At 35.6% G+C, this 72089-nt stretch overlaps 6 protein-coding genes across 6 annotated transcripts; all 6 read right to left on the reverse strand.

The window, feature by feature from the left end:
- Positions 1-994: 994 nt before the first annotated feature.
- On the reverse strand, positions 995-11946 carry LOC142345532 (uncharacterized). Its single transcript, XM_075397608.1, has 4 exons — positions 11726-11946; positions 7718-7840; positions 3006-3181; positions 995-1347 (listed from the first exon to the last, which is right to left on the reverse strand). The coding sequence occupies exons 1-4, from the start codon at positions 11895-11897 to the stop codon at positions 1171-1173; spliced, it is 648 nt and encodes a 215-aa protein (XP_075253723.1). The 5' UTR covers positions 11898-11946; the 3' UTR covers positions 995-1170.
- A 968-nt stretch (positions 11947-12914) lies between these two features.
- Positions 12915-13408, reverse strand: LOC142345533 (uncharacterized). The gene has a single exon (XM_075397609.1). It carries the CDS (start codon positions 13394-13396, stop codon positions 13109-13111), a length of 288 nt encoding a protein of 95 aa, XP_075253724.1. The 5' UTR covers positions 13397-13408; the 3' UTR covers positions 12915-13108.
- Positions 13409-14231: 823 nt separating this feature from the next.
- Positions 14232-14952, reverse strand: LOC142345534 (large ribosomal subunit protein eL20-like). The gene has a single exon (XM_075397610.1). The coding sequence runs from the start codon at positions 14896-14898 to the stop codon at positions 14356-14358; it is 543 nt and encodes a 180-aa protein (XP_075253725.1). The 5' UTR covers positions 14899-14952; the 3' UTR covers positions 14232-14355.
- A 696-nt stretch (positions 14953-15648) lies between these two features.
- Positions 15649-19511, reverse strand: LOC142345535 (small nuclear ribonucleoprotein Sm D2-like). Its single transcript, XM_075397612.1, has 2 exons — positions 19257-19511; positions 15649-15984 (listed from the first exon to the last, which is right to left on the reverse strand). The coding sequence occupies exons 1-2, from the start codon at positions 19383-19385 to the stop codon at positions 15748-15750; spliced, it is 366 nt and encodes a 121-aa protein (XP_075253727.1). The 5' UTR covers positions 19386-19511; the 3' UTR covers positions 15649-15747.
- A 907-nt stretch (positions 19512-20418) lies between these two features.
- LOC142345930 (uncharacterized) lies at positions 20419-30425 on the reverse strand. Its single transcript, XM_075398394.1, has 2 exons — positions 29090-30425; positions 20419-20946 (listed from the first exon to the last, which is right to left on the reverse strand). Exons 1-2 carry the CDS (start codon positions 30269-30271, stop codon positions 20515-20517), a joined length of 1614 nt encoding a protein of 537 aa, XP_075254509.1. The 5' UTR covers positions 30272-30425; the 3' UTR covers positions 20419-20514.
- A 1149-nt stretch (positions 30426-31574) lies between these two features.
- On the reverse strand, positions 31575-33687 carry LOC142345536 (uncharacterized). The gene has a single exon (XM_075397613.1). It carries the CDS (start codon positions 33640-33642, stop codon positions 31741-31743), a length of 1902 nt encoding a protein of 633 aa, XP_075253728.1. The 5' UTR covers positions 33643-33687; the 3' UTR covers positions 31575-31740.
- Positions 33688-72089: the final 38402 nt, after the last annotated feature.

The following is a 72089-nucleotide window of genomic DNA, read 5'->3' on the forward strand; positions in this document are numbered from 1 at the left end:
TTTCGCTCTATTTCCTGTTTCTGCGTGACCAAAATCACTACTGCAATTTGACTTCAAAAATCATGAAAATGTGTGAACATATCTTAAAAAAAAGACAGCGCACCATTTTGGAAAAAAAACCAAGAGCACCGCAATATAGCTTCGCTCAGCTTACAGCTTTGCAAATATAATAAAGTTACGCAAAAAGTGAATAAATTACACAAAAAGTGAAAATTACACAAAAAGTGAAAATTACACAAAACGTGAATAAAATTACACAAAAAGTGAAGTTTTACACAAAAAGTTAATAATTACACAAAAAGTGAATAAAATTACACAAAAAGTGAATTTGATGGCCCAGAAAGAGCAATTTTATTATTAGCAAAGTTAAGCCAAATTTTGGCGCAAATTACACAAAAAGTGAAAATTACATATTCTAGGGTGTATATTCTTTGAATTATAAAAAGACAGAGCACCAATACAATCCAACTCTTAGATTGAAAAAAACCACGATGTCCCCAATAATAGCCGCTATCGCTTTGCGGCCATTAAAAAGATCGACAATTACTTTCGGTATCTTCTGCCATTTGAATTCAAATATCTAAATAATATCTTTGTCAGTTACAAGAAATTTTATATCTATGGATACTGAAGTCCATCACAAAAATATAGATCGCAACTAACTCAGAAGGGCTGCCCATCAGTTGAACCCATTCGCAATGTTCTGTTAAATGAACTCAAAATTTTGCAATCACAATCACTCAACCAGTGTCAGCGCAAGTCATCTAGTGTTTGCAGTGGCCTTGTATATCTGGAGCTTTCACATTTTCCTACATTTGATCAAATCAAGAATTCTTTTAAAATTGAAATGAATAGTTACTCAAATCAATCACCTTTATTTGCGACTTCTAACCAACATTTTCTGTGTAATCAACTTTATTATTGAAGTTGTAGCTATTTTCTTTCATTTTGGCCTCTAAATGTCTCATTTTCCGTTATCAGATTGAAAACAGTATTGTTGAGAATGCGTGAATTGCTCGTAAGTCATCCAAGTATCATTTCAAATAAACAAACAAACTCCAATCAGCAACTAATATCAAATCAATCACAGCGAAAAATTAACTGATTTCAGTCCGTCTGTCCATTAACAAATGACTTGGGTGACTTGTCAAAAGTGGGGGCATTGAACAGTTACAGCATTCCGTATTGTGCCAGTATTTTGTCGTACTTGGCTGTTTCTGATTTTGAAGCTTCGATTGCTGCCTTCCGTCTCTTGATTTTCTCCACTTTTCCCTTGAAGTAGGTCGCACTTCTGACCTTTCTTTTCTCCTCTAGAGCTGCCACTTCCTCGCTATAGCTCCAGCCGACCTTAAAAAACAAACGGGACTGATTGATGCGATGTAAAAATTGTCGGACCAAATTAGCGTTTAAAAATTTAGTAAAAAAGTGGAAAATTAATGACATAGCATTGATTCCTGGTAAAAAAAAGAGCCAAGATATGATTGAGTGCGCAAGATCTTTAAACCTGACTTCAGAAATTGGTCTTTTTAACGTCATCTACGCCAGGTTCTCATTTCAGTGGCAATTACGGTGGCCGCCGTATTGGCCGACAGGGCGCTTAGCCGACAACCAAAAAATGAGAAATTTAACCGACAATTTAAGTAAAATGAGCAATAAAACTTATTCTAAAGCTGTGATTGGCCAATTTAAAACACTATTTCGTAAGCGGACAAATATACCGCAGTTTTTTCATCAACTAGTGTAACGAACGTCTATCCGTGGTCGGACCGTATTTTACCGCATCTGGCCATGCCTGAGCGGCCCGTGGGACTTGATATGAATCTATCACAACCGAACTACTGATTTATGGACCAATTATCGACTTTTATTGCCAATTATGATAAAACTGTCGGCTATATTTCTCATTTTTTCCTTGTCGGCTAAAAGCCCTGTCGGCCAATTTTCCTAGCACCGGCAATTACATACCTTTAATCTATTTTATAATTATTTAATCCATTTTGGAAATAATTGATTTACTTTGAAAAATCACTAGCATTTGATTTCAAAAAATTGCGAGAATTGCGTTTAATTTTGCATCAGTCAAATTTCTACTTTTATTAATGCAATATACAATTATTGTTGTTGTGGAAAATTGTACTGTTCTAACATTGGCAAGGAACTTAAAAGACCACGAAAACGTTATTCGGAATTGGTCATGCTAAAATAAACGAGATTATAACTGGACATTTGTTTGTTTGTTGAACTCGCAGATTAAACGCCAAATGAGAACAAAATTTTCTCAAAATTTGTTGGCAGTTTCCAACAGGAATGCAAACTTCAGTTATCAGAAAAACAGACAAAAGCAGTGTTAACAATAGTTTCTTGTTTGAATTAATCCGCTTTCTGTTGACGGCAAGAACAGAAAGCGGCCCAATTCAAGCAAAAATCTAATTTAAAGTCCTGGATTAAAAAAACATAGCTGGCAGATTGCCAGAAAATAGCCGCAATAGATTCGTAGACCGGCACTCTAAAAAAACAGTAAAAAAGACAGACCAAAAAAATTCGTCTTTTCATTGAAGGCTGATATGTTATATTTTGATTTAAAATCTGTATAAGTTATTAGTGCCTCTATTAGCTGATCTCAAATAACCTTCATTTAGAGTGATACACACCCATTTGACCTTATCTCTTTGAATTAAAGTAAATAAAAGTCAATTTCAAAGTGAGGAAGTCATTTTTGAGAGTGAGGTAAGTCAAGTGTGACCAAAAATTTAATCACGCGCATGAACAAAAAAACTCGCTCCACTAAGAGCGAAAAATGACGTCACACATGCAATTCAGTTGAAATTGCATGAACGAATGAACAAAAAATGGCTGTGACGTCATATGGTCGTAACAAAAATCATGACGACGAAATAAAAAAAAACCAAGAGAAGGCCAATAATAGCCTCAGCTATCGCTGTGCGGCTATTAAAAACAAAACGATATAAAATAAATAGTTGGATAAGAGATGAAATGTGACTTACTTCTTTGGAGAGGTCGCCAATCTTGCAGAAGTTCCTGCCTGGCTGCAATTTGAGAGCGGTGAGACATCTGGGCACAACCACTCTGGCCTTGTAGGTGTACTTGGGGGGAATGCCCTCAAAAGTGTCCAACTTAGACAGAGCATACGCTCCTCGCTTCGTCTTGTGAGGCAACATTCCTAAAGAACAAACTTTCTAATTTAACTTACATTAAAACAAAATGACCGTGGTGCGCCAGATCGGAAGCATTTGAAAATTAAACATACAAAAAAACTCCCTAATGTGAAACTGTACGCAATCATATCCTTTAGTTTTATTGTCTAAAAATTGTGATCCAATTAAACGTCGGAAAAAATTGCTCTCGAATGAAAGCCGGGGCTGTAGCCTAGATAAAGGGTGCAAAAAGCTCAGTCAAGGTAGGGTTCGAACCCCGACCTCTGTTAGGTTGAGAGAGACCAACCTAATGTAAATTGTGCATGAGATAAGATTGACAAGAAGCTATACTTGTTCAACGTGTACTTGGCTAGAGAAATGAAGCCTTGAGGAACAAGAAAGAACGTAAGAACGGTTATAAGAAATGCCTAAGTTCGAGAGCTTAAGACCAGTTGTGTAATTGGTTAGCACACTAGGCTTGCAAGTAAGAGATGCTGGTTCAAATCCAGTACTGGTCCAATTTCACAGTAGTTGCACCTGCTTAGACCCCCTAACAAAATCCATCGCCCACTTCCTTCTCGATAGATGCATTAACCACTCTTATCTCTAACAATCGGTTTTGTTTGAACAACAAATTTTATTTCGGAGTGAGAGTAACTGAAACCACTCAAAAATGAAGAAATGTGTAAAAAAGTCACTTGAGAAGTCAGATTATTCTAGAAGAAAAGCGCAAAAACGGTCGAGCGAAAAATCTACATAAATAAGATACACCTTTACAATACTTGCTCCTCATTCGAGAGCAATTAAAGAGTTAGAGGTTTTCAAAACAATTGTTTTGTTTTTAAATTGAAGTGGATTACAACAATTTTCCGCTGGTCAATATGATTCCTGACTGTCAGTAGTTGCAATTGGCTATACTTTTAATCAAGTAATGACTTTTAAAAATTTTAATCTCGAAAAAATATTTCTCGATTTGTTTTGTACTAAAATTCAAATAACAATCTGGATGAGCTCAATTGAAAAAAATTTCTACTCAAAACAACGCAGGCAGAAGAGTTCGTGAAAACGACCCACATCATTTGAGCATAAAATTTAATTAGCAAATTATTTTGATTCAGTGGGGAAGACAATAGATGAAGTGTAAAATTATGAACAAAACTAACGCTTTAAAACTTTAACCAAACTACAAACAAGCTACAATCCAAATTGCGATAACATTTTTTCAGAAAATTCAACTAAAACAACCTTTTGCTCTTGATTTTTTCATTTAGTAAAACTCAAAGGTATTAAGTATTGGAGCAGTGTCTGTCAGCGTCTAACAGGCACATGGGTGGGATGAAATTGCTGGAGACAAACATATACAGCAAGGGCAGTTTTCGAATTCGAAAATGGCACTTTTGTTTCTACGTTCAACCTTTTTTGGTATAGAAAGTTTTAGCATTACACTAATTTTCGTTGTTCTAACTTTTTTTCATTTTGAGGCTTTTTTAATCAACCTCATTTAAGTCAATTTTTATTGGACTTTTTAATTGCGTCAGCGAAGCTCAAGAAGCAGTTTAAGTTAGCTTTTGGTTTCACTATTGCCCAGTTTTTTTAAAAAAAAAAACAATGGTTTCGAGGACGCTAGCAGCAAAAATTTTCCATAATACATTTTGCATTCGTTTTCAATTTTATAGAATGTCGTCCTTTTGTCTCTTAGCAACAAAATAATATTTTTGCCGATTCGAATGATTAGTCAGCATAGCTGACAGATTGCCAAAAATTAGCAGCGATATGAAAACATAGCCGGTAAATTGCCACAAAATAGCCGCTGTTGACCCGCTTGACGCACATTGGGATTGATGCATATTGGGATAAATTCCAAAATTAAAATCAGTGCAGCTTTTAAACTGAACGCCGTTAAGCATAATAATTTTGGTTCCTGCGAAATTGCAGTGGAACAGCATTAGGCCTACAGTAGCCTGTTCTCAGCTGCCCTTTTTCTGATTATTCCCCACATTTCAGACTGATCTTTTAATGAGCAGCATTGCTCTTTTTTTGGTGACTATAGCCACTTTTTTTGTGTCTGAAACTTTCACGTGGTAATAATAATGCCAGCTAGCAATTGCTTTAATGAACTTTGATTACCCATTGCACTATGACCGGGCTTTATATACTTATCTTGTTCCTTCTGATTTTGCTCTTTTGACTTTGACCGTATTCACTACATTTCATAATTCAATGCGTGAAAGAACTTAAAATCTATTCAGTTGAAACAGTGAGTGAAGTAAGTCAGAGGTCAAGCGTAATAATCGTGACCTATGTAAAACGAAAAACCTGATCAAAAGGTAAAGCGAATTAAACAAAGGAGAGCGCCTATAAAATAGCCGCTGAGAAGCCGACGGCGGCTATTAAACAATGGGATATCTTTTGCCGAAATCGATTTTATGTCTGGCATTAATTTAGACTTCTGTATTGTAATGCTGCCCTCAAATAACCTTCTATTAGATTACCTTTATTTAAAATACCGTCAATTGATCTGAACTGTCAAAGTAAGCAACAATCAGTTTGAAAGAGGAAACGACATTTTGAGAGCGAGGTAAGTGTGCTCAGAAAAATATTCACACGGATTAAAAAACATAGCAGGACAAGTCCTGAGGGTACAATTCAAATAATTTTTGACTAAACAAAAAACTAGACCTAGAACGAACTATGAGTGAATTGGGAATCAAAAATAAGATAAAAGAAAAATGTCAAAATGCCGCATGTGAACCAAAAACCACTAGCAATAAAGGGAAATTTGGTTCAAACAAAAAACTAGGCCTAGAATAAACTATGAATGGATTGGGAAAACCATTAAGCAAAATATCCGATTCAAGAAAAGGAAAACAGTAAAAATCAAAGTAAAATTGCCGCATGTGAACAAAACCACTAGCGAGAAAGCGAAGTTGTGTTCAAACACCGTTTTCTCACTACTTTAAAATTAGAGTTAAAAAATTCACGTCGCTAAACCACTCGTTTTTTGCTCCACTTCCTGTTTCGGCGTGACCAAAATCACTACTCCAATTTGACTTCAAAAATCATGAAAATGTGTGAACAGATTTAAAAAAAAGACAGGCGCCCCAATACAATTAAAATTCTTTGAATAAAACTCTTTCCAATAAGTGTGAAACTGACGGTCTGCACGCAATTCAGTAGGAAAACTGCATGAATGAACAAAAGCTGATTGGAAGTAAGAGTGACATCGTATGGTCGTAACAAAAATCAATTTAAAAAAAAACAGATAAGGCCAGTAATAGCTCCGCTGTTACCGTTAGTGCAAATAATAATCAGAACCGTTGCTAGTTAGCAAGCTAACACTAGAATTACTTTAAAAGTAATAATTACTTTTGTTCGCTGTGCTTTGCTGTTTTGTCGAGTATATCATAATCAGAAAAATTTCTAAATCTTTGATTGTTTTCAGAAAGTTTCATGTTATATTGTACTTGTCCTTAAAGTCAGCAGTAGCGCCTTGAACTAAATTGTTTGCACAGTAACAATTTCAAAACTCATTTAGTAATTTAAATAATTTACGAGCAACAGATTGAAAACGCTTGATCAAAGAATTATAGCAAAACGATCACACAAAATTCCTGAGAACAATGAAATGAGTTAAAAAACAAAAAATCTTTCAAGTTGACGAGTTCTTTTCAGCGGAAGGAATTTGACTAAGAATCAAATGATTAGTCAACTGAAAACAGTATCGACCTGTCTTCAACTCAATGACGTCTTTTCTGTATTTCTGTTAAATTAAACGTGTTTTATGGATCATCACTTATATTTGTGCCGTGGTTAGCCTCAATTTGGTTTAAAATCTTGGATTAACTATAGATTTGGATTTTTAAAAATCTTTTTGATAATGAGGCGAAGCAATCTGTCTTTTCATCTCATTATTTTATCACAGAATATTTAAGTACGAGTTTGTCAAACTACCTAAATACGATAGATATAAAAAAATCCAATTTTTCTATACATTCTTCAAAAGTTGCACAGTAAAATTGTCAAAAGGCAGTGTTATTATATTATGAATATGATGTAGTTTATTGTGGATTATCAAATATAATTTGCCGTATTTGACCTGAACTTGTTTTAAAATATTCTATTAACTGCATACTTTTTAAGTTCAAAATAATCTTTTTGATAATCAGGCGAAGCAATCTGTTTCTTCGTCTCTTTATTTCATCACAATCACCAGTTAAGAGAGAAACCACTTAAAAAACAATAGATTTTAAAAAAACAATAGATCTATTTTAGGTATACTTCCTTCAAAAATTGCACAGTTATATTCCCAAACAAGCAATGTTCTTATATTATGAGTAATGTGTATATGGCGTCATCCGCGACACAGAGCCCGCGATTAGGACACCATATACACATTACTCTATTTCCCTTTGTATTTCCCCTTCTTATACAATTTAAAATTATGATTTCTGTGTATATGGTGTCCTACTCGCGGGCTCTGTGTCGCGGAGGACGCCATATACACATTACAATTATGAATAACATGTAGTGTATTGTGGCTTTGTGTTGTGTTATGGACTAACCTCTGACGACCCTCTTGAAGAAGTCACTGGGGTGTCTCAAGTGGAAGGGTCCTCTCCTTGGGTTTGTGTTCATTCTGATCCGCCTAAACTCCGCCCACTTCAGCTTCCTCCTGTACAGACTGCCTGAAACCCAATAACACACAACTCTTTAGATGAAATATTTTAATTCGTCCTCACAAGTCTTTCTTGGGATCTATTCTGTCCCCCCCCCCCCCCGTGTTTTTTTATGACCCCCCCGTTAGAAATTATATGTTGTTATATAGCACGTTACTATGTAAGAAAACAACACGTGCGCCTGGGGGTCATAAAAGATTTATGCTCATTAAGCTTGGGGGGGGGGGGGGGGGCAAGACAGAATAGATCCCTTTCTTGTAAAATAAAGTGTCAGACAAAAATGAATACGAAAACAAGTTTTCGGGCGCAGAGAGTAAACAGCAAGTCGAATTATTGTGCAAAAAGTGGATTTACAAAAGTGGATTACAAAAATCCAGTTTCCATTGATCAGTTATTGAATTAAAAAGTCAATTCACTCGCCGCTTTCTTAATCGCGCGAGTTTTCAATTTTTGTCAAAGCATCGCAGAGAGAGTGAAATGCTGCTGATCCTCTTAAAATCTAGTTAGATTATTATTTGATATTGACACAATGTGAAACACAGGGAAGTTTTCGACACATATACAATATTTTAACATTTATTCAAAAAACAAATTCAACAATAACAGCCTTTCAATGTTAACCCACCCTCGGATACTTGGGTAGTATTTGGTAATTTTGGGCTTTCATCCTAATTCATCCTAAAAGTTCAACAGAAAATGAACAAGAAAATGTCATGATCTACATCAAATAAAGTGTCCAGCAAACAAGTGTTGCAGAGAAAACAACAATCTGGCAAAGAGATACTACATATAACATTTGCTACATCATTCTTCGACAAAACCCATGTTTTAAACCACTTAACTCCAATGAGAACCACAAGGAGTATTTAAAGTTCTAAATGTTTTCCAAGTTCTAACACTCAGCAGGTCAATGTAAAAATATGTACACAAAACACCGAAAAAATCATCAGTTCATCTTTATAGTAATTCTCTATTTTAGTCGCGTTTGTTCAACAAAATGATTGAATACAAACAGTGTAACTGGACCAGTCAGCAACGTGTCCAAAGAAAGCGCACACTCGATATTAACTTGAACGAAATTGCCAATTTTCCTTTCTAAGCAGATTTTCTAGGAATTAACTGTCACAAAGCTCATACAGAACTGTTATCGCTGAGGAAATTGAGAATCTAAAAGCAACTTCTACTTTTGATAACCAAGATTCAATAAAAAAATTGTGCTTTTGAAGATTCTGTGCACTTTCGCTTGCAGTTGATTTCATTTTTATTGAGTTGAAGAAAAGGAGATGTCGCTGTATGTAGTAGGTCTTAGTTGTTATGTTTTGTTATGAAACGTTACTGAAATATTCCATTCTTTTAAGTTGAACTCATTCATTGAATATTATTCTTATTGAAAAATAGACCTTTTCAGAAGAAACAGAAGAATAAAATTGAGTAAACAACTAACGGAGTAAACAACTAATAACACCCTTTCAATGTTAACCCAACTTCGGATACTTGGGCAGTATTTGGTAATTTTGGTTTTTCGTCCTACTTCATACTTAAAGTTCAACAGAAAAGCAACAAGAAAATTTCATGATCTACATTAAATAAAGTGTCCAGCAAACAAGTGTTGCAGAAAAAACAACAAACTGGCAAAGAGATACTACATATAACATTTGCTACATCATTCTTCCACAAGTTCAATGTTTTAAACCACTTAGCTCCAATGAGAACCACAAAGTTCATTTATAGTTCTAAATGTTTTTCAAAGTCTAACACGCAGCAGGTCAATGTAAAAGTATGTACGCAAAACACCGAAAAAACCATCAGTTCATCTTTATAGTAACTCTCTGTTTTAGTCGCGTTTGTTCAAAGAAATGATTGAATACAAACAGTGTACCTGGACATGTCAGCAACGTGTCCAAGGAAAGTCGACAGACGATATTAACCTGAACGAATGTGCCAATTTTCCTTTCTAAGGAGATTTTCTAGGAATAAATGATCACAAAGCTCATAAAGAACTGTTATCGCTGAGGAAATGGCGAATCTAAATGCAACTTCTACTTTTGATAACCAGGATTCAATAAAATTTGTGCTTTTGAAGATTCTGTCCACTTTCGCTTGCAGTTCATTTCATATTTTTTTGAGTTCCAGAAAAGGAGATGTCGCTGTATGTAGTAGGTCTTAGCTGGAACTGATAGACCAGTATTCAGTAACGTTGAAAGTTTTGATATGAAACATTACTAAAATATTCTGTTCTTTTAAGTTGAACTCATTCATTGAATATTCTTTTTGAAAAATACACCTTTTGAGAGGAAACTGTAGAATAAAAATTAGTCAACAAATAACAGAGTCTTTAATAACGTTACTACGGCTGCTTTTTAACAATTCTTCATAACTATTAAGATGACACAGGGAAAGAGTCGAACCGGAAAAAACTAACTGAAACAGCTGGCAGATTGCCAAAATATACCCGCGATAGCTTTGTAGATCTGCAGTCTCCAAACGACCGAAAAATGAATAAAAACTACCTCAACTAAGCGGAAACAAAAAACATACTAGAAATGGACTAGAAAAGAATTAGGAAAGCCAGATAAAAAAATTCCGGTCAAAAACTTGAAAAAACAGTAAGAACACAATTCAAATTGCTGCACGTAAATTTAATAGCGAGAAAGCAAAATTTTTATTCAAGCTTTTTTCCACTCTGAATAAAATTTATTGAGTGATAAAACATTGCGCCGCATAACCACTCGCTTATTTGCTCCACTTCCTGTTTCGGCTAGATCAAAATCATTACTTCAATTTGACATCAAAAATTATGAAAATGAGTAGACAGATCTTAACATAGCCGACACAATTTCCAAGCGACTCGAATAGTCATCTCTGTAAAAAAAAACTAACTGGTACAACTAACTGGTACTCACCAAAACGATAAAGCAAACTGAGACAAATGAAAAAGCTGACCGAAAAATTTCAGGAAATTCTTTAAAAAAATTCTATGTATTAATAGTCAAACTTTGTAGGGCTCATAAAGTTTCCTATTTTGGAAGAAAAATTGAGAGCCTGCAAGAAATTGACGAAAGATAGTTACCAAATTTATCAATTTCCCGTCATCTTTCTCAAGAAAAACTATGTTTCATACCAAAAAAACTAAATTATGTTGGAGTTGATAAATTTAATGTAAATGTACTACACTTCTATTTTTTGCATCGATTTTACACCCCTGTTTTACCCTGCAAAAAATCTTGGCAGAGCAACTGCGCAACAAAATAGAGAACGTACTGATAAGGTATTCATTAATTTAATCTAAACATTTTACAACCGTTGGGTGCGGAAAAGAAATATGATATAATCAATTTGAAGCCCAGTCTTTGAGTGTTTTGATTAGTATTCGCCTAATTTCAACAAACTTTAATTCTAAAATGTTTGCCTATTGGATGCAAAAATTCAAAATTCGTCTAATCAAGTTTTATATCATTTAATTTAATTCGCGTCTAATATCCTATCCCTCCCCCCCCCCCCCCCCCCCCCCCTCGCAAAGACATTTCTCCTTTACCCCTCTTCTTGTAAAAAGACATCGCCCAATCCAATTCAAGTTCTTTTGAATTGTAAAAAACCAAAAGACGGCCAATAATAGCTCCAGCTATCGCTCTGCGGCTATTAATAAAAGCCTCGCCACCGTTTCTTGGCTCCTGTTAATATATTGATTGGAATAAGAGAAAAATGTTTATTTGGCGAGTAGGATTAAATTGGAATAAGTCTAACCAATTAACAAGTCAAGCATGAAGTGAAATCGAAAGAATGTTCTAAGAGCAAAAGCGCGAAAACGGTCAAGCAAAAATGTTGCATGAAAAGATTGTTTATTTTCTTAAAAAAATTATTTTGAGAGTCGAATTAATTTGGAGTAATTCTAACCAGACATGTTTATTTCCTCGCATCTGACTACAGCGATGGACTGTCCCTGGAGGAGTTTCTTGGCCACAATGGCTGCCAATCTGCCCATCAAGTGACCCTTCCCGTCTATGATGATGATCTTTTTGAACCCACCCGAGGCACACTTAATCTGGTAGCCGTATCTAGTCCTCATTATCACTTATTACCAATTCACACACTGGATCTGAAAAGATTATAACCTGGTTAATTGACATAAAGTTGTTGAGAATTGATATACGGGTTATGTAGTCGTGACTTTTCTGTTACAAAAGTGAAGAGAAAGCTTCGATACTATTATCCAAACACAATCACATATTTTCTAATTCAAAATAGCCCTAACGAATTCTTACTTTCAAAAATTTCCATTTAAGTTCTTGCCAGTCAATCAATGACTAATACCAGTATGAAATTTTCTAACAGCCTTAGAAAAAAACTAATTTATTTGCTAGATATGAATAGGAATTCAATTTGCTTCCCGGAAAATGCCTACATTTATGCGAGCAACAGTGATAACATCGCTTTAAACTAGTTTTTATAACTAAATTTCTGCTTTTGTGTGAACTTAATTATTGCTTTCAACTAGTGAGTACCATTTCCCTCATTAAGTTGTTAGCATTAAAGTACAACATATAGTTACGTAATCAAGTGAATACAAAACTTATCACGTAATCAAGTGCTAACAAAGTGAGCATTGCAGTCGCTTTCTATTGGCCAGCGAACAAATGACGTAACTCATTACGCAATCCTCAACAGAGCATGTATAATGTAAAAGTGTGCAAACTACAAATTGCTTTCATGACATTTGTTTTAAATCGCAAAAACATGCATTTCAATTTTCTGTACATAACAAATATGCCGACAAATATGAGTCACGTCACGGATCTATTCTGCTTTGCCCCCTGCCCCCCCCCCCCCCCGTGTTTTTTACGCCCCCAGTTACAAATTGTATGTTGTTATATAGCACGTTACTATGTAAAAAAATACCAAGTGCGCCTGGGGGGAGTGAAAAATATAAGCTCACTAAAGTTGGTTGGGGGGGGGGGGGGGGGGGGGCTAAAAAAATAGATCCCACGTCACATAAGTTTCCAAACCCTAGCCAAAAAAGATAAATAATCTACTGTTCTCTCAAAAGCTATGCTAAGATAACTTTTCAACATCACAATTAAAACGGTTTAATACTAATATCCGATTGAATTAACACATCAAAATATTCGAGACAAATTCACAAATTCTTTTGACACATCATTCATACTCAGGACATTTTTAAACAGACCATCAAGGCGTTTAGAAACCAAAACGCTAATAATTGAAGATTGCTGTCATTGGAAACATTCCGCCTTTTTCCTCGAACAAGGATTCCACTTTTTAGACCTCAGTGACGTTCAAGCCGGGTGGAAAACTGTTCCTCAACTTGTCAGCTTTTGTTGTATCGTGTACTTTTAGCGTGTACAGGTACTTGGAACATCTCAGTTTGAATTTGATGCATTGTAGCTTCTTCTTCGTGACTCCACCCTGGGCACCCGCTTTCTTTGGGGTGGGTTGGTTGCCCTGCGGTCTCTGCGTATCGATGGTCTTTTTGATCTTGATGGTTTTGGCATCCTTCCTTCTGGCCAAATGGAGGAATTCCTTAATCTCGAATATTTCCTTAGGCATTACTGTGCGATCTGAAATTAGATTCCGAAATTTAAAAATATTTGAATTCAAACTCCAAGAGGAAAAGAGGAACGTTTCAGTCGAAAGTACAAACATTGGAACTTTATTAGTAACACCCCCACCCCCCGCTCCGCCACCAAGACATTCTATCTTTTTCAAACAATATATCAATGAATCGATAGCAATTACTAATCAGCGTACTAATCATCAAGATCAATGCCATTAAAACTGCCAACAATCAAACAACCGACTATGGTCGGCCGAATTGCTCTCAAACGACACATTGGGTGTCAATTGTGCCTTACTTTTGCCTAATAGAGGGCTTGACATGACGGTATTAGAGATAAATTTAGGCCTCAGATTTGAAATAAAAATGAAACCGATTTTCACTTATTTTTGATTGATTTTTGGTAGTAAACTTTTGTGAATCAGTTCAAATCAACTTTAAAACATTTCTTTTCCGTCAACATTTTTACTCCTAATATGGAACAGTACACTTCTGAGTCTGAAGAAAGAAGTGTATAAACAAACGATGATGATGATGAATTAAGTTCGGCGGCTTAAATTCTGAACGATAGCAATTTATATCACCAAAATCACAGTCAAGCGCGATAAAAAGTCACTCGATAAGTTGAAGCGCAAAACTGAAATTTCATAAAAAAGACTACAGGACTAATATAATAGCTACAACCTGTGCTTGAGAACAATTGAAAATACTCACTAGTTAGTTCCGTTAAAATTCGGTTAGCAACTTCTTTAGTCTAACTCTTAAATAAAGATTTCTCTTACCCAGCACTTTCGCAAACTATGCAAGGAATCAACAGAGAAAAACGAATTGACCAAAAATTGAATTGAGTATGCACTAAAAAGACATGGCCAATTAGTTATAAATGAGTAACCAAAACTGACACGAATCTCAGTCGCATAAACTTCAATTCAATTGCAGAACATCAGACATTTCAGTGAATGACCTGCATTCTGGTGCTCGGAGCCTTTCTCAGGAACATCGGCATCAATTTCAGATTCCCAACATTGTGCAAAAGAGGGAACTTGATCTTAGAATCGTGGAACTGGGTAATGTTGGGTCTCTTCGCGTCTTTAGCCTCGATCTTCTTAACTCTGATAATCTGGAGATTATGTGCTCTGGCTCTATGCCTGGATCCCATATCTCGATAGCACTTAGTGACAGCCCCGGCCGGAGTTTGATCACGGTACTCTCGGTACATGTTGTGGGTTCCGCTCCTGGAATCGTACCTCAACCAGATTCCGATGTTCTTGACAGTGTGGAACTTGGGTTCTCGAATCCTTTTGCATTGCAAGATTTCTCCGTTGGCTTTCTTGGCCTTGACCAGTTTACTGATGAAGTACCAGTACTTGGATTTAGCAATGACGGCGTTGGGTGCGAAGATCTTCATCTTGTAGATCTTGGTATCGGGTTTCTTCTCAGTTGGGGCAACTCGGCCGTGGATTTCATATTCCTTGAAGATTCCTCCGAATTTCATCTTGACAAGTTGAATTGATCTTCACAAACAAATCTGAAAATGAACGACCTCTTTAGATATAGATACACAGATTTCAAATGAGTCAAATAATGTCTAAACAGTCCGCATAAAAAAGGGGTATTTTTTCTTTCAGGGCTAAAGTCAGGACATTGTGGCAACGAACACGCTCCCCCTTCAATTATTATCAATCAAGTTCCGGATAATTTCCGTTTGTGCCCCCCCCCCCCCCCGCTTAGTGGGTGTATTTTATTTGCACCCCCTACACGCACGTGCCATATTTCAGCATAATCGTTTACTATGTAATAACACGTGCTCTTTAACTGCGGGCACATAACGTACTGGGGGGGGGGGGGGGGGGGCACAAACGCAAAAGATCCCAGGTTCTTTCATCTTCTCAGGAAAAACTTAACATTTGACATGAATTCAAAAAGGAACAACAAAACTCATATTTTATCAAATAGAAGTAAACACGCTTAAGTTTAAATAAAATCAGGACAAATATTGACCAATTTTCTCATCCAAACAACTTCTCTCTTCAGACAGAGTAAAAATATCAAACGATATCAATGCACGTGTATCAAAACCGATTCCATCCGAGGTCCAACAAAGGTAAACTATCAAATATTTGTGATATTTGCCGTTTTTGCCCTCACTCCGGTTATTATGTGCATATTATTTGTAACCCCAAAAGGTATATGCTACACTATGACAAAAATTTTGTTATTTAATGACACGTAACTTAAAACAGGAATTTGCGAAACGTACTCGTACGGAGGTTGGGGGGGGGGGGGGGGGTAATTGCGGCAAAGATCAATATTTTATGCAAAATTCATTTCAACCGATCGATGGTTATTGAGCAGGGGCAGCGTTGGGGTTCTTGAGAATGATGATAATTCCGTCTCCTCTGAGGAACATTTTGGAGATGAATCGGTCCTTAGTGACTGGTCTGGCTTTCTTCTTTCCCTTCCCACTCTTTGGTGTCTCAACCCAGATCTCTTTCACATTTTCCAGGATTAGATTGCAATGTCTGTCGAAGGCTTTCACTCTTGCTAGCAACTTCTTGTTGTTTCGACAATTGATGAGCACCTGCAAAAACAAAGTTTACATGTACTTAATTAAATTCAGAAACAATATTTGGATCTTTTCCGTTTGTGCCCCCCAGCTTAGTGAGTGCATATTATTTGCAACCCCCAGACGCACGTGCAATAATTTTACATAATGATTTACTAAGTAATGACGCGTGCTCTGTAACTGGGGGGAGCATAACGTACTGGGGGGGGGGGGGCACAAACGGAAAAGATCCCAATATTTTATATATTCAAAAACGATGTAGAATGACCCTCTACATAGCATAATAATTATCATCTTTTTGAATTAAAATTTGTTCAGCAAAGCAGCATACGAATAAAGAACTTCGTTAGTCTATGAGCATTTTTCTCGCAACTAACCTTGTCGCACTTTATTAAAAATGGCATGCAAAAATTTTTCGTTGGATCGACTTTTGAAGGTAGTTCCGAGCATAGCATAATAGGCGAAAACTTGATCAGACGAACGCATCTAATAGGCAAAAATTTTCGACATTAAATTGTGGAAATTGGGCGAATGCTATTAGAAACAATCAAAAAAGGTTCTTCAAAATCCACTTGACACTTATTTACATGTCCCAAAATTATTGGATATACAACGAGTTAATAATTACATGTATTATACTACTTTTTTCAAATTTTAGACCCCTTTTAAACACCTCGGAGCTTTCGCAAAAATATTTGAGCGAAATAACCGGATAAAAAATAGAGAATGTGCTGGTAACGTTTCCAGTTATTTCAACGATTTTTCATTTTCCAATTTTTTTAAAAGTAAATCTAGGTTTCAAAGGATTGGAATGTTACACCACTCACTTTTTCAAAACACGTAAATAACGCTGCGAAAATAGCTGAAGAGAAAAAATCGCTAAAATACTGTACACGGCACATATGTAGAACCATATTGACTGAGGCAATTAGAAAAACTACAGATAACTTTGGCGTCCTATTCGAGTGCTCATAAATAGTAAGAATAAAAATTTGGGACGAGGTAGCTATATTTGGTCAAAAAAATATGAAAACATTGTACCGCTATTGTCCAAGTGCATAGAGTTATGACAAAAATTGTTTTTCCGAATTTTTCTGCATAAAAAATAAATCAGCGTAATGTAAGAGCCGACACAAAAATAATTTGTTGAGATGAAATTTTGCGGTTTTTATAACTATTTTTGACTTAACTTCGTGCATATACCCTCAAAAAAATTTTTTAAAATAAGAAATCGAGAATAAATCAAAGCTTTCGCAATTCAATAGCCGTACTGTGTTCGTAAAACATAAACCCATTAAAGTCGGATGAATTGCTCTCGAACGACAGGCGGGGTAACGTAATTTAGAGGGGGCGTAGCTAAGAAATGGGTGCAAAAAAACGTCCCCCACTGAGACTCGAATCCTGACCTTCAGGTTGCCAGCCTGCCTATTTTTTACCACTTCGCTACAATACCTTCGATTTCCATTCTCTCACAATCGATTCATCTAACGCTTTAACCAGAACGCGAGCAAATTAGCTCACTCAAAAATGAGGAACTAAAGTGTGAAAAAGTCGTTCAAGAAGTCAACGAATATTCTAGAACAAAATCGCAAAAACGGTCAAGCAAAAATTTTGAATAAAAAGAGACGTTAACAGACATAAACCGACTAACTTGGACAAGAGGGGGTCCAAACCATCTTGTGGAGTAGGGTGGACTATGGGTGTGCTGGGGTAAGGGAGGTGAGCAAGGGTGGGGCGACTGAGAGGGCGCGGGGTGACTGCGAGGCGTCAAACTTTTGATTAAGAACCGCCCTTAAAGCCATGAAATTGTCCCCTCAAAACAGTTTTGGCGAATTGTATTCTTTGTGTCCAGTAAAGCGTAAGGCTCTAAGAGCCCTTAGTGCCCTCCGGTCGTTACCTATTTATCCCGTTTTTGAGGTCGAGCGAAAAATCACATTAAAAAAGACCACAGGACTAATGTAATTGCTACAAACTTCAATTGCGAGCAATTAAACAGACAAAGACATTAAAACACAGAACAGATTTTCATTCAATCAAGATTGCGCACTGAACAGACTTGGATTTCGAATTTATCTGAGTCTGGAATATAGGGAGGTTCAATGAGAGAGCTATATTCGACTAAATAGCAAACCAATGCAACTGAAATGAGAAGCACCTTCTCTTTTTCAGGCCACAAACGCTATTTCAGTTGAAAACAGCTAATAAATTCAGATGAGTCAAAACACTGCAGAACATAGCTGGCAGATTGCCAGAAAATAGCCGCAATAGATTCGTAGATCGGCAGTCTAAAAAAACAGTAAAAAGACACACCCATTTGACCTTATCTCTTTGAATTAAAGTAAATAAAAGTCAATTTCAAAGTGAGGAAGTCATTTTTGAGAGTGAGGTAAGTCAAGTGTGACCAAAAATTTAATCACGCGAATGAACAAAAAACTCGGTCCACTAAGAGCGAAAAATGACGTCACGCATGCAATTCAGTTGAAATTGCATGAACGAATGAACAAAAAGTGGCTGTGACGTCATATGGTCGTAACAAAAATCATGACGACGAAATAAAAAAACATAGCAGGACAAGTCCTGACGTACAATTCAAAGAATTTTCATTGGCTAAACAGAAAAACTAGACCTAGAATGGACTATGAGTGAATTGATAAAACCATTTTAAAAAAATCAGATAAAAAAAATAAAAAACAGAAAATCGATGTCAAAATGCCGCATGTGAACAAAACCAATAGCGAGAAATTAAAATTTAATTCAAACAAAAAAATTAGGCCTAGAATGAGCTTTGAATAGATTGGGAAAACCATTTAGAAAAAATCCGATCCAAAAAATCGAAAAAACAGTAAAAATCAGAGTGAAATTGCCGCATGTGAACAAAAAACCACTACCGAGAAACCGAATTTTTGTTCAAACACCGTATTCTCACTCTACTTTAAAATTAGAGCGAAAAAAATTCGCGCCGCAAAACCACTCGCTTTTTCGCTCCACTTCTTGTTTCGGCGTGACCAAAATCAATACTCCGATTTAACTTCAAAAATCATGAAAATGTGTGAACAGATCTTTAAAAAAAGACAGCGACCCAAAACAATTCACATTCTTTGAATTGTAAAAAAAACCAAGAGAAGGCCAATAATAGCCCCAGCTATCGCTGTGCGGCTGTTAAAAACCAAAATAGATCTCTAATAAGGGTGGCATTAATAAACATTAGATCGTACGCGTAGCAGTTCTAATTGTCAAGACTGTAAAGTTTGGACGATATGAGACAACCGTAGTCTGAGTTGACTGACCTGAGTGTTGTTTTTGACGCTCTGGGTGAGTACGGAGAGGGGGCCAGTGTTGAACTCTTCCTCCTCCCTCTTGGCCAGTTCCTCTGGAGTCAACTCACTTTTGGGTACCTTGGCTAGACTTGAACTCATTCTGATCAATTGACAAGTTGGTACTTTGGGTTACAGATACGGGCACACGGCTGCAGTTGATGGGGTCACAGGTCAAAAAAATTATTTTGAACAGGTACAAAATTGATCTGAAATAATCTAAAAGGCTGAGTTTGGTTCAAGTATTTGTCATTTTTTGAAGAAACTATCCCCGTCCCGGTTCTGAATGAGGGCGATTTACATAACTAAGGCACTTACCAAATCACACGTGAAACAAAGATACTCTCACGGGATCTTAATTCTTTTCCCACCATTTATTTAACCCTTCGTATTTTAATATCACATTTCCACACCAACATTTTTTAGCCCCGAAAACTTTCTACCTCATAACCCTTTCCTCAAACACTGCATTTCCCCTCGCTTCGAATGTTATTTTTACAAATTATACGAGGAATTAAAATCGGGGTGAAATGGTAGTGGGAGAAAAAAAGGGGTGTAAGAATAACTTATACATGGTATCTACAGCCTTATACCACTAGTAGACAATAACGAACTACTAAATTCTGATCATATTAATGATTTTTGTACATTGTATAAAAATTTGACCATATTTATCCACAATGAAATGGTAATAGATGTTATTCTGTAAGCAAAAATAATAAATATGATCAGAACTTAGTAGTTTGTTATACTCTATTAGTAGTCTTATGCTGTAGGTACTATATAAAGATTACTTGTAAAGGCTGAACACCCTATCGCCGATATCGAATCAGTCAGCCATTTCCGCGTCTACACGCAAAACTATCTCGCCAAAAAGACATCGACACTCAGCTCAAAACTTATCAAAGAGCTTGTTGGAAAAGTAATTGAATGAGTTTGAATATTCATTTAATTAGCATCAAATGATAGAAATAAATTACAATCTAGAGATCGTGATAATAAAAATAATATAAACATAGCATTGATGCAATTTATCTATCAATCATATCGGAAAATGGATCTATTCTGCCCCCCCTGCCCCCCCCCCCCCCCAGCTTAATGGACCTTTAAATTTTCACGAAGTATTTTTTACATCACTATTTTTTATATAGTAACGTGCTATATAGGGGGTGGGGTTAAAAACTCTGGAGGTGATGATACAGCTCCCGGAAAATTTATATCAACCATAAATTCACTTTCGCCTTCGGTCAACTGGGAAAATCAAATTCTTTGTCAAGTCGAAACTATTCCCGTCGGGGTGTAAAGTAACAATGCTGTTTTCTGAAGCACATCCAGCAGGCTGAACAAGAAGAAAGCCCTGTGAATCAACAGATTTAATCACTCCTTTCTTCTTTTCCATCAACCTTTCTGAGTTTTGATTCATCTTCTGATTTGATTCTAGCTCTATGAAGTCAATTTCTTGCGCCGAATGCATCCACATTGAACAGTAATGGTTTATAAGTGTGTCGTCAAAACCATGTTCAGCTGCGTAGTTTGTTAAATTGGAGAAATTAGCGTATATCGACGCTAGGAGGTCTTCACGCGAGATGTTTGATTCTGATGATAAAAGCTGATTTATGGATACAGTTGGGGTTTCGTTGTCTAAGTTGATCCCGATTCCAACCTATAAATTAAAAAAAAATAAGCTAAGAGTTGTTCAGTCCCCTGATGTCAATTTTTATCAATTCTCGGAATTTTATAAACATAGCCGGAATAGCTGCGAAAGAATAGACCTGCGTGCCATATAATAGAGATAGAAACAGATACAGATCTAAATTGAAAAAATCGACGTTGCTCAAAAAACTTTGTAAAAAAAACATTCAGCGATAAATTAATAAAGCTTGTTAAAATTCATCCCGCAGAAGCCTATTATTAGGGACCTTTACTGCACATATGAGTTCATTTGACCTTAACCAAATTCAAACTAAGCTTAAGTTTTTAAAGTGCAAAAGTGATTTTATTGAGGGAGGTAAGTCACGTATGATCAAAATCTAATCACGCAAATAACCTAAAAACTTCTGCTAGAGAGAGTGAGAAATGACGTCACGCGCGTAAATGCCGTTAGTGAGAGGAACAAGTCATTCAGAAAATTTGACTTTTTCAGCTTTGCTGTGTGAACAAATGTAAAACGAAAAAACAGCGTCAGAAGACGAAACAAAAAAACATAGCCGGAAGAATTCCGGAAGCGACTCGAAGCATCAAAACTTCACTAAGAAAACCGTAATTGCAATGAAAGCCATTACCTTTTGTATTAAACCATTAACTCACTACATCCCCAGGTCTGGTCTAAAAATTGGTGAAACTTAAACCACTGTCACCAAGAGAAACAAAATGCAGCAGAATTTTATATCATTGAAAACGTTTGGTAAAGTTAAAAAACCGAAATAATTAAAGTGGTCAAAAAAGTGATAGACTGAAAAAGCTGACAAGGTTATCAATTGCCCTCAAATAATTCATGATTTTAATCTGAAAAAGATCGCGAAAGAAAACGGCAGATAATAATCTTAGAAGCTAAGTTAAATCTTTTCAAAACAGAAAGCTCAAATTTAAGAATCAGAAAACTCCTATAATTACACTTCTAATCACTGCAATTAAGACAAAAAGCAACACCACTTGTTCCTTGTTGTACATATGCTAGACAACATGATTTCAAACTAATTCGAAAAGTAAATTGATCATTAGCAGCAGAAGAATATTCAAAGGCAAAAAAACGTTTAATTTAATACCAAGCCCGGAAGACCCCCTAGGAGGTCTTCACGCGAGATGTTTGATTCTGATGATAAAAGCTGATTTATGGATACAGTTGGGGTTTCGTTGTCTAAGTTGATCCCGATTCCAACCTATAAATTAAAAAAAAATAAGCTAAGAGTTGTTCAGTCCCCTGATGTCAATTTTTATCAATTCTCGGAATTTTATAAACATAGCCGGAATAGCTGCGAAAGAATAGACCTGCGTGCCATGTAATAGAGATAGAAACAGATACAGATCTAAATTGAAAAAATCGACGTTGCTCAAAAAACTTTGTAAAAAAAACATTCAGCGATAAATTAATAAAGCTTGTTAAAATTCATCCCGCAGAAGCCTATTATTAGGGACCTTTACTGCACATATGAGTTCATTTGACCTTAACCAAATTCAAACTAAGCTTAAGTGTTTAAAGTGCAAAAGTGATTTTATTGAGGGAGGTAAGTCACGTATGATCAAAATCTAATCACGCAAATAATCTAAAAACTTCTGCTAGAGAGAGTGAGAAATGACGTCACGCGCGTAAATGCCGTTAGTGAGAGGAACAAGTCATTCAGAAAATTTGACTTTTTCAGCTTTGCTGTGTGAACAAATGTAAAACGAAAAAACAGCGTCAGAAGACGAAACAAAAAAACATAGCCGGAAGAATTCCGGAAGCGACTCGAAGCATCAAAACTTCACTAAGAAAACCGTAATTGCAATGAAAGCCATTACCTTTTGTATTAAACCATTAACTCACTACATCCCCAGGTCTGGTCTAAAAATTGGTGAAACTTAAACCACTGTCACCAAGAGAAACAAAATGCAGCAAAATTTTATATCATTGAAAACGTTTGGTAAAGTTAAAAAACCGAAATAATTAAAGTGGTCAAAAAAGTGATAGACTGAAAAAGCTGACAAGGTTATCAATTGCCCTCAAATAATTCATGATTTTAATCTGAAAAAGATCGCGAAAGAAAACGGCAGATAATAATCTTAGAAGCTAAGTTAAATCTTTTCAAAACAGAAAGCTCAAATTTAAGAATCAGAAAACTCCTATAATTACACTTCTAATCACTGCAATTAAGACAAAAAGCAACACCACTTGTTCCTTGTTGTACATATGCTAGACAACATGATTTCAAACTAATTCGAAAAGTAAATTGATCATTAGCAGCAGAAGAATATTCAAAGGCAAAAAAACGTTTAATTTAATACCAAGCCCGGAAGACCCCCTAGGAGGTCTTCACGCGAGATGTTTGATTCTGATGATAAAAGCTGATTTATGGATACAGTTGGGGTTTCGTTGTCTAAGTTGATCCCGATTCCAAACTATAAATTAAAAAAAAATAAGCTAAGAGTTGTTCAGTCCCCTGATGTCAATTTTTATCAATTCTCGGAATTTTATAAACATAGCCGGAATAGCTGCGAAAGAATAGACCTGCGTGCCATGTAATAGAGATAGAAACAGATACAGATCTAAATTGAAAAAATCGACGTTGCTCAAAAAACTTTGTAAAAAAAACATTCAGCGATAAATTAATAAAGCTTGTTAAAATTCATCCCGCAGAAGCCTATTATTAGGGACCTTTACTGCACATATGAGTTCATTTGACCTTAACCAAATTCAAACTAAGCTTAAGTTTTTAAAGTGCAAAAGTGATTTTATTGAGGGAGGTAAGTCACGTATGATCAAAATCTAATCACGCAAATAACCTAAAAACTTCTGCTAGAGAGAGTGAGAAATGACGTCACGCGCGTAAATGCCGTTAGTGAGAGGAACAAGTCATTCAGAAAATTTGACTTTTTCAGCTTTGCTGTGTGAACAAATGTAAAACGAAAAAACAGCGTCAGAAGACGAAACAAAAAAACATAGCCGGAAGAATTCCGGAAGCGACTCGAAGCATCAAAACTTCACTAAGAAAACCGTAATTGCAATGAAAGCCATTACCTTTTGTATTAAACCATTAACTCACTACATCCCCAGGTCTGGTCTAAAAATTGGTGAAACTTAAACCACTGTCACCAAGAGAAACAAAATGCAGCAAAATTTTATATCATTGAAAACGTTTGGTAAAGTTAAAAAACCGAAATAATTAAAGTGGTCAAAAAAATGATAGACTGAAAAAGCTGACAAGGTTATCAATTGCCCTCAAATAATTCATGATTTTAATCTGAAAAAGATCGCGAAAGAAAACGGCAGATAATAATCTTAGAAGCTAAGTTAAATCTTTTCAAAACAGAAAGCTCAAATTTAAGAATCAGAAAACTCCTATAATTACACTTCTAATCACTGCAATTAAGACAAAAAGCAACACCACTTGTTCCTTGTTGTACATATGCTAGACAACATGATTTCAAACTAATTCGAAAAGTAAATTGATCATTAGCAGCAGAAGAATATTCAAAGGCAAAAAAACGTTTAATTTAATACCAAGCCCGGAAGAAAGTTGCAGTAAATAGTCTTAAAGGGAAATTGCGGAAAAGGCTTGCTATCAAACTCTCAGATAGCATGATAGCATAATGTTGAATGAAATCAAATGCAAACCAAAGAAATGACGAAAATTTAAGAAAAAGCTGAAATCATTCCTTTTTAACTACTGAAAAAATCAATATACCAAAAATAAATGTAGGTGCCAGGACAAAGATAAAAAATACTAACTAGAATGTGAAGAATATGGGCACAATGTAAGGAACACCGTAACAAAAACACATTCTTGATTTTTGAAAGCTGAAACTCAATAAAAAATTCAAGAAAAACGAATACATTTCATTGTTCAGCTTTCAAGACATATAAAAGATAACTAATCATCCGATACAAAGATCTTTTCTCCTGAAGAGAACAAAACATAGGAAAAAGCAGAAATCATAAATACGAAAAATTGAATCATTTTGCAAAAAAAATGGTCAGAACACTTTTAAGACGGCATTTATGAAGAAGTTTTAACTGTTTTCTACAAACCTAACTCCAAAAAATGATTGAATTTTTATTGAAACGAAACTAAAGTCCCTCATGTTGCACAAAACGACTATTTCTAGCAATTACAACCAAAATACAAACAAAAAAACTGACGAAAATCGGAGAAAAACTACCAAAATCGGATTAGCACATGTAAATTTTATAATAAAAAATACATTGAGGTAGAAAGAGGCATTGAGTATATGAATTATCAAAGAGAAGTTGCAAAATTAACTGATTTTTGACAGGAAGACGGTTAAAAGATCCAAAAAAGAAGAAATTAATAGAAAAAAAGCCAAGAATTAACTAAAAAATCAAGAAATGTGCCAATTTTCAACTTGAAACGCATTTTCTCGCTCTGCAAAACACTGTGGAATCAATTTCCGAGGTTGCCATTTCAATATAGTATCGCCTAAACTTTATTTCGATCACAAACCAATTTAAAAACAAAAATTGGGCCATTCAGTTCAAAAAACGGCTAAGAACGGTTATCTATATGTGCCATTCAGTCAAAAACTACTTTTCAAAGTCAAAAAGTCCTTCACTAAACGAAGCGCATGATAAAAAACTTCTCTCGCTTATCGAAAATCTGTTCACCGAGACACCTTTTCTCACTTTCGCTTTTAGGTCAAAATGCCGCGTGAACAAATCTACTTCCTGTAAAAAAAAACATAGCCGGAAGAATTCCGGAAGCGACTCGAAGCGTCAGAAATTCACTAACAATACCGTAATTGCAATGGAAGCCATTACCTTTTGTATTAAACCATTAACTCACTACATCCCCAGGTCTGGTCTAAAAATTGGTGAAACTTAAACCACTGTCACCAAGAGAAACAAAATGCAGCAAAATTTTATATCATTGAAAACGTTTGGTAAAGTTAAAAAACCGAAATAATTAAAGTGGTCAAAAAAGTGATAGACTGAAAAAGCTGACAAGGTTATCAATTGCCCTCAAATAATTCATGATTTTAATCTGAAAAAGATCGCGAAAGATAACGGCAGATAATAATCTTAGAAACTAAGTTAAATCTTTTCAAAACAGAAAGCTCAAATTTAAGAATCAGAAAACTCCTATAATTACATTTCTAATCACTGCAATTAAGACAAAAAGCAACCCACACTTGTTCCTTGTTGTACATATGCTAGACAATATGATTTCAAACTAATTCGAAAAGTAAATTGATCATAAAAAAGACATTAGCAGCAGAAGAATATTCAAAGGCAAAAAATCGTTTAATTTAATACCAAGGCCGGAAGAAAGTTGCAGGAAATAGTCTTAAGTGGAAATTGCGGGAAAGGCTTGCTATCAAACTCTCAGTACTGCCTTATGTTGAATGAAATCAAATGCAAACCAAAGAAATGACGACAACTTAAGAAAAAGCTGAAATCATTCATTTTTAACTACTGAAATCAATATACCAAAAATAAATGTAGGTGCCAGGACAAAGCTACTATTATACTAACTAGAATGTAAACATGGACACAATCTAATGAGCACCGTAACAAAAAGACATTCCTGATTATTGAAAGTTGAAAATCAATTTTAAAAAATTCAAGAAAAACGAATACATTTCATTGTTAAGCATTCAAGATATAGAAAAGATAACTAGTCATCCGATACAAAGATCTATCCTCCTGAATAGAACAAAAAAATAGGAAAAAGCAGAATTCATAAATACGAAATATTGAAACACTTTGCAAAAAAAAGGTCAAAGAACTTTTAAGTTAAGACTGCATTTATGAAAAAGTTTTAACTGTTTTTTCAAAACTTAACGCCAAAAAATGATTGAATTTTTATTGAAACGAAATTAAAGTCCCTCATGTTGCACAAAAAAACTATTTCCAGCAATTACAACCAAAATACAAACGAAAAACTGACGAACATCGGAAAAAACTACCAAATTCGGATTAGCATATGTACAATTTTATGAAACAAAATTACATCAAGGTAGAAAGAGGCGTTGAGTATAGGAATTATCAAAGAGAAGTTGCCATATTATCTGATTGTTGACAAAGAGACGGTTAAAAGATCCAAAAACGAAGAAACTAATATAAAAGCCAAAAATTAACTAAAAAATCAAGAATTATGTGCCAATTTTCAACTTGAAACGCATTTTCAGGCTCTGCAAAACACTGTGGTATCAATTTCCGAGGTTAACATTTCAATATAGTATCGAATAAAATTTATTTCTACAAGAAACCAAATTAAAAGCAAAAAAATTGGGCCACTAAGACGAAAAAACAGCTTAAAACGGTCATCTATATGTGCAATTCAGTCAAAAACTACTTTTCAAAGTCAAACGTCATTCACTAATCGCAGCTATTAAAATTAGAAAAAAAATCGATGAGAAAATGCTGCATGTGAACAAAAGACCACGAGCGAGAAAGCTTATTTTTGTTCGAACTCCTTTTTCTCACTCCATTTTAAAATTAAAGCAAAAAAAATTCACGCCGCAAAACCACTCGCTTTTTCGCTCCACTTCCTGTTTCGGCGTGACCAAAATCACTACTCCAATTTGACTTCAAAAATCATGAAAATGTGTGAACAGATCTCAAAAAAAACATAGCCCGAAGAATTCCGGAAACGACTCGAAGTGGAAATCCACTTACATGCCATCCATCTACACATCAGACAAAACGTGCCTCCAATAAATTACGCTTATCTTGAAATAAAACCATAAAAGAAAAAAAAATCAAATCTATTAAAATATGAATAAAAATCTGATCAAATTCTGTCATAAATTGATACCCCAAAAATTTATCTCTTCCACAATTACTTCATTAATACAACTAGTGACTACTAAAATCACTTATGAGATTTTTTAAAAATAATTGAAGCCAAATCATGAAAAATAAGCTTTGACTAAAAAAACTGGAAAAAGTTAAAATTTTTTTTATTATTACAAAAGCAAAAATATCTAAACAAAAAATCTTTTCAGCCAATAGGGTACCCAGATGCTCGCAAAATAATAGGCAAGTCATAATAGGTTAAGAAACTCGTCTAAAAACAGAAAAACGAAAAACTGCGAAAAATTAAGAAAATTAGTTCCAATTTTCGACATTTTTCGTCATATTTCTCAACAAAAAACTGCTTCATATCCATAAAACTGTAATTACTAAAAATTGCTCAAGTAATAGGGGTATCTTCAATACCCATGAGGCAGTAAAACAAAACAATTGTAAAAAAAATCGTAAAAATTAGCCCAAAAATCAGCAAAATACATGAAAAACATCCGAATTAGCATAAAATTCATATAGATTTTCAGAAACCTTCAAACCACTACCAAACCCAATCCAGAAATAAAAGCAAATCATAACCAAACCTCTTAAACAAAAAATGAGAAAAAAACTGCTTTAAAATGCCGCACGTGCACAAAAAATTTCGCTCGCTTACAATTTGTTTCACACCTCAATTTCTCGCTCTCTAGAAAACCGCGATATGAACAAAAAACCCCTCTCTTTTCGCTCCGCTCTTCATTTTGTTCAGCAACAAAATCACTCAAATTTTTTCACGTGTTTCATTTCCCGCTTCAAAATTCACTCCAATAAAATTTATTTAAAAAAAGGACTTCTCCAATACTCCTCCTCGAGTCTTAAAAACCATGAGACAACCAATACTCCTCTTCGAGTCGTAAAAACCAAGAACACCGCAATATAGCTTCGCTCAGCTTACAGCTTCGCAGCTATAATAAAACATGGAGAGCAATTTTATTTGCATATTGCAGCTAAGTATACTAACTCTGTTAAGGCTATAGCTTTTTATAATATTACATTGTAGTTTGTATTTATTTTCAACAGATATGAATTTTTGCAAACAAAGACAACTAAAACAGTCATTGAAGCTATTAAAAATGGGGGATTTTTTCTGTTTGAGCCTGTCCCCCCCCCCCCCCCCCCCCCGCCCACGTAATTCACCCCCGGTTACGGAGTGCGTGCCATTACATATAAAATCATTATGTAAAAATATGGCATGTGCATGGGATGGGGGTGCAAATAATATGCACCCACTAAGCTGCGGGAGGCGGGTCACAAATGCACAAGATCCAAAAAAAAACAAAAAAAATGTTTAAAATCACAAACTAACCAAAAATTTCATCTGACCATTGCTGCAAAACTCTCCATTGACCAACACACCTCCGACCTTAACAGCCTTCTCCTCCAGTCCAATCTTCCCTTCGTCAGGGGTAACATAAATATCATTAGGCCATTTTATCACTACAGGTAAATTGGTTTCTATCGGAGCTAGTGCTTTGAGAGATTTGATCACTGAAATTGCTGCTAAATGTTGAACAGTTGACGGGCATTCGGTCATTAGCCTGTTTACATTTCCACTTTCACATTCGGAGTTTGATAAAGCTAGGGAAAACGACATCATAGCGCAACCTTTATTGCTGATCCACTTATTCGATCGCCGGCCTTTGCCTTGTAACTGAACATCGGCAACACAAATTACGTCATGGGTTCCGTTATCGCTTAAAAGCTTTGAAACGTCCATGGTCGAATTCAGAACTTCTGTGTGTAGGACTAAAGGAGGATTTTTGGTTAATGAGTTTTGATGCTCTTTGATAACTTTTATGAACGTTTGAGAGAATGTTAAGTAATCAAACAATGCACATTTTTCAGCTGTTGTAAAATACAGTTCTTTATCTGATGACTTCGATATGCAATATTCGGGCAGCCTTTCACCGACCGAAAAAATTGAGAATTCTCTGTTTTTCAAAGACTGTCCAACAAGAAACCTTTGCATAACACAACTTCGAACGCTTTCACTGAAAAGTAAAGTTCCGTTTGTGTGACATAAATTTCCAATTAATTCTGGTCCAGTTGAGAAACTTTCAGCACCAAATTTCAGCAATTCTTTCGGAAGTTCTTTCAAAGTGTCTTCATTTTGGCTACATAGATTAACTGCGCCTTCTAATCCAAGATTTGGGCTCAAACTGCAAACCAGACCTCCGGATCTCTGGAATATTTCCAACTTTTCAACGTGTTCTTTGTCGAGGAAATCGGATGTCAGAACTACTAGTTTCGAATTCGCATTCCAAGGAGTTTTTAAAAAATCTGACATCGTCAAATGGTGAATTGAAAACCGCGTTTGATCAATCAATTTTTCAAGAGCTTCAATTTTGCTGTCAATTTTCGGATCCGATTTAGCTCCGAAGAAAATAACATCCATATTTAACGCGAAATTAACAAATTTTCTAAAAAGAAAGACCGTCGTTTCTAATTCCGATTTGTGAAATATTCGACGTAAACAGAAATATTTCATCCGTAATTCAGAATTTTATTAGGATAAGCAGATGATAGGTGGTCAGTTTAATTTATAGAAATTTGTAAAGAAGGAACTTCAAAATAACATTCATAACTGCTCATGTCCAGTTGATTTTAGGTGGCCATATTTCAAGCAAAGATATTTGACATTTTCAGTGAAGGCGATTAGTTGATTCGGTTGCTCTTGAAGTCTGTTCGCCGTCAGAATGAATGACGAATGATATTTGATTTGTGTATTTCTGTCTCTCTTTGATCAGCTCCTGAAGCGACTCTGGAAGCGAAAATGTAGGAAGGGAATATTTACTAATCGTTTGCAAGCTCAACTCTAACAGGCTAAAATTGGGAAGGGTTATTCTAACAATGCATAACGGAAGTGCAGAATCTGGGATATTGTGTCTGGGCCAGAATACGTGACCCTGGCTTGAAGTTAGCAAAATTGTCAAGTCCTGGGCGTCTAAAAAGCACCAAGGGTGTTTCTCGTAGGTTTCCACATTTAACCTGGAACCAGGGTTAATGCAAGGGTACCTTACTCGTCGGCCTGAAAAGTCTATCCAAATTGGGGCGACGAGACGGTTGGTGCAGTTTATAAACTGACAGAAAACTTTAATATCCGAAGGGCGGCTTCTGATTTTACTGACGTTTATATCAGCAAAGCTTGGGTGAAATTGCGCTCTCAATTGGCTACTAGGACACGATGCGGTTGCAGAAGTAGGATTTAAGGCATCACTCAATGACTGGGAATTGTTTCCCACTTCTCGACTCATGAGAGGTCTTTGAATCCCAGCTTTTTCAGATCTTCGTCAGCCATTAGGTTATGGTCCATTCTACACTGAAGATAGTCACGTGACTCGATTCTGCATTTAGTGGACTGACTTCTATTTTTCTTCATACACTCCATATAAGCTGTCATCAACTTTGTGCATTCTCCGAAATGGTCCAAAGGAAAGCTTCCCTTATCAGGAGCTGTTAGTTTATGTCTATGTGGAGGCTGTGCCATATTTTAAATCCATTATTATCTAGAAATTCAGAAAATTTAGGTTAACTGTGAACATAAAATTTTTTCTAAAATAATAAAAATGAATTTGAAACTCACTCCAAGGACAAAATACCCAATACTAAAATACCCCGTGTGTCTATATATCACCAACGTGAAAAAATATAACCAATATTTTACCCTGTTAAAACGTCATTCGCCTCCCGTTTTAATTTAGCCAGAAATTGTTCAATTTCAAATACTCCTATATAAACTTACTGATTTCGAACAGAAAACGTTCGGCGGATGACGTTTGAAAACGAAAAGCTTTCGAGATTTTCAAAAGTTGAAATTGTGCAATAATTTGATCAATAAATATAACTTCATTTAATGTAAATGGGCGCCAATAAACAGCACTAGGGGTACAAGTTACTGTAGCTTCAACGTTTAATGGTTAACTAAATTGTTTTGTAAATACATCCTATCACATCTAATTAATCAACTGGTATATCATTTTGTGCCATGTTCTGCTGGAACCCTCGCATTCGCGCACCATTTTGATCAATGTCAACAGCGAGCAAATTTAAAAACGCTCGACCTCCTTCGTCACCTGCGGGAACCGGCACTCTTTGAGGCCCGGCATTGGGTCTGGGTTGTTGAGGTGGTTGTCGACCCTCAGCCGCGGCCTGTCTAAATGCTGGTTCAACCAGTCTTATTATTTGAGGAATTAGCCAGCCAAACACAACTCTCAAGAGGTAAGTTACTACGATGTTGAGACCACGTTCCATGGATTGAACGAATAATATTCCAACATTTCGGAAAAAGGGTACCCTTCTGTATAACACTCGCGCCACGGAGTACATGAAAGCCAGCGCTGGGTAGCAAACTATGTAGCAGAAATATACATCAATAAGAGCTGAGGGCAGCACAGTGTGAAGATATCCCATCGCCACAACCATTGAGAAATCGCGACCGAATCGGCAAAACTCTCCGATCCACAATTTGTACAATTCACCATACCTTCTCGCGTATAGAAGTCTAAATGAAGTGAAATACAACTTCAATTCCTCACACATTCGGATCAGAAGAATGATTACTAGTAGGCGGACGAAACCTTCAATTTGACCACCAGATCGTACAGCTTCAAACACTATCGTGAACTGGGGAAGAACAATAAACCGTGCGGCTATCCACCAAGAAACTTCGGGAAGCTCATCCTCGAATTTCTCTTTCTGAATCACATTTACAGAGTTCAGGAATTCAGTGATTGGTTGAAAGTCTATGACAAAATAAGACATTAGTGTGATCGTTCTAGGGAAATGTAGGAGTCCGAGAATAAGAACAAAGATCTTCTGCCGAGATACTGTTACTGTTGAAGGACTTTTACTGCCACCATTTTGACCATCGCCACTCGCATCCGCTTCAGTGAGAGAAGGAGCATGTTGAATAGTGTCAATTTTAGCCACTACGGGTGGTTTAGGGTTGTTGGCGTTTTTTAACTCTACAATTGCGTAATACAGCCGCCGAGCTACTAATTTGTTATCGACGTTTAAAGGTCCCATGCCAATCAAATCTTCGTCTAAAATCAAAAGCCAGGATCCGTCAATTTTAGCTTCTCTGAATGCTGGACGATAAGGCTCCATCCAAGGTCCCAAACTGTCCAGCCAAAGATCGACATCATTCACAGTCCATTGAGAGATGTCTATTCTCGATTCGTCTTTTTGAAGTTCGTCATCTAAATCTGGTCCGGGGGCAACTAACATTACAACAAGTGATAGCAAGATGATTCCCAAAATTAAGGCTGCGTTCATCAGCAAGGCCAAAATAAATTGCATGCCCCTCCAATTAAGTGGGATTCGTCTATTCAAAATAGGTCGACCGATGCCTCCGAATTGTGCAAATGTTGCAGGGCCAATGGCTCTAAATCTAGCAAGGACACTCCTATCTTCATTTGTGAGGTTCCTTTTCCGAGCATCTAACAGATCCGAATACCAAATTTCCATGGCATCACGTAATGAATAATCTACTTCAGGATAGGCGGCCCATTGCTTTCTACACTCCGGGCAGATGAATGATTGCCGTGCCAGTTTTCGGGCTTCGAACCAGCGCGCTAAACATATCCGGCAAAACGAGTGTCCACAATTAATGGTAGTTGGCTCCAAAAGAATTTCAAAACATATCGAGCACTTGAAGACATCTGGCACCAAACTGGCTGCATCTTCATCCTCGTCACTCTCGGTTTCTATAAGTCTCTCTAGTGGGTTACTAGTCACAGTGGTTGCAAGTAAAATTGAGCTTGGTGATACTTCTTCTCTGTTAGCGGTCACTTCTGTTTCTTGGACTGGAGCAGCAATGTTGTTTTCCTCATCGCTTTGCGCACGATCGGAATCTGACATATTGCAATCACAGAGCCACAGGTAATCTCTGAAAAAACGGAAGATGAACTAAATTTGAAGTTCAACCAGGGTTATTCAAATTGCAGTGAACTGAGAAATGCTTAACATTAACTGAATAAAAAATATTGATGAAAATGGTAACAATTGATGAAAATGGTTTAAAAAAAGAAAGACAAAAAATCAATATGTAACACGCTTTTTACAGAGTTTTCAGCGAAATGGGCATCTACAAAGGGCAGATTGATCCATTGAGCGTCGAAAAAATAGAGCGAAAATTTCAAGAGTTTAACTTTGAGGGAAATCAATAAAGTTATTGACAATCTAAACAACAACAAAGCAACAGGACCGGGATAGATCAATGCTTGGGCAATGAAATCCGGAAAATATGCTCTTGGGACATATCTTAAGATCATATTTAACTATTGTATTTCCAAAAATTTTTCAAACAATTCTTAAGGATGCACACATCACACCAATTTTCAAACAAAAAAGATTTTTCTGTTTTAACTAATTATAGTCCAATTTCCGTAACACCAACTTTCGCAAAAGTTTTTGGAGGAATCTTAATTAACCAGTTAGTAAAAAATCTTGAAAAATTTGAGCTCTTGAACAAAATACAATTCGGTTTCCAATCTAGAAGTCGTCTACTGATGCTGTGCTTTTCTTATTGAAAAAATAATTGGAAATGTGGAAAATAACAACGACACAGGTGCTGTGTTCTTAGATCTTGCAAAAGCTTTCAATTCAATTTCACATGAGATCCTTCTCAAGAAAGCTGAAAATTTCAATCTCTCTCAATCAACAATTTTACTTCCCAAATCTTTTCTCACAAATCGAACACTTCGTAAAACTGGAAATTGACTTAACCGATAAAAAATATTTAAAAATCATGTTGTTCCACAAGCAACTGTGTTAGGACCGCTTAATTTTCTGTTTCATGTGAACGATTTTTCTGAAAAACTGGAAGGTGAAAATGATGTTGTTCAATTTGCAGATGACACTAATATTATAAGCGAATTTGAACGTAATGAAATTATTCCACAAAAAATTGATAAAATGTTAGAACAAACCGACAAATTATTGACAGAAAATCAACTCACTTTATCTGCCGACAAAAAAGAGATCTTTTTCACAAATAATAATATGCCGGATCCAGAACTTTCTTTGTTATTATTATTATTTTTATTATTATTACTATTATTATTATTATTATTATTATTATTATTATTATTATTATTATTATTATTATTATTATTATTATTATTATTATTATTATTATTATTATTATTATTATTATTAATATTATTATTATTATTATTATTATTATTATTATTATTAGTAATGTTATTATAATTTTTATTATAAATATTCCTATTATTACTTTTATTATTATTATTATTATTATTATTATTATTATTATTATTATTATTATTATTATTATTATTATTATTATTATTATTATTAATATTATTGTTATTATTATTATCATTATTATTATTATTATCATTATTATTATTATTATTATTATTATTATTATTATTAATATTATTATTATTCTTATTATTATTTTTATTATTATTATTATTTTTATTATCATTATTATTATTTTTATTATTATTATTATTATTATTATTATTATTATTATTATTATTATTATTATTATTATTATTATTAGTATTATTATTAAAACTATTAAAATCATTTTATTATTATTATTATTTTTAGTATTATTATTATTATTATTATCAATGTTATTATTATTATCATTTTAATTATTATTATTGTTATTATTTTTATTAGTATTATTATTATTTTTATTATTATTATTATTATTATTATTATTATTATTACTATTATCATTATTATTATTATAGGTTTAGGCATCATTTAAATACTCAAATAGGCATCAAAATAAAACAATCAGAAGAAAGAGTTTTCAGTCTCTTCTTATAAGTAAGCTCATCTGGTATTAGCTTCAATTCAAATGGCAGTCTGTGCCATTTTTGCGAAGGTAAATGGCTGAAAGACTTTTCTCCGAAATTAGATTTGGTGACCGAAATTTGAAGGTTGTATATATACTGACATCTTGTAAACTTATCTTTGCGAAACAAAAGAATGCTAAGATACCCTGGAACTCATTTAAGATGATGAATTGGGCGATGACTTAAAGGTAACATTTTGAACAACACACGTTTTTGCACAGGTAACCAATGTAGCTGCTCGATGAATCTTGAAGTTGGTGTTCCGGGCGACAGTCGAAATGGCAGCCTGCATGCACAATTCATTATCCGTTGTAACTTCCCATGAAATACAGCAGGTAATCCATAATAAAGTATGTTGCAGTAGTCAGGCTGCGAAATAATCATAAATCTTACCAACTCGATTAGGACATCACTGTCAACTGTGTCTCTGATGATAGAATAGATCTTCCGTAGCAAATAGTATCAGGCAGAAGTAGCCAAGCTGATTTGCTTTAAAAATAAAAGTTTGTCATCCAAAATGAAGCCGAGGAATTTCACATGATTCGAAATTTTGGAATCCATTATTATTATTATTATTATTATTATTATTATTATTATTATTATTATTATTATTATTATTATTATTATTGTTATTATTATTATTATTATTAATATTATTATTATTATTATTATTGTTATTATTATTATTATGATTATTATTATTACTATTATTATTATCAGTATTATTATTATTATTATTACTATTATTATTATTAATCCTATTATTATTAGTATTATTATTATTATTATTATTATTAATATTATTATTATTATTATTATTATTATTATTATTATTATTATTATTATTATTGTTATTATTATTATTATTATTATTATTAGTATTAATTTTATTACTATTATTTTTATTATTATTTTTCTTATTATTATTATTATTATTATTATTGATAATAGTATTATTATTATTATTCTTATTATTATTATTACTATTATTATTATTATTATTTTTATATTTATTATTATTATTATTATTATTATTATTATTATTATTATTATTATTATTATTGTGATCCCGCGCTATGTGTCGTCTTTGTTCTGCTCCGAAAGGAGGATATTCTGTATCTGATACTTTAGTATCGGTGGGTAGATATGATCTATCTAGTATAACTGTGGATTGTAGATGTTGATCACTTAGGATCTGTGTGTAAGTATTTTCCAGTGTTGAAGGTCAACATAAGATTTTGAAAAGAATTAAGTTCAAGAATTTATTTTTGGCCACGAGCCGACTGTATCTTTTCGGCGTTATTTTCGTCTGCACTTAACACAAGTGTGAAAGCGCGGTCTAGCTTAGTTACCTGCTAAGTGACAGGCGATAAAGTGAAAAACTAACAACTCGCAACACATATCTCCTATTGGAGATTTACATATGTACAAAAGAGAATAGTTATATAGCATAAGAGTTTATAAATAAATATACTAGTACATGTAAGCTTGGTTACATTCATTGAGTTTTAGGGGTTCCAGTAGGAGCCGGTATCTCACTTTCCCCCCTAGGGGAGAAATCCAATTTATTGGATTTCGTTGAGTGCTTTAATGTTGTCCTCATCCAGGTCTGAGATGGTGTCTGGTTGTGGCAATGATGGGGGCGTCTTGTAAATCAAGGAGCTGGCTGGGCTCTTCTGTGTTTCCGCTTGGGGAAGTCTTGTTGGTTCCTTCTTGTCTAGCATATCTGGTTGTTTTGGTTGTGCGGATGTAATTTCTCCATTTGGAGCTTGCTCTGATTGAGGCGACTGAATATGGTCTGCTCCGTTCGGGGAGTTTGACGTGTCCAGGTAGATCACTATTGGTTCTGGACTGTTGGTAGGTTCTGCTTGTTCCTTCTATTCTTTTTCAGCGTTGATCGTGTTGATCTTTTTGACAATTTCGTCTAGTTTCTTTGTTGATTTGTTGAAGTCTAGATCTTGGTTGTTGTCCCTCAGGGAGTTGGTGTCCAGTGATGTTGATGCGATTAGCTGGGGACTTTGTGTTTTTGGGCTCATTTTGCTTGTTTCCATAAAGTCCGTAGGGTCGTTACTGGTTATGATCTCGAACGGCGCGGTACCGGGTATGTCGGTGTCGACATTGAATATCTGGATCGATGGTGGCTGGGGAGTTGGTGTGTTGAAGATGAGGAAGGACCTGTTTGTATCGGTGTCTGAAGTTGTCGAAGGGAGTCTCCGTGTGGAGGCTGTCAATGAATGTTTGAGTGCTGCCTGTTTAGCTTTTTCATTAAAGCTTTGGACTGGAGTGCTCTGTTTGTTTTTTGGTTTATTGCTTCCTTTTGGTTGTTGTTGCTCCCTTTGGTTCTTCGTTGCTAGTTTGATTACTTTTTCTTTTGACCATTTTGTTTTGATTGGCTCTTTTTTGCAAGTCCTCTTTTTAGGTTTGTTGCTAGATTCGAGGTCTGATCTTGTCCTTTTGGGGGCGCTCGTTACTGGTTTGCTTTGAGTCCTTGATGGTCCAGGAGTACCTTGAGATGCGTTTGTTGTTGGGAGGCTTCTCATAGGTCCGCTTGTGTTGTTCTTTGTGTTTTGTTTGGCTTCTTCTAAACAGAATTTTTTGATTTTTTCTTGATTTCTTCTATATTCTCCTATTTTTTTACATGCGACCATGTGGATCAAACGTGGTTTTGTTTCTGGTAATGGTTTTGTTTCTGTAGCAATTGCTATGTCATTTTTCTTTATTACTGTGTTCTTTCTTAATGGAGTATCAATCGTTATTGTGTGTGGTGTATAGTGTTTTATGGTGCCATCTTGTATAATGTTCCATTGAGGTGCTAAGGTGTTTCTTGGTTCTTTCGTTTTTCTGGCAACTGATTTACGCGCTACGTTGCGTTTGTTGTATATTATTTTCGTTGTTTTATCTCCTATGGAGAAGTGTATTTCTGAAGGGCTTATCTTACTTGGTGATTTGGAAATCAGTGGTTGATTTTCAGAGTCGTCTGAGTCCAAGTGTGTGGGGTACGCGCTTTGTGTGTTGTATTGGATGTCCAATTCATTTTCTGAGCTTCCGTCTCTTCTCCACATTTCTTCTTGGGTCAGCGCATCGTGACGTAGCAATTTCTTGTCTAAACCTTTATCTATGAGTTTTTTATATGAGAGGTTTTTGATGGATGGTTTGGTTAGCATATTGGATAGTTCCGTGTTTGGTTTTCTGCCGAAATCTGCCTCAAATGGTGTAACTTTTGTTGTTTTGTTAGGTATGAGGCGTATGTTTTCAATTATGCTTGCTATTCTAGCACTTAGTGTTTCGCAGCTCCACATGGGGTCTATATCTATGACTGCTAAGCGTCGTTTTAATGTTCGGATTAGTCTCTCTACCATTCCAGTTCCCCTGTGATCTCCAGCTGGAGCTAATATTTGCTTAATGTTTCTGTTTTTGCAAAATATTTCAAATTCTTTTGCCTTAAACGCTTGTGCTTGATCGCAACGGATTGACCGTGGGCTACCATGTATTTTGCAGTAGCGTTCGAGATAATCTATTGCGGTTTCTGTGTCGCAATTGAGGAATAGTTCAGCGTTAAGGTATCGTGAGAGACGGTCTACTGTTACTAAGATATATATTTATTTTGTGTAGTATTCTTGTATGGTATGGGGCCGGCGAAATCCATTTGGATTTCTTGGTTTGGTTCTATTAGACTAGGTAGTTGTCCTAAATTTGTTTTGGGTATTAGTGCTTTAAGGTTTTTACCTTTATCTATACATTGTCTGCAAGCTTTTGCTTTTGAGACATTCTCCGAATGGATATGTGGCCACCATATCAATTTTGCAAGTGCGAGCATTCCCGCTTGGCCAGGGTTGTTGTGGTGAATTGTATCCAGTACGAGCAGTTTTAATCGCGAAGGTATAACTAAACGGTTGTTGTATAGCAAGCAATTTGTCGGGCTAACAGAAAGGTCCCTTCTAATTCGGTAGTAAAGTGGATTTACTTTTTTGAGATCTTCCCAATTTTCTGTTTTTACGTAATCCATGATAATTTTTAGCTCTTTCTGTGACGCCTCTGATAACAGTTCTTCGTTAAATACTTTAGTCAAGTTTAGTCGATATAGTGGGGTTGGTAAATCATTGTATGCAGTAAAGAGTTCCGAGTGTTTGGTTGGGTCTATTGGGTCTAAGCCCTTTCCCTTGTTTGTTGTATACTCTGTCTGGGTGCTTGAACATTTGAATGTTTTACTAGTATCGGGGCTCTCCATTTGGGGAGGATTTTCTGTTTGGGGATTTTGTTTATTGGGGGCTCTATATCTTTTGTGAATAGGAACTTGAAATGTATCGTGTAAGGGTTTTTGTCGCGTTGTAATGGCAACTAAACTAGAATAATCTGTTGATGTGATTTTGTTTGGATGTAACGAATTAAGATATGTTGGATGAGAGTGTAACTTGTTTTCAATCGAATTAAGGCAAAAATCGAATTTGGAGCTGTGTTGTTATTCTGTTTTGAACTAATTACGTCATTGCTGACTTGTTTTATGTCTGCGTTTTGATTGGTTGCTTTAATTGCTCCATTTGTAGTTAGTATATTGCGTATGAGAGTAAATTTTAATTCGTCTATGACGTTTATTACAAAGTTTTTGTCTTCTTCCGAGGGTGGTATTGGATCTCCGGATGGGTTTCTGCTTAGATAATCGGCGAAACCCATATTTTCGCCTAATATGTGTTCGACTGAAAAGTGAAATGGTAGTAGTCTATCTACCCATTTTGTTAATCTACTTTGATATGTTTTGTTCCCTCTATTCTCTTTAAGTGCTCTAAGTAACGCTTGGTGATCCGTTTGGAGTAGGAATTCCGATCCATATAGATAATATTTGAAATGCTCCATTGACCATACTACCGCTAGTAGTTCTAGTTCATTGGTACTGTATCGTGATTCTAAGTTATTTAGGAAACGGCCCGCAAACGCTATTGTTTCCCAGGTGCTGCCGTATTTTTGTTCTAAGCAGGCTCCGAGGCCTTTTTTGCTTGCGTCACAGCGTACCCTGGTTTGTTTTGTTGTATCGAAGTGTCTATTTTCTGTTATCTGTTTTATTTTGTCCTTGATTTGATTGAATGCTTTGGTATGATGTTCTGTCCAATCTAGTTTATTTTGTGCTTTTTGTGTTTGCTTTAGATAGTAGGGGGCGTAATGGCTCTGAGATTTCTGCTAGTTTGGGAATGAATTTTATAAGGTGATGTATACAACCCATGAAGGAGCGGAGTTGTTTTAGGGTTTTTGGATTGTCCAAGTTTGTTATAGCGTCGCATTTTTGTTTTGTTGGAGTTACTCCATTTGGAGTAATTGTGAAGCCGAGCCATATGATTTGTTCTTTGGCAAATTCGCATTTTTGTAGGTTGATGGCTAGGTTTTTTGTAGAGTATTTTGTCTAATTCTTTTTCGTGTTCGGTTAGTGTTTCTTTTGCTATTATTAGGATATCGTCTAGGTACGCGAATTTTGAATTTATATCGTGTAGTGTTTTATCTATTGTTTTCTGAAATGTTGCTGGCATATCTGTTAGCCCGTAAAATCCGTTAATAAATCTATATATGCCGGTAGCTTTTCCTCCTAGAATATTGAAATTACAGTGTTTCTTGATATTATCGTCTAATGGTATTTGGCTGTAGGCGTATTTTAAGTCGATTTTCGAAAAAAAGTATTTTCCTTGTTTGTTTTTTCGTTCGGAAATGTACACTGCTACCGAATCCATTAGGTGGTCAATGCTTTGTATCTGATATTTGTTTTTGTGTATGGCATCGTTCAATTTTTTGGAGTCTAGTGCTATTTTGACTGATTTGTCTTTTTTGACCGTTATTACTACTGGGCTTATGAATAGTTCGTCTGAGCACTTTTCTAGTTTAATGATTTGCTTATCGTCTATTAATTTTTTGAGCTCGTTTTCGACTTTTTCGAGTAGATGCAACGGGACACGTCTACCTTTGTGTTGGGAAGGAGTGTATGTCGATTTAAAGATTGATTTCGCAATGTGGTTTTTTGAACAACCTAGGCGAGTACATAAATGTGGGTATTTTTGGAATACCGATTTTATTATATTTTTCTCCGTTTGGAGATTGGATATGAAAATAATGGGCTTACCGGTGTTTTTTGAAGCGTTGAGTGTTATTCCCAACTTTGACAGTAGGTCTCTGCCCATGATATTGTTTGTTTTGTTTTTCACGATGAGGACTTTGCAGCTCTTTGCTGTCCATGATCCTGACTGTATGTCTATGATGAGCACTCCTTCAATTTCAATGTATTTGTTGTTGAAGCATTTGTAGATTTCGTGTTTCTGATAGGAGTTCCATTTGTATGTTTGAACTTCTCATATTCGAAATGAATATGTCTTTTATCAGGTCTTCTTCGAGGTGTTCGAATTTGCAGTGTGCCCCTTGTTCTCGAAGGCGGCTGTAGAAGGTCTCGAAGGATTCATTGGGCTGTTGTATTGTCTTAAAGCATTGGAACCGGTCGAATGTTCTGTTTCGTGGCCGGGTAAATGTTAGTGTTAGCTCGTGCACTAGTTCGTTGGTGGAGCACCGCTCTATTTTGGAGTCCGGATTTCTTTGGTGGAAAGTTCTTGTTCCTTCCACTCCTAGGGAGAGGTATATGAGGCTTTTGACCTTTAGGTCTGCCTCGTCCCATGGGAGTTTGTCTATCATTGGGCCGTTTTGTTCTAGTTTTTTACACTCATTCTCCCAGTCCACTTTTCTGCGTTCATTTCTCTGATCTCTTTGTCTCTCTTCGTCTACTGTTTCCCCGTCGAATGGTTCTTCGTATGTCGGGATTGTGGGATAGGGTAGTTCTGTTCTTGCTGGCTTTAGTTTTAAGAGTTCGTCAAACTGTAGGTTGTCCCTCGCCACTATTGCCATTTTTAGTGTCCCGAACCAAGTGTTCCATTCTGTAGGTGGGTTTGCCCCTGAATCCCAGAACGGTGGTACTCCTAAAGGAGTTTTAACAGATGACTGCGCCATGTGATCCCGCGCTATGTGTCGTCTTTGTTCTGCTCCGAAAGGAGGATATTCTGTATCTGATACTTTAGTATCGGTGGGTAGATATGATCTATCTAATAGAACTGTGGATTGTAGATGTTGATCACTTAGGATCTGTGTGTAAGTATGTTCCAGTGTTGAAGGTCAACTTAAGATTTTGAAAAGAATTAATTTCAAGAATTTATTCTTGGCCACGAGCCGACTGTATCTTTTCGGCGTTATTTTCGTCTGCACTTAACACAAGTGTGAAAGCGCGGTCTAGCTTAGTTACCTGCTAAGTGACAGGCGATAAAGTGAACAACTAACAACTCGCAACACATATCTCCTATTGGAGATTTACATATGTACAAAAGAGAATAGTTATATAGCATAAGAGTTTATAAAGAAATATACTAGCACTTGTAAGCTTGGTTACATTCATTGAGTTTTAGGGTTTCCAGTAGGAGCCGGTATCTCAATTATTTTTATTATTATCAATATTATTATTAATATTATTATTATTATCAATATTATTATTATTATTATTATTATTATTATTTTTTTTTATTATTATTATTATTATTATTATTATTGTTATTATTATTATTATTATTATTATTATTATTAGTATTATTATTATTATTATTATTATTATTATTATTATTATTATTATTATTATTATTATTATTATTATTATTATTATTATTATTATTATTATTAGTATTATTATTGTTATTATCATTATTATTAATATTATAGGTTTAGGCATCATTTAAATACTCAAAAAGGCATCAATATAAAACAATCAGAAAAAAAAGTTTTCAGTCCGTTTCTATAAGTAAGCTCATCTGGTATTAGCTTCAATTCAAATGGCAGTCTGTGCCATTCGTGCGGAATTGCATGGCTGAAAGACTTTTCTCCAAAGTTAGTTTTAGTGACATAAATTCGAAGGTTGTAAATATACTGGCATCTTGTAAACTTATCATTGCGAACACAAGAATGCTAAGATACCCTGGAACTCGTTGAAGATGATGAATTGGGCCATGACCAAAAAATAACATTTTGAACAACACACGTTTTTGCACAGGTAACCAATGTAGCTGCTCGATGAATCTTGAAGTTGGTGTTCCGGGCGACAGTCGAAATGGCAGCCTGCATGCACAATTCATTATCCGTTGTAACCTCCATGAAATACAGCAGGTAATCCATAGTAAAGTATGTTGCAGTAGTTAAGCCGTGAAATAATCATAAATCTTACCAACTCTATTAGGACATCACTGTCAACTGTGTCTCTGATAGAATAGATCATCCGTAGCACATAGTATCAGGCAGAAGTAACCAAGCTGGTTTGCTTTAAAAATAAAATTTTGTCATCCAAAATGAAGCCGAGGGAATTCACATGATTCGAAATTTTGGAATATAATACTATTATTAATATTATTATTATTATTATTATTATTATTATTATTATTTTTATTATTAATATTATTGTTATTATTATTATTCTTAATATTATTATTATTGTTATTATTATTATTATTTTTATTTTTATTATTATGATTATTATAACTATTATTATTATTATTATTATTATTATTATTATTATTATTATTATTATTATTATTATTTTTGTTATTATTATTATTATTATTATTATTATTATTATTATTATTATTATTACTATTATTATTATTATTATTATTATTGTGGTGAGACACCTACTCACACTGCAACCAAGTCCTACAAGTATTAATATGAACTCGTACAAAAGACTAGCTATGTTACTATATTATAAATGTTCGTAGTTGTAAATACGTTGCACGCTTTGTTACTTCATTTACTGGTTGTACCAGTCTTCATTCGAATGCTCCAAACGGAGCGCAAGTGAGAAGCGCACATGGTGTCAAGAGAAATCTTAAACAAGAAAGAGAAAGTTAATTCTTATCGCGCTAGCCTTTTACAGCCTTAAGCCTAGCAATTCAACAATCTGCACAACGAGACTTTGTGCTCACAACATGGCGCAGTCAGCAGCTGCTGTAACAATAGCACGATCCCCAGTGGGTATCCCATTCTTCTGGGAAACCGGAATCGGACCCCAGTGGAATGGCCCATATGGGCAGCTACACTAAAATTGGCAATAATGGCCAAAAACTCCATAAACGTGGACTCACTACTGAAACACAAACCAGACACAAAAGACTTGACTTACCCCATAGAACCAACTTATGAACCCCAACTGAAAACGAAACACAGGCACAACACAGAGAAAGAGACCTCCGAAACAACAAGCGAAAGGTGGATTGGGACAACGATTGCAAACAGATCGCATTCAGAGGCCCAACAGTCGATGGAATACCATGGGACGAAGCTGACCTGAAAGTGCGCAGCCTAATATACTTAAGCCTAGGAACAGAAGCCCAACGGATATATCAACAACGATTCCCCCACTCAAAACATCGAACGAATGACAGTCTTCGAACTGGCACATGAACTCTCCCTCTCTTTCACACAAGCCCGCAACATAACATACGACCGTTTCCTCCTTTTTACTTGCAAACAGAAACCCAACGAAAAGCTCGAAAGCTTTCATTGTCGACCAAAAGCCCTAGGCGCAAAGTGCCGCCTAGGATCTGCTGAAGAGGACCTTATCAAGGACATATTTATAGCTTTTATGACCAACCCCGACATTCAAAGAGAGCTCCTGATGGAAACCCGAACACCGCAGCAAGTCCTCCAATTCGCACTCAACCGCGAAAGAGGCCAAGAGAACCAAAAAGCAATAAACTCTCAACTCAGTCGATACCCCCACATGCATCGGAACAAGTATCCAACATTACATTTACCCCAAGGAATAACGCAGTCACCCCCAGACCACGACCACCCACACGGAACCCCCAGACCCAAAGACCCACAATCAATCCAAATCCCTGCCGACGCTGCGGACTACAGTTCTCAATCGAGCCCTTGCAAGTGTGCCCCGCAAAAAGAGTCCAGTGCAACCTATGCAAAAAAATAGGACACTACAGTAGGGTATGCAAATCAGCAAAAATGATGTGGCAAACACAACAAATAAAGCCGCAAACAACCCCACCCCAGCAAACATTCCCACAAACTAGACGAGTCAGGAACATTAGACCCACACGGGAACAACAAGAAGAACAACAACTCCAGGATACCCGAACGGAAACGACAGACGAAACATTAGATCTCGAGAACACGTTTTACATCCAGGAAGTATTCGACAGCTGGAATACCGTAAACCTCGTACATCCAAAGAACTTCGTCAACGCACACCCACAAAAACTATCCCCAAACATCTCAGATGAAATCTGTATCAAAACATCCACAGACATTTTCGAGACAAACTGGCTCGCGGACACAGGTAGCCCTCGAAGCTTCATCTGTAAAGCGGAAGCAGACAGGATAATTCAAAGGTGCAAAACAGCCAAATGGAAGGAACCAACCAACAGCCAGACCCAGTACAGATGCTTCGACAACATAGAGATCCCTATAACTGGAATAATACAGATGAACCTCCGATCGGGACTTCGAGAAGCAACAAACAACGAAATCCTGGTGGTCAACGCAAACACTGTGAACTTGATGGGAAGAGACATATTGGGGAAACTTGGATTCGCCCTCTCGCAAAATAAAGGTACAAACATTAACAACATCAATTTGGACGATAGACTAGAAATAAAAATCATAAAAAAATTCCCACACCTATGCTCCCGTTTGGGAAAATCCAAAAACCACATTGCCAAATCAGCGCTAAAACAAGACATTTCACCGTACCAACACAAAGGCCGAAGGGTCCCACTCCACTTAACGGAAAAAGTAGATAAGGAGATACAACACTTACTTAACACAAACCAAATAATAAAACTAGAAAAGTGCTCCGATCAGGTCGTTATAAGCCCCGTAGTAATAACAGTGAAACATGACCAATCCATCAAACTAGCACTCGACTCAAAACTACTGAACGATGCAATCGACAAAAATAAATATCAAATGCAATCCATCGACAATCTAATGGATTCAGTCGCCAAATATATCTCAGACAATAAGAATAAACAAAGCAATTTCCTATTATCGAAAGTCGATCTAAAATATGCATACAGCCAAATCCCACTACATCCCGAAATTAGAAAACATTGTAACTTCAACATCCTCGGGGACAAATCAACTGGCACATATCAGTTCGTAAATGGATTCTACGGTCTAAGTGATATGCCTGCCACCTTCCAAAAAACACTGGACAAAACACTCGAAAACATCGACAACAAATTCAACTTTTTAGACGACATACTAATCATAACAAAAGGCTCCACCCTTGACCACGAACAAGACATATATAAGGTCCTATCCAGACTTGACAAAGAAAATCTAGCCATCAAATTAGAAAAATGCGAATTCTCCAAATCTTCAATAACATGGTTAGGCTATAAAATTACCCAATCGGGAATCTCCCCTACAGTAAAAAAGACAGACTCCATAATGAACCTGAAACCGCCTAAAACACTAAAACAACTTCGTTCCCTCATGGGCTCAATACACCAACTCATTAAACTTATTCCCAACTTAGCCAATCTACTCAACCCCATAAGACCCTCCTAAAAAAAGAAAACATAACAAACAACAAAATACGTTGGGAAGAAACACATACAACAGCCTTAGACAAAATAAAGGCAGAAATCTCAAAAATTACAGAAAAAAAACATTTCGACAAACATTGTAAAACACGTCTGAAATGTGACGCAAGCCACACGGGACTTGGAGCGGTATTAGAACAACAATACCCAGAGGGATGGTTCCCCATAGCCTACGCCAGCCGCTTCTTAAACGAAGCAGAAATGAAATACAGTACAAACGAATTAGAACTACTATCAGTAGTATGGGCAGCAAACCAATTCAAATATTGCTTACTAGGTTCAAAATTCGAACTAATAACAGACCACACAGCCCTACTTTCCGCACTCAAACCCAATCGGGCGAACAAATCACGACAAAGTCGACTGATTCGCTGGGTAGACAAATTACTCCCATACAAATTTTCAATCCAATATATACCGGGGAAAGACATGGGCTTCACCGATTACTTAAGCAGAAACCCACACCAAACCCCCCCCCCCCAATAAGCCCAGAGGATGAACTCTTCGTAAAAAACAGAATCAGAGAATTTACTTTCACACTTCTGAACGAAGAACGTAAACACGAAATTTCAACCAATCAGATCGCTCCATTCGGATTAACACACAAATCACATGACGCAAACAACATCGCTCAGCGCAATCAAAATACAGCGAACGCTTTTTGCCATTCCTCTTGCCATAAACAGTCACGCTCTTTCTCGCTTGTTAATTCTCAATCAAATCTCAATTCAAAACTTCATAATTATATAAACAAAAAAATTCAAGATCCAAAAAACATCACAATTTATTCCAACACAAATTCTTCTAAGATCCCAGACGAACAGAAACCCCCATTTCCCTTTATTCCCAACAATTACTACTTACAATACTGTCCAAAAATAAACGTAGTTACTAGAAATAGACCGAATTTAAATACATTCGACAGACAAATCACAAAACGAGCCAGAAGAAAAATTACAACAACAATGTCGCACAACTTACTTGAAAACTCCCCAACTAAAAACACCCCAATCTCAGTGGCAACCCAAACGGACAACACACCCCCAACTTCAAACTTAGGACAAGGCCGAGAGCCAATAAATGAAAGTAAACATGCCCCTCTATTCGAGTTTGAGAACGAAACGGCCCCGAATTATCGACTAAACCTCTCCCGTGTATTCGGCGAGGAATTCCTAGCCGAGGCTACCCTCAAAGATAAGAACCTACAAGACATTATTCGGTTGGTAAAGAACCACAACTGGGACCAACTAAAGCAAGTCTCCAGATATTATTACAACCTAAGAAATGACTTAGCCGTAGCCAGATCGGGATGCCTGTTGTACGACGGCAAGCTAGTTATTCCACACCAACTACAAAACCTGGTCATAAACGCTGTACACAGAACCCACCCGGGCCAAGTGGGAATGATCAGATTAGCGAATTTGATCTGGTTCCCCCAGATACACAGGACAATAGCCCTCAGGGCAGAAAATTGCAAGCAATGCTTAGACCAAGGTAAGAACCTAAAACCCATAATCAGTAAATCAAAATTAGGAACACTACCTAAGTTAAGCGAACCCAACGAAGAGCTACAATTAGACTTTGCCGGACCCATCATAGACAAAGAAAACAATAATAATGAACATTATATACTGGCCGCGGTAGACCGATTTTCACGTTACCCATCCGCACTAGTTCACACAAGTTGTGACACACAAACGGCAATAGAATTTCTAAACCAATACTGTAAGTTCCACGGAATCCCACGCAGCATCCGTTGCGACCAAGCGCAAGCATTCAAATCGAGAGCATTCGAAATATACTGCAAAGATAAAAACATAAAACTAATATTTTCCCCTACGCACGACCACCGCGCTTCAGGAATGGTAGAACGTTTGATACAAACATTAAAACGAAGACTAGCAACAATGAACATTGACCCCATATGGGATAATACAACCATAGCAGAAAAAATAACAGAAATAATTGAATCCATTAGGCTTATACCAAACAGAATCACTAAAATTGCCCCTTTCCAGGCACACTTTGGCAGACCGAAAAACACGGAACTATCTAACATCCTCGCAAAACCCAACACAAAAAACCTATCATACAACAACATAAAATCATTTCACTTAGACAAACGACTACTCCAGAACCCAAGCCTGACGCCGGCCGCGATCTGGGACAGGGACACCAACTCGGAAATTAATCTGGACATACAGTATCGACAGGACGAGCAGAACTCCCAGGAAGCCCAATCGGAAGCATCCCAATCGTCGGACACCTCGGAGTCAGACAAGGCACCACTGTTGCCTCCCCAAAAGGGTACAATAATTCCGTCTAAATTTAAATTCCAAATAGGAGATAAGACCACAATTATGGACCAAACACGTCGAAACCTAGCACGAAAAACTATAAGAAGAAAAAACCCAGAACCACGAGGCATGCTAAAACCTCTCTGGTCCATAATACCAGACGGCACAATAGTCGATTACACCCCTCACACCATTACCATAGACACTCACAATCGCAAAAATACCGTGATACGTAACAATGACATAGCAATATCTTCAGAAACACGCCCCGCCCCACAAGAACCAAAACTACGCCTCATAAATTTCGTAGCTTGCAAAACAATTGGGGAATATAACCGAAACAAACGTAAAATAGAAAAATTCTGTTTAGCGGAAAAAGCACAGCTGTTGAAGACATCCCAGATGGGTGAAAACTCAAAGAACACAAGGCAATCCGCACTTCCCAACATTGTACAACCCCACAAGCGAAAGATCAACAATGAAGAAACGAGTTCAACAACAAAGACACAACAACTTGAAACGTCTACACCCATCGACGATGCACATCCACCGCACTCAATGCCAGGCCCATCATTCAAAGTATCCCCGATACTCACAAGAACAACAGGAGGAAAGAAAAAGTTCAACAAGAAATCCCCAGGGAAAGCACAAAAGGGTAAACAACCATGCATACGGAAGAAGGCAACTGTATCAGCAGCCAGGAGAACGGCCAACACAAAATTGACAAAGCTAAACTCGCAGCACTGAAACAAAGCTACGCCTTCCAACTAAGCCAAAACCAAGTCAACTTCAACGAACTCAGCAAAAAACCCACGACCCGCGTGTTCAAGGAACGATCCCCAGGGCACACAAAACCATTCATAATAGCCACGTCGTCATCGGCAGCCGACTTCATGCTTACCCCAAACGGAGCACCGTGTCAACAATCGCGAAATCACCCCCATTGCGAAACATTCGAAAGTTTAAAGCGGAACCCACAGTCAAGAAGCTGAATGTAGAAAAAGCCATAGCCAATATCTCATTATCCCCATTATCCACAACGGAAGACTCCACACAAAACCCAAAAGACAAGAACACTACAGTAATCGACCTCGTCGATACCTCCGAGGACAGTCCCCCACAAGTCGCCCTAAGCATCAACCCGAACTGCACCACTTTCGGACAAGACATAGTCATACTATCCTCAGACTCACAAGACTCATTCCACACCGCATCCGTCAACTCTGCCCCCACTCGAAACACACAGCACTCAGACTCCATGGACTGGACCCCCAACGTACCAGACCCCGAATGGGACATAAACACCCAGAACATCACAACCAAGGACACTAACGAGAACTCCAATTATTAACTACACATCAGGATCCTCCAAGAGGGGGGGAATGTGGTGAGACACCTACTCACACTGCAACCAAGTCCTACAAGTATTAATATGAACTCGTACAAAAGACTAGCTATGTTACTATATTATAAATGTTCGTAGTTGTAAATACGTTGCACGCTTTGTTACTTCATTTACTGGTTGTACCAGTCTTCATTCGAATGCTCCAAACGGAGCGCAAGTGAGAAGCGCACATGGTGTCAAGAGAAATCTTAAACAAGAAAGAGAAAGTTAATTCTTATCGCGCTAGCCTTTTACAGCCTTAAGCCTAGCAATTCAACAATCTGCACAACGAGACTTTGTGCTCACAACAATTATTATTATTATTATTATTATTTTTATTATTATTATTATTTTTCTTATTATTATTATTATTATCAATATTATAATTATTGTTAATATTATTATTATTATTATTATTATTATTATTATTATTATTATTATTATTATTATTATTATTATTATTTCTATTGGTATTATTATTATTATTATTATTATTATTATTATTATTTTTATTATTATTATTATTATTATTATTATTATTATTTTTATTATTATTATTATTATTATTATTATTATTATTATTATTGTTTTTATTATTATTATTATTATTATTATTATTTTTATTACTATTGTTATTATTATTATTGTTATTATAGGTTTAGGCATCATTTAAAAACTCAAAAAGGCATCAATATAAAACAATCAGAATGTAAATTTTCAGTCTCTTCCTATAAGTAAGCTCATCTGGTATTAGCTTCAATTCAGTCTGTGCCATTCGTGCGAAACTGCATGGCTGAAAGACTTTTCTCCGAAGTTAGTTTTAGTGACCGAAATTCGAAGGTTGTAAGTATACTGGCATCTTGTAAACTTATCATTGCGAACACAAGAATGCTAAGATACCCTGGAACTCGTTGAAGATGATGAATTGGGCGATGACCAAAAAGTAACATTTTGAACAGCACACGTTTTTGCACAGGTAACCAATGTAGCTGCTTGATGAATATTGAAGTTGGTGTTCCGGGTGACAGTCGAAATGTCAGTCTGAATGCACAATTCATTATCCGTTGTAACCTCCCAAGAAATACAGCAGGTAATCCATAATAAAAGATGTTGCAGTAGTTAGGCCGCTGAATAATCATAACTCTTACCAACTCTATTAGGACATCACTGTCAACTGTGTCTCTGATAGAATAGATCTTCCGTAGCACATAGTATCAGGCAGAAGTATTGCTTTAAAAATAAAAGTTTGTTATCCAAAATGAAGCCGAGGAATTTCACATGATTCGAAAATTTGGAATCCATTTGGAGTTTTAGATCCGCATTGAAAAAATTATTTCTCACTACTTTCATAAGCTCTATTTTGCTGGTATTCAATTTCAGTTTGGCAACACATAACCATTTCTGTAAGGTGCTAGTAATCAGATCAAACTTCTCCTGAGTCACCGTTTCCTCATAGACAAAATAAATAACGGTATCATTCGCATAGAAATGATAGTTTATTTGCAACTGTTTAAATATGAGCTCTAATGGCAGCAAATAACAGGAGAAAAGTAGAGGGCCCAAAACCGATTATTTTAAAGGCAAAGTTATCAAACCAGCTCATGCATGTCGTTATCTGGGAGTACAATTTCATTCAAACCTAAACATTGAAAATCATTTGAACTCAGTTTTAAGCAAAATGGCTAATGCAATTCGTTCTTTACATCTTATAAGGAATCAAGTTCCTTTGAAAGTAAAAAATGATGTTTTCAGTTCAGTTGTACTCTCACAACTTTCCTTCAGTGGAGTATTCCTTCAAACTCTTTAAGCAAGAAAACATAAGCCGTATAAACAGGCAAAATATTTGGGTAAGAAAAAGTTGTTTTTTGTCGACAAAATCTTGACCACTCCATTGATCTTCTTATTAAAGATCGTATCCTGCCAACCAATTTGTTTATCTCAAAAGTTAGCCTAATAAAGCTACAAACAGTTATAAGAGACTGAGAGATATCCCAAAACTTTAAAATGTTTACTTGTTGCAATAACGCTAGACAGAACAAGGGAACAATTCAAATTATTATCAAAAACAAGACGAAAACGAAGTGGAGTAATAAATTGTTAATATTGAAAAGCCTTCAAAAATGGAACAAATTGCCCTCTTCAATAAGAACTTTTAACAGTAAAACTATTTTAAAAATGTTTTAACCGAGTTTTGCTCAATTAACACAAGAAAGTACCCGTTAGTAGACAAATGGGAGCTTTTAAGTCTTGTTTTTACCTATGAGAACAAACAGCCGCAATTCGACTAATATTATATTTATAACAACACCGATTAACATTTCAAAGCATGTGAAAATCTAATCTTAGTATTATTTTCTGAGTAATTTACATGTTTCAAAAAAGTTTCATTTAAGAAGAAGACACTTTATTGTTTAGCACTGTAATTAATGAAGCGGGACGCTATCAATGCTAAAGGTTATAATCGACAGTATAAATAACAAAACTAACTTAAAAAAATTGTTGCAAATTTCCACAGTAAGTTTTTAATGATTAAACTGGTCGAAACTCACGCCACGAAAGACATTCAGAGTTATTCTCCCCATTAGGAGTCTGATCTTTTTAGTGCTTTATTAACAATTTTAATAGATTTAGAAAAACTCATAGCTGATTTGGCAGTGACTTACATTTTTTTTGACGTAGCTTGGAAAAAAGAGTTCATAGTAGCCGCCCATGCGCAACACTCTAAGTTTTTGCCCAATTGAGCTTGGCGCTTGTTTAAGGTGCAAAGTTAGAAGCAAATTTTTAAATTAGATTATCTGCTTTAAAAAATTAAGATTTAATCGAGTGGTTAGCTCTGATGGTAGGTTGGTGTTCAATCAATGAATTTATTCCTCGCTTTGGTAGGCACCCAATATCAGTTCTATCATCCTGGTAAATTAACAAAGTCGAGAAAGATATGTCAGTTTCATTGATTTGGCGCGAAGCCCGAGCTTTGTCTAATCAAAAATCTATTTTCGTTTCTGACACCTATTAGCCCTGTGTCAGCTATAAATCAAGTTTTAAACTAAATCTTAAACCTTGAAAATCAATGCCCTCCTGTTAACAAGAATAGAGTGTACCACTCACTCAAAATCGAACATTATTTTCATTCACAGATCCTATTATTTGAACATCTTACTATACGAAAAGATGGTAGCTTCATATTAAAAATTTAATTATCAGTTTCTGTTGTTCATAACTTTTTTTGCCTCTTCAAGTCCAAATTTGTTGTACGCTTCTACATCAGAATTTGATATGCCATTGATGAGCTGATCTTGATGGCCTTGACAAGCTCTTCGTATCCACCAGCATCAGGGTGAGTCAACAGGCTCATTTGTGGTAGTGTTTTTTGATCTGATCTTTTTTGAGGCAGAACTTTTTACCAACAAAATTTTATATATCCTAGCAGGCCTCTGGCTCATAATGGTTTTGTTTCGAATCTCGAATAAACAGTTCTCCGTGGCCTTTGTATTGTCTTTTTCATTTCTATGAGAAATCTTTTGTCGATCAATGTCAAATCGTTTTTTTGTTCGTTGGCCAAATAATGTTTGTAGTGTTCCAACTGCTCACGCTGTGACCGAAATTGGTCATTCATTTACTCCATTTTTCCGATGGCTTCGTCTTTTTTTAACAGAGTTGACATTCAAATCGACCAACTATTGCTTCAATACCTCAAAGGATTGCTCCTGTTCAGCAATTCTGGCACACGTCACAGCTCTCTATCCATTTTCTTACGTCCAATGTCAAGCGCCACTGCCCAAGAAACCATTCACAAGCCCTTTGGTATGTTTTTCAATCTCAAAGTGACCTACGCTTGTTGAATCATGCAGCTGCTCAAGCACGTTGGACACTCTCTCCCAGGGTACAAGCATTTGGTAAACGGTCTCAAAGTTAGGTTCTGTTTGGTGTTTACGATACAAAATCCCTTCAATGAGAGAAAGATTTGTATGATGAACCTTATTTTCATTTTTCGTGGTTCCGGTCTTTTTTTGTTTAATACCCAGGAGTATACTACTTTGAGTAATTTGTAATTTTGCTAGAAATCTCGCAAATTCACTTTCTGCAGTTTGTCTAACTGCCAACCTCGACCAAGACAATTGTTATTGTCTCGCTCTGCGTTAACCGAAATAGCGTTTTAAAAAACTGTTCGCTCAGCATCTTTTGTGTTTCTGCGCGACAGACAATCAGCCTGTGGAATTTTTTGTCTGCTCTATGCTTGATGTCAAAACAAAGTTGCCCACGTTTCTCTATTCATCTGGCAACCACACTGTCTGGTTCTTTAAAACCATAGATCCAGACCAGAACTCGGTGGTCCGCTATATGAAAAAAAAGCTAACCAAGTAAATAGTTTTTATAATGTTGCGTAAAATGAAGGATTGCGAATAATTCTGCTTAATTTCTAGATATATTTGGTGACGTCTACTCAAAGTTTTGCTAGCATATTCAATACCTCTCTCCTCTCTTTCTGTTTTTGGGTAAAGATTGGTTCAAAGCCTGTCAGCGAAACATCCGTAGTTAATGTATACGGATACCTATCGTTTGGATACCCTAAAAGTGTGCTCCAGAAGCTTCTTCTTTAACCAGGTTACCACACTTTTGCACTCTGTACACCATTCATTTTTTTGACTTCTTCAAAAACCTGTAAAAAGGTTCTGCTATTTTTCCCAAACCCGGAAAAATTTTTTTGATAAGGCCATGACATCTTTCATGGAGGATGGTCCCTTCATTCTTTTTACCGCTCTTATGTTCTCTGGGTCGACCTCAACTCAACTCTCGCATATAAGGTGCCTCAAAAGTTTACAAGCTTTCGGAAAAAAACGCATTTGAATCCCTTAACCTTTAACCCATTCTCCTAAAAACATTGGAAAACCACTTCTAATTGTATCAGATATTCGTCGAATGTTCTTCTAAAAACGATAACATCAACTAGATACACTAGACCAATTTCATAAGAGAAGCCAGCAAAACAGTCCACTAAGTTTTCAAAAAGCTCCCACTGCAGACGCTATTGAAAAGGGAGGCTTTTCCACTTATACGTTCCCCAGAGGCGTTATGTATGCTATTAGTTTCTGACTCTCTACCTCGAGCGCCCCTCAAGGTATCCGGAAAAAAGAACAATGTTCGAGAAGTAAACGGTTTTCTCCAGTGAATCAATAACCTCATTCATTCGTGGAAAAGGCCAGCAAGTTTTCTTCCTTTGTTTATTCAGAACACGATAGTCTAAAATCACGCGATAGGTTCCATCTTTTTTTGGTACAAATAATGATGGTGCTGCCCAATCGAAAAGCGTTAATTCGATTAAGTCGCCTCGTTCCAAGTCTTCATAATTTGTTCCATGGGTTTTGCTTTCTCAAACCTCATGCTGCTGTAGGTACGTCTAAATGCCGCAGCATCCTTTTTAAAAACATTTTATAATAAATTTGGTTGCATATTCACATAAAAATTGAATTGCGCGAAAATATTATGTCATATTTGTTGCAAAATGATCTCACTTTTGTCATTTTCTCACAAGATAAACTCATTGAGCTTGCGTTCAGACGCTTCTCAAAATCAAGTTCATCTCTATGTTTCGTTTTTTTGTCAGAGTTATTTTGCTGTATTCTTGAAATTTTTTTCAATGCTCTCCGCAAATGCGATTCTCGCATTTTTATAAACTCTTTTTGTTCTAATGTAGGGTCCGGAACTCGAAACCATACGACATCATCAATCATGTCACTTAGCGATCTCGCTGTTAATAAATGTGATTTGTCTTCAAACTCTTTCATGAGCTCGACTATATTTTTTGTTGGTTGTGTTTTGTTACTTTCTTTATCGACAATTTTGCATTTAATAAAAGCGTCGAAACGACGAGAAAAACCTTCTGCGGCAAATAAAAAAGGTTTCTCAATACATCGTTGAGATTGGGATAATTTAAATGTTTTTCCCAATTTTCCCGCAAAAGAGTCCGTTTTTTTCCGGGCTTTAAAATACGGTAAAAGAATATAAAAAATCCAAGCTCAAAAAACAAGGCGTTATTTCAGTTTCAGTCACTGGAAACTCAACTGTTATCTCTGTTGAATAGCTGTTGATACCTTCATAGGCATTTTTCCATTGTTGACAGCTATTATATATATTTTTTGCACACTCTGATCTGGCTCGGTTCACCCAGTTGGTGTTAGAGTTTGTCTTCTAAAAGAGTAACACTACTTTCACTGTCAATCAGGGCCATTACCAATTTGTCTTTTTTTTATTTTGGCAAGCAAGGCCTCTACTGGGCCGTTTCTGCCAAGCAAACTTTTTACGTAGCTATAATGAAGCCCTGAGATCTTCAGCTAGTTCTCATTTAAATACGGGCAATTTCGTTCGAATTGATTTGAACTCCCACATTCAAAACAGTTCTTGCTCTCCTTAGATGCATGATTTCGCTAATCGCAACGGTGCCATTTTTATCTCTCAAAACTCACCGCTGTCTTTGACTGGTCGGAACGATTTTCGTGCGACCGATATCGGCTTCTGTTCTCGCCTTCTGGTGATTTTCCTCTAATGTCGTAATTGGTTCGTCTAATATCAGCGCTGATTCTGTTATAGCAATCTTAGTTTCTCTTTCTATCTCCATTTTCTCTTGAACTTAACTCAGTACCGAGCAGAAACTCTTTTGGCCTCGTTCCTTGCGATGAAAACTTTTGATTATCTTGCCTGCTAGACTGATTAGTCTGCAATGTTCGCACTAAATCATTAATCGTATTAACAGTTGAGTGTTTTCATTTTTTTGGATGGCAGAAACCCGCGGCTCATTGTCCTCCTTCTCAATTCTCGTGACTGCTTCAGTATGTAATGCTCTTTCTAAACATTTTGACTAAAATCATATCAACGTCAGCCACGTTCTTTCTCAGGTCGGGTCGCATCTGCCTATTCTCTTTGCCTGTGAAGAATCCCCTCAAAATGAGATGTTCTATTATCTCTCTTAGACACTTGGGAGTACTTTTTCAAGGCTAAAGTTCGCAAATCACCAAAAAACTGTTACTTTTTCAACCGGCTGCTGGTCTCTCCTATCTAGCGTCACCCGGAAAACTGCAAAGCTTTCTTTATAATGTTGTCTTGTTATAATAAGCATTTACGAACTCAGCATATCTCTTCATAGTGTCCACCAAAAGTGTACGATAGCCAACTTTTGTAGCCTTGACGCAAAACAATGCGGCCATTCATCAGCTTTGGTTTCAGCGCCGTTAACTGTTTCTTTTTTTGCCATTTCTGACGTTGTGACAAGAGCTCAAATTGTGTAACATAACATACAAAATCATTTGAACCCATTGCAGGCTCCGGTAACAGCGTTTTTGAGGACTTCGCACCATCCGTGTTTTTTTTAAAAAAAACTGCTCTTATTCAAATTATTTCAAAAATTGTTTTCGAAACCCGAACTACTTTTTTGACCCACTAATTCCGCAGGCCTTAAATCTTATTGACACCGTATTTCTTCCTTGAAAAAATTTAAAAAAGTCCGAAATTCTGTGGAATATTTTTAATCCAATTATGTCAAATTAAAATACGCTTGATTTTGAAGGCTGCTTTATTATCACAAAATTATGTACGACCCGATTTACAATATTCGAAATTTTAAGGAGTACTCGCTCGAAAGTTTGACGATGGCAGTGTTTCTTGTCGAATCCTGACACCAGGTCAAATTTCCTCTTTCGTGTTTTTAGTTCATCTTTTTATATACGTGTGACACTCACAAGTTGTCTACAAAAGAAATTGATCTCTTGTCATGGAAAATTATTTTTTGAGCACGTTCGTTGATGAATAATTCTACACTTGGTAAAATCAGCGTTGTAATGAATGCATTGTTTTCTCGCTTGATATGTTTTCTGAGATAAAAAAGAAATCTGGTCAATTCTCTCTTCAATCCCGGTCACCTGTTTTTGAATTCTTAAGCACCTCGACGATTTGCAATTTGAGCTGAAGAACACCTCTTTAAACCCCAGTTCATCTGATTTTTTAGAGAAGTCATCGTATGTTTTCTAATGAACTGAATAAAAAGAGCGGTATGATTGAGATGTGACAAAACAATTGAATGAAGTTAAACTTCAAAGCTTGGTGTAGGGAGTTGAGTTCCTATTGAGTCTATAGTTTTTATCCCTTGAGCCATCTTCAATAACGTTTGATTATCATAATTCATGAAATGAGACTGCTATTAATTGTTAGTCCTAAATATTAACATTTTCTATACTTTTTGATTAATTTGTTATCTAATAATATTGGGTCCTGCAATTTGTTTCTTTGATCATTTTGTTTGCTGAAACAAACGAACTCTGTTTTTCAAGAATTCAAATTTAATTGATGTTCTCTGAAGTCGTTTGCTCAACCATGTATGTTTGATTCCAGGGACTTTTTGCTGTCTTCACATCCTTTTTAGAAGCAAAAAATAGGCAACCATTAGCATTCTGTATCATGGTTACATCAGTATCAATAGCTATACAAAGACCTTTCACATATAAATTGGAAAAGGGAGGTCCCAAAACGGTTCTTTGGGGTACATCTCGACAACTTTATATCGAGTTGGAGTAAATTGAATCTAATTTTACACGCTGAAGTCTAATAGAAAGAAAGTTTTTATAAGGTTCCGTGCATCGCTATCGAAGTCAATTATGTTTATTTTTTGTATTAGTATATTATGAGATATGGATGAAATGCTTTTGAGAGATCCAGAAGTGCAAAAACTAGGCAATCCTTAGCATTCTGTTCTCGCCTTCTTGTGTTGGCAATTGTGCTCTACTGTCGTAATTGATCCGTCTAATATCAGTGCTGCTTCTGTTATAGCAATTTTAGTGTCTATTTCTATCTTCGTTTTCTCTTGAACTTCACTTGGTACTGAGCAGAAACTCTTTTGGCCTCGTTCCTTGCGATGAAAACTTTTGATTATCTTGCCTGCTAGACTGATTAGTCTGCAATGTTGGCACTAAATCATTAATCGTATTAACAGTTGAGTGTTTTCATTTGTTTGGATGGCAGAAACCCGCGGCTCATTGTCCTCCTTCTCAATTCTCGTGACTGCTTCAGTATGTATTGCTCTTTCTAAACATTTTGACTAAAATCATATCAACGTCAGCCACGTTCTTTCTCAGGTTGGGTCGCATCTGCCTATTCTCTTTGCCTGTGAAGAATCACCTCAAAATGAGATGTTCTCTTATCTCTTTAGAAACTTGGGGGTACGCTGTCAAGGATAAAATTCGCAAATCACCGAGAAGAACTGTTACTTTTTCAACCGGCTGCTGGTCTCTCCTATCTAGCCTCAACAGAAAAACTACGGAATTTTCTTTTTATTGTTGTTTGAAAGCATTTACGGTCTCATCACATCTCTTCATAGTGTCCTCCGAAAGTGTACGATGGCCAATTTTTGTAGCCTTGACGCAAAACAATGCGGCCATTCATCAACTTTGGTTTCAGCGCCGTTATCTGTTTCTTTTTTTGCCATTTCTGACGTTGTGACAAGAGCTCAAATTTGTTAACATAACATACAAAATCATTTGAACTCTTTGCAGGCTCCGGTAACAGCGTTTTTGAGGATTTCCGCACCATCCGTGTTTTTTTAAAAAAAACTGCTCTTATTCAAATTATTTCAAAAATTATTTTCGAAACCCGAACTACTTTTTTGACACTCTAATTCCGCAGCCCTTAAATTTTATTGACACTGTATTTCTTTCTGAAAAAAAATTTAAAAAAACTCGAATTTCTGTGGAATATTTTTAATTCAAATATGGCAAATTAACATAGGCTTGATTTTGAAGGCTGTTTTATTTTCACAAAAACAGGTGCGACCCGATTTACATTATTCGAAATTTTAAGGAGTACTCGCTTGAGAGTTCGAAGATGGCAGTGTTTCTTGTCGAATCCTGACACCAGTTCAAGTTTCCTCTTTCGTGTTTTTAATTCATCTTTTTATATACGTGTGACACTCACAAGTTGTCTACAAAAGAAATTGATCTCTTGTCATGGAAAAGTTTTTTGAGCATGTTCGTTGATGAATAATTCTGCACTTGGTAAAATCAGCGTTGTAATGAATGCATTGTTTTCTCGCTAGATATGTTTTCTGAGATAAAAAAGAAAGCTGGTCAATTCTCTCTTCAATCCCGGTCACTTGTTTTTGAATTCTTAAGCACCTCGACGATTTGCAATTTGAGCTGAAGAACACCTCTTTAAACCCCAGTTCATCTGATTTTTTAGAGAAGTCATCGTATGTTTTCTAATGAGCTGAATAAAAAACAAGGTATGATTGAGATGTGACAAAACAATTGAATGAAGTTAAACTTCAAAGCTTGGTGTAGGGAGTTGAGTTCCTATTGAGTCTATAGTTTTTATCCCTTGAGCCATCTTCAATAACGTTTGATTATCATAATTCATGAAATGAGACTGCTATTAATTGTTAGTCCTAAATATTAACATTTTCTATACTTTTTGATTAATTTGTTATCTAATAATATTGGGTCCTGCAATTTGTTTCTTTGATCATTTTGTTTGCTGAAACAAACGAACTCTGTTTTTCAAGAATTCAAATTTAATTGATGTTCTCTGAAGTCGTTTGCTCAACCATGTATGTTTGATTCCAGGGACTTTTTGCTGTCTTCACATCCTTTTTAGAAGCAAAAAATAGGCAACCATTAGCATTCTGTATCATGGTTACATCAGTATCAATAGCTATACAAAGACCTTTCACATATAAATTGGAAAAGGGAGGTCCCAAAACGGTTCTTTGGGGTACATCTCGACAACTTTATATCGAGTTGGAGTAAATTGAATCTAATTTTACACGCTGAAGTCTAATAGAAAGAAAGTTTTTATAAGGTTCCGTGCATCGCTATCGAAGTCAATTATGTTTATTTTTTGTATTAGTATATTATGAGATATGGATGAAATGCTTTTGAGAGATCCAGAAGTGCAGTTCGGACAATATTGTGTACGTCAATTTTTTTACTAACTCATACTAAGAAAAATAAAAAAGCATCGGCTGTTGAAACATATTTTCGAAAACCAACAAATTGAAGCTGATTCACAAGTTTAAATATTTTTTCTTGATTCGTTTTGTTTTTGACGTAGGCTTCGATCAAAATTTATTGAGAATTCTTTTTTATTTGATATTGGGCGATAGTTGTTTGCATCCATCTGGTCAGCTTTTGTGTAGGTAAGGCTAATTTCCGCTTTTTTGATGCAGTCTAGAAAAATGTTTTGTTTAATGCATTCGTTAAGAATTTAAGTGAGATGCAGTTCAAATTTTGTTTGACCATCTTATATGACGCAGGCAGGAACCGTAAAAGGACCCAATGGTTTGTGGGAAATCAATTCCTTGACCACATCATAAACTATTTTTTCTCTAGTATACTGAAAACTAAACGACTTAGTATGTTTGCTTAGATCATTTCCGTGGGTAATTTGTTTCATTTTCCTGTCTTTAAAAATACAAAGGTTAGATAAAGTATAATTAAGAAACTCCGCTATTTGAAATTCGTTAGTTAATAAGTCTTTCGTCCAATTTTGCAGCGCAATTACAGCGTTGAAATTATTTTGTTTCCCTATAGTTGAAATAATGGAATGCTAGCGTTTTTCCTCATTGTCCAGAGATTCAAAACAGTGCCCTGAATTTTCTGTCTTTTAAACTTTTTTTAGGTTTAAAGAGATTGTCGCTTTTTGTTATAAACATTCTAATTGGTAGACGTTGTGTTTTCTGGTATCTCCTATGTGCATTTTCCTTTCTTCGTAATTCCGTTATACAATCCTCGTCAAACCATTCTGTTTTCAGCAGAATTGATATCATCATATTGAACATTACGAGAATATCATTGCATTGATAAATGAAGTGCGTCGGGGAAATGACAGAGTTTTAACGAAATCCTTTGCATTGTACTGTTTCTTGTCGAAACAGAATAAACTTTGCGCTTTGCATTTTATCAATCTGATATCAGTTACAACAAGAAGTGTTAAATAATCTGATTCGAATCGCCTATCAAAAGTTCAAAAGTATTTTGCCTGGTTTCTTCTATACTTTCGGTCAAAATATAATTAAAAAATTTTTCTAAAATTTGTGCTACTTTTGTGGGAGCATGTACATCAATAATTTGTAGACCTAATGTGATAAGATGCTTTCCAAATTGTTGTTCTCACTTTCGTTCAAACAATTGATAATGAAGTCTCCCGTTCATGTACAATGTTGCATTGTCCAAAAGCGTAGTCTAAGTTGTAAATAAGTCCGCCAAACTATTTCTCTTGAGGTTATTTTGACGGATTATACGTTAGGTTGATAAGCAGTTTTTTCGAAATTTTTGAAAAACTTTTCTTACATTCAATGCAATCTGACTCCAACACATTATCTTCAAATATCATTAAATCAGGTTTTTCTTTTGATGCTCTTATGTTTGTTACAAACAGGGCCACACCTCCACCTTTCTTTTTTTGTTTTTTGAAAGCGGTCTTTCCGAAATAGTGCAGGAGTATCGCTCAAAACGTTCCAAACCTTAGAGCAGTCGTTTATATTTAACCAAGTTCCACTGAGTCCAATAATTGTGTTTTCACCAAATTCCTGGAGGAGAAGTTTCAATAAGATCTTCGCCTTTTGGGCGTTCAACAATACTTTGGGCGTTCAAGTGGAAAACTTCTGGCTAGGTCTTGGTGTTTGTCGATTCTGTTTGGGTCGAATTGATATAGCACAGTCACTTTCATAATTTAGATTTATCAGGTTGTTGCGTACAGACTTTACAATAGACTTAACTCCGTTTCAGAGGGATTGAGACCATCTGTGTGAATATAGTCTTGATTATTTGAGATTCGGCGCTCAAATCAATCAAGTTAAGTTTTGTGTGGGATAGGTCTTTCACTTTTGAAGATAAACTGCATATTTGCGTGTTGAACTTATGACACAAACATTGCTCTCTTTTCTAAAGACACCAAGCGGTAAAAAATTAAAGACTGATATTGCCTATGGTATGAATTTGTGAGTACATGTGTATGTATAAGGTGTTCGTATGCAGTAATTGATCCTTTAATGTCGAAGTCTACCAATAGGTAATCCTTGATTCCAATTAGAACTGTCACCTGTTTCACTTTTATTGCTCTGGTGTCAGCAGTTCTCTCAAGCAGTCCTGAGACCTTATGACCCCCGAAGCCTATTGCTAACACATTTGGACCAATTTGGCTTCCGTCATTTCTATTGTTGATTGAATATTCGAGCACTATTGCCTCTTTGGTGCCGTCCATTGGGATAAATAAATGTCGTCTATAGGCATCAATTGTGCTGGCATTTTGTGTTGGGTCTACTTTATGATGAGTCTTTGAATTGAACTGCGTATGTTGTCAGTTGTCTACTGGATGTTGTATTTGCTCCCCTTGGTGCTGCAATTCCGGTCCGAATTGCATCTCTGATGAAGGTGTTTCTGAATTTATCTAAATTTCAACTGAAAAATTCGAAACACTATCAGTTTTTAAAATTTCGCTTGGGGCTGTCAATTTTTTCAACTATTCTGTCAAATCGGTAATAATTTCTGTAAAAATTTCTTCTTGTTGAGATTGCAGCAGATTGTATTTATTTTCATCAGACAGAGTGGTGAAGGTGTTCATACTCAGCAACGTGCAGAAAAGTTTAAAGATTAGAGTAACATAAAAAGAACCGACCAATAACTAGACTGATTAATCATGTTGTGAGACTGATTGCTCTTTTTGTTTAACTTAAATTGAGTTCAGATTCGGATTGGTTTGCCAAAAGGAGTTACACTCCAGTCCAAAATTAGGGCTGGTCATCACATTGCTCCGGCAATTAAGCAACACGGGCACACGTGATTTAATGAATAGTTGAACATGATGTGGGTCAGACGTGTTGGTCCCTGTTGTATTCTAATATGGATATCATTTATTGAAATCATCAAAGAACGATTGCAATTTCCAATATTTTGCCCCCCACCACCCAAGTGTTCCTTACGCCCCCAGTTACAAAAATATGTTGTTATATAGCACGTTACAATGCAAAAAAATAGCACGTGCGCCTGGGGAGGGGATGAGGAATAAACTCACTAAGCGGGGGGTGCGGGTAAAAATAGATCCAACAAATGCTTATTTGTTGCCAATTACCAGGCGAAATAAAAAGATGATGTGTATCCGTGGTCAAATGTTGAATATCTTGAAAAACGCTTACAATACCCTTGAAAAAAATAATTCTTATGACGGGGTTCGTCCAAACATTAACGGAATCACAAACCTTGTAAAAAATATCGGCACTCTAATGTCGTGAAACCTCCCAGTGGCACAAAATGCGATCTAAGTTCAAAAAAATCTAAACTATCTCAATATTGCTTGAGTTGAAAAAAGTCAAAATGTGAGTTTGTTTACTATTTTAGCCGTACCTTATATTTGACAAATTTGTAAAAAAAAGTCCATTCACAGTCAACAGAAGCAGTTTAACTCCAGCAGAGTGTTCTTCAAAAAATCTTCTGTACAAATTAAACGTCAGTTGGAGTGTGAAACTTATGTACAAAAAACTCTTCTTCTTCTTTACAATTTGATTTTGAGAAAAATTACTCCTTTTTCTCGATGCTGACGAAAATCCTAGACGTTTTAGAAGCTCAAATTTGACAACTTTCAATAAAATACTAGATAAGAACACATTCATTCAAAAATTCATTCTCGTAAATGCGCGTAGCAAAAGGAAGAGCTCTCAAATTTGCTTCCGCTACTGGATTCTCAAACGGTCCTCATAGTACCTGAAACAAGAAGTACCGAGCAGCAATTTGCTGAAGCCAATTTTAGCAATGAACATCTTTTCTTACAAAAATTGTGATCGGCAGCTTAGCGAGGTAGGAGTGTTGGAAATTGCATCCACCAAAACTTCACTATTAAAGTCATGAAGGAAATTGAGATTGCTAACCCAAACTTTTTGAATCAATGTGGCTCAAAATTATTTGACCTGTGGAAGATATATGTTTGGTGAGTACTTCAAACAATCTAAGTTTCCGTATTTTAAACGAGTTGGCCGCTGAAGTTTCAATTGGATATTCCTTAGCATACCATATACTTTTATTTGGTGAATACAACATTGATCACTTCAACAAAAAATTAGAAACACCCGATAACTCGACATCTGGCCTGGCACATATCCCGATTCCAATACGCATCAGCAAAAAAATCAAAAGCTTATTGGTTACTGTTTCATGACAAAAATCATTTTGTAGATTGGAAAGGTTCTACCACCCATTGACATCCAACAGTTTTTATCAGAGTACTTTGCAATTGCTTGGGAAGTACGATGATAGAAGATTTTTCAAATCCAATATGAAAACTAAGTTGGGGAAAGATCTCAAACATTTTGCTGTTTGCGGATTGGCAACCTATGTATCAAAACAAAAAAATTGTGATTTATTTACAAAATATAACGAAATTTTTGAAAATATACCTGAACCTGCACTTTTAATAATCTTCAATTTCTCAAAACAAAACAAAAAAGTGTAAAGCAAAGATTGTGAAGGAACTCAAAAAATAAATAGCAGAACAATATATTTTGCGTAATCAATACATTGTTCCGTCCAATATTTTTAAGGAGTTAAGGAATAGCTTAATGGAACTTAGTAAAAACTAAAAGAAGCACAGCAAACATACTCTGTTGAAAATTTTATGCAAAGTGAAACATCGAAACCACAACAAACTTCAGAAACCAGAACAAAAAAACCATTTTTTTGAGATTGAAGCAATTGAGTTAAGACTAAAGGAAAGAAATAATCTGCAAGTTATTACCTCAACATTTCGTGGAAATGAGCAAACATTCTGATGATTTCACTTCTCTTAATGTCCAAAAAACCGATTACTAATCAAAAATTCAACTGAAGAACCTATTTAGCCAATGACAGTTTAGACAACAACATATCACAGGGTCGAGGATTTGTTCAAACGTTGACATTAAATACGGTAAAATACAATATTGGTACGCATCTGCACTTTAATTTTTAAGAACTTAATCAAAACAGTGTCTTTCCAGATATTCAAAAACATGCATATGACACACCAGCTCAAAAATATCAACCAAGCAAATCAGCAATTATCGAAAAATTGCACACAAATTTCCATTAACTGTTTGAGAAGTTCCATCTTTTTCAAATTCTTAACTACACTTATAAAGACAATCTGTTGAATAGACAGCAATTTGGATATCAAATCGCGAGTCGTTGAGAAATGCACTATTGTTTTTCTCTGAAACAGTAATAGATAACATTGAAAACACGAAAAAACACTGAGACAGACTTTTTTAAAAATTGCAAAAGCATTCGACTCAATTGCGCACAAAATCGTTAAAATGAACAGTGCTTCAATTTCTCTGAAGCTTCAAATAATTTATTTAAATCTTTTCTCAACAAAAGATCAAAACGACTTAAGATAGACCTCCGAGATGTCTTCAAAAACTTTTGTTATTCATGTAGTATCCTAAAGCACACTTTTAAGAACTCTTATTTTTCCATTATTTATTACAAATTTCTCGGAAAAAATTGAAAGTGACTTTGAGCTTGAACAAAAAATTGAAATATTCCATTGGAGACAGTCAACAATTTGGAACAAAATCAACTGAAATTGAATGCTGAATAAACGCAGCTACTTTATTTTTCTGTCAGGATTTAAATAAAATGAAAACTTAAATATTTTAGGGAATGTACTAAAATCTGCTGAGAGTTGTCGTTATTTACAAACATACCTTGGACCAAAATTATTACCAGTAAGACTTAAATGTTAGTGGTAGCTGTAAGTCTATCCCAACCCGTGACATGTAATTTGAAAAAGATCTTTTTATAGAGTTCAACGCAGAGATACATTTAGAGAGAAATTTTGAAAAATTTGTCATTATTTACAAATACACCTAGAACCAAAAGTGTCATTTGAAGTCGATCTAAATGTAATATTGAGACAAAAAGCCACTGCTGTCTGCGCTCCATATCTGTTGAGAACCTATATAATTTTTAAAGCCAGGCTGAATGTTTTTAAATCTCAAGAACTCCGCCATTGAATCAGTTCTATGTCATTAAGTTTTATACAAACAATATTTAAAAACGTTGGCTGCAAATACTCATCCTCGCAAATACGAGTATCAACAGTTGGTTGGGTTGCGAGGGCGGATCCTCCATAGAGTGATTTCAAAATTGGTCTTAGTTCTAAGTCTATCCCACCCCGTGACCTGTAAAATTAAATAGATCTGTTTTATAGAGTTCATTAACCCGAAATTGTCACTTGATGTAAATGTGAATTTAAATTCAAGAAAAATGGCAGCTGCAATTTATTCTCTATATGTGTTTAGAAATTATATAACTTTTTAAGTAAGGCTGATTTTTTTCAAATATTATGTCCTCTCTCATTTGACATTCAGGTGAGTTTTTTAGCACAATTTTCAACACGTGGCGTATGTGTTGACAGATTTATTGGGGACAAAAGGTGTTATATGTGTCGTAAATTTAGTCATTTTTGTGATCTTCGTCCTAATTCACATGTACTAGCAACTGATAACTGATTTATTAATTTCAATGCTTTGTCTATTGAAAATTCACAAAGACTTAATCCTGATGAAACATAGAGACCTTTCCAAAATTGTGCAATTAAACTGCAGCGAAAAGACAAAAAATGGACAGAACAGCTGATATAATTAACGCACAATTTTACAAAGTAGAGTAAGAAATCGTTGACTTTGAAGAGATAACAAAAATGGAATAAATTACTTTTGAATATAAGAACGACCAGGAAAAACTAATTTTAAAAGATTTTTAACAGATTTTGCCAATTTCAGTACAAAAATAAACTAATAGACAGACATTTAGGATCGTTGGGTTTTTTATATATGGTGGAACAAACATCTCAAGGGTTAACATATAATAGATAACCAGCATATTTTTATAATTTTGATTATTTTAAAAATAGACTTGATAATTCTGAAGTCATTCAAATTTTACTTCTTCGGTTACAATGTTAGTTTACATCTTTGGAAAATTTTCAGACAATAATAATCAGTTGCTGCCAGGAGCCCAAGATCAACACGCAAGAAACTTTATAGCCCCTAAGCTCAAATGCAATCTGAATGCATTTTTTTTGGACGAAATGGTTTTTGCAATCGGGCATTTCCTAAACCAGTGACAACTCCCAAGGAAATTGCGCAAGGGATTACAATTAAGTCAAATAACTTTTGTACAATTACTGAAAACAATTTTGTCTTTGTTTTTCTCCACGTTTTCCAACTGAGAAGTGGAAAGAGAACCGTTCATTTTCAGTCCCAAAACTATCTTGTTACATCAAAGCGAACGAACAGGTGTTAATCTGATCGCATTCTGCTTGTTGCGGATAGAGAGGACTTTAACAGCAAAAATCAATGTCCATTGGGACAACCAAGTGAGTAAGACCGATTACTTTTCACCGGGTTGAAAAAAGTCAAAATGTGAGTTTGTTTATAATTTTAGCCGTACCTTATCTTTGACAAATCTGTAAAAAAAAAGTCCATTCACAGTCATTAGAAGCAGTTTAACTTCAGCAGAGTATTCTTCATAAAATCTTCTGTAAAAATTAAGCGTCAGTTGGAGTGTAAAATTTATGCACTCTTCTTCTTCTTTACAATTTGTTTTTGAGAAAAATTACTCCGTTCTCTCGATGCTGACGAAAATCCTAGACATTTTAGAAGCTCAAAGTTGACAACTTTCAATAAAATACTAGATAAGAACACATTCATTCAAAAATTTATTCTCGTAAATGCGCGCTGCAAAAAAGGAAGAGCTCTCAAATTTGCTTCCGCCACTGGATTCTCAAACGGTCCTCATAGTACCTGAAACAAGAAGTACCGAGCAGCAATTTGCTAAAGCCAATTTTAGCAATGAACACCATTTCTTACAAAAATTTTGATCGGCAGCTAAGCAAGGTAGGAGTGTTGGAAATTGCATCCCCCAAAACTTCACTATTAAAGTCATGAAGGAAATTGAGATTGCTAACCCAAACTTTTTGAAACAATGTGGCTCAAAATTATTTGACCTGTGGAAGATATATGTTTGGTGAGTTTTTCAAACAACCCGAGTTTCCGTATTTTAAACAAAATGACCGCTGTAGTTTCTATTGGATATTCCTTAGCACATACCATATACTTTTATTTGGTGAATACAACATTGATCACTTCAACAAAAAATTAGAAACACCCGATAACTCGACATCTGGTCTGGCACACATCCCGATTCCAATACGCATCAGCAAAAAAATCAAAAGCTTATTGGTTACTGTTTCATGACAAAAATCTTTTTGTAGATTGGAAAGGTTCTACCACCCATTAACATCCAACAGTTTTTATCAGAGTACTTTCCAATTGCTTGGGAAGTACGATGATAGAAGGTTTTTCAAATCCAATATGAAAACTATATTGGGGAAAGAATTCAATTATTTTGCTGTTTGCGGATTGGCAACCTATGTATGAAAACAAAAAAAATGTGATTTATTTAAAAAATATAACGAAATTTTTGAAAAAATACCTGAGCCTGCGCCTTTAATAATCTTCAATTTTTAAAAACAAAACAAAAAAGTGTAAATCATAGATTGAAGGAACTCAAAAAATAAATAGCAGAACAATATATTTTGCGTAATCAATACACTGATCAGTCCGATATTTTTAAGAAGTTAAGGAAAAGCTTAATGGAACTTAGTAAAAACTAAGAGAAAATATACCTGATTCTGCACCTTTAAAAATTTTCAATTCTTCAAAACAAAACAAAAAAGTGTAAATCATAGATTGTGAAGGAACTCAAAAAATAAATAACAGAACAATATATTTTGCGTAATCAATACAAGGATCAGTCCGATATTTTTAAGGAGTTAAGGAAAAACTTAATGGAAATTAGTAAAAACTAAGAGAAGCACAGCAAACTTACTCTGTTGAAATTTTTATGCAAAGTGAAACATCGAAACCACAACAAATTTCAGAAACCAGAACAAAAAAAACATTTTTTTTTGAGATTGAGGCAATTGAGTTAAGACTAAAGAAAAAAAATAATCTGCAAGGTATTTTCTCAACATTTCGTGGAAATGAGCAAACATTATGATGGTTTCACTTCTCTCAAAGTCCAAAAAACCGATTACTAATAAAAAAATCAACTGAAGAACCTATTTAGCCAATGACAGTTTAGACAACAACATATCACAGGGTCGAGGATTTGTTCAAGCGTTGACATAAATACGCTAAAATACAATATTGTTACGTATCTATAACTTTAATTTTTATGAACGTAATCAAAACAGTGTCTTTCCAGATATTCAAAAACATGCATATGACACACCAGCTCAAAAAAATCAGCTAAGCAAATAAGCAATTATCGACCAATTTCACACAAACTTTGATTAACTGTTTCAGAAGTTCAATCTTTTTCAAATTTTTAATTACACTTATAAAGACAATCTGTTGAATAGACAGCAGTTTGGATTTCAAATTGTGAGTCGTCAAGAGTTGCTTTATTGTTTTTCTCTGAAACAGTAAAAGATAACAATGAAAACACGAAAAAACACTGAGACAGACTTTTTTAAAAATGCAAAAGCATTCGGTTCAATTGCGCACAAAATTGTTAAAATGCACAGTGCTTCAATATCTCTGAAGCTTCAAATAATTTATTCAAATCTTTTCTCGACAAAAGATCAAAACGACTTAAGATAGACCTCCGAGATGTCTTCAACAACTTTTGTTATTCATGTAGTATCCTAGAGCACACTTTTAAGAAATCTTATTTTTCCATTATTTATCACAAATTTCTCGGAAAAAAATTGAAAGTGACTTTGAGCTTGAACAAAAAGAGGAAATATTCCATTGGAGACAGTCAAGAATTTGAAACAAAATCATCTGAAATTGAAGGCTGAAAAAACGCAGCTACTTTATTCTTCTGTCAGGATTTAAGTAGAAAGAAAACTTAAATGTTTTAGGGAATGTACTAAAATCTGCTGAGAGCCGTCGTTATTTACAAACGTACCTTGGACCAAGTATATCACCAGTAAGACTTAAATGTTCGTGGTAGCTGTAAGTCTATCCCAACCCGTGACACCTAATTTGAGAAAGATCTTTTTTGTAGAGTTCAACGCAGAGTTACATTTAGAGAGAAATTTAAAAAAACATCTGCTGAGAGTTGTCATTATTTACAATTACACC

The sequence above is a fragment of the Convolutriloba macropyga genome, chromosome 9 (assembly GCF_964194025.1).
Source record: "Convolutriloba macropyga chromosome 9, txConMacr16.3, whole genome shotgun sequence".
In the NCBI taxonomy this organism is placed as follows: Eukaryota; Metazoa; Xenacoelomorpha; order Acoela; family Convolutidae; genus Convolutriloba; species Convolutriloba macropyga.

What these genes read in the sequence shown, in the direction of transcription:
- LOC142345532 (XM_075397608.1), bottom strand. Translation starts at nt 11,897, where the DNA reads ATGAGGACTAGATACGGCTACCAGATTAAGTGTGCCTCGGGTGGGTTC. An exon ending in CTTCAAGAGGGTCGTCAGAG is followed by an intron (nt 3,182 to 7,717) that starts GTTAGTCCATAA and finishes TTTGTTCTTTAG; the next exon opens with GAATGTTGCCTCACAAGACG. An exon ending in TTGGCGACCTCTCCAAAGAA is followed by an intron (nt 1,348 to 3,005) that starts GTAAGTCACATT and finishes TTGTTTTTTAAG; the next exon opens with GTCGGCTGGAGCTATAGCGA.
- LOC142345533 (XM_075397609.1), bottom strand. Translation starts at nt 13,396, where the DNA reads ATGCCTAAGGAAATATTCGAGATTAAGGAATTCCTCCATTTGGCCAGA.
- LOC142345534 (XM_075397610.1), bottom strand. Translation starts at nt 14,898, where the DNA reads ATGAAATTCGGAGGAATCTTCAAGGAATATGAAATCCACGGCCGAGTT.
- LOC142345535 (XM_075397612.1), bottom strand. Translation starts at nt 19,385, where the DNA reads ATGAGTTCAAGTCTAGCCAAGGTACCCAAAAGTGAGTTGACTCCAGAG. An exon ending in GCGTCAAAAACAACACTCAG is followed by an intron (nt 15,985 to 19,256) that starts GTCAGTCAACTC and finishes TTGTTTTTGCAG; the next exon opens with GTGCTCATCAATTGTCGAAA.
- LOC142345930 (XM_075398394.1), bottom strand. Translation starts at nt 30,271, where the DNA reads ATGAAATATTTCTGTTTACGTCGAATATTTCACAAATCGGAATTAGAA. An exon ending in ATGGTCAGATGAAATTTTTG is followed by an intron (nt 20,947 to 29,089) that starts GTTAGTTTGTGA and finishes TTTAATTTATAG; the next exon opens with GTTGGAATCGGGATCAACTT.
- LOC142345536 (XM_075397613.1), bottom strand. Translation starts at nt 33,642, where the DNA reads ATGTCAGATTCCGATCGTGCGCAAAGCGATGAGGAAAACAACATTGCT.